We start from the raw sequence: 72,089 nt of genomic DNA on the forward strand, positions 1-72,089 counted from the left end.
GATATAGTATATAAAGCTAATTAATCTTACACAAATAATTCCACAATATTTTTGAAGTTATACTTCTTATGCGACTTCCAACAAGGTTGCGTTAAACGTTTAACGCTACATTTTTATTGGCCGGGAAAACACGTGGTAGGATCCAGTTTTCCCTCATTCATTTCCATATTGTTTTGGTTCTGACTAGCATAAAAATAATAAAAGTCATAAAAGTATTGTTTTTCTATAAATATTTTAGTTTGATTTGATACACATATAATTTAATAGGGTAGTATTTTTTATTTTCAAACTTAGTGGATAACAATTGTAAAAAATGAGTGAAAACAATCCCACGGACAATGCGACGGATTTAAGGTTATGTCAAGGTACGTCTCTTGTGAATATCAATTGATTGTTAGGTTTTCTCTTTTCTAATTGCCATTTATATTTCACCAAATGCAGCCATGAGGGATATTAAATTATTTATTGCAAAATCTTTATTGCCACTATCCACTGTGTGTTCACAAGCTCTGGCAGACGTTACTGGTGAAGAAATTGATTATTGTGAGCGGCCTGTGATCCTTGCAGGAGATTTCAATGTGAATTTCTCGTTACCTGAAGCTTCCTTAAAGACAAATTTGGATTGGAAATGATAAATGGTAGGAATGATCCAACAACCAATTACCATTGATGCAGTTTTTACAAGAAATATTGAAAAAATAGAACTCAAACATTTCGTATCTTACTTTAGTTATCATAATCCTATTGTAAATGTTATAGATTTGGATATTTTTCCACTCGAAAATGATAGTTAAAAGATGTGATCAATTGTGAATTGTAAGCATTGTTAAATAAAGTTTGTCTTAAAGAAACAATATGATTTCACTAAAAATCAATTTCTACCCCTTCCTATTTTCATTTCCACATTACGAAGTTTCACTTCTTCCGCGGAGAGGGACTCCACGCACCATTTTTTTTAAAATCAGCTACTTCCTTAAATACTTCACTTACATTTACTAAAAATTTCTTTATTCTAATTAAATATATTCAATAAATCTTAAAAAATCTAGTAAATATAATTATATATACTAATATGATAATTATTAATTTAATTGAAATACCAAAATATGATGTAGGATCAAACACAGAAAATAAATTTATCAACATCATGTGTTTTCGTTCTGTTTCTAATCCTTTTATATTATACGAAAAATTTCTTATATTCAAATAATTACCATAAATTTTTATAAATAATAATAATAACAAAACTACAAATAAACGAAGATAGAATTCAATATAAAGGTATTAATTGTGGAATAAAAATCATCTTTAGTTTGATAAACTAATATTAATTCAACTACTCATTGCATAATTAATTTAAGAGACTATCACCTAAATTCGGCCACTATTTCATAATCATATTTTCATAAATTCAATTTGAGGAATTACTGAAATTAAAATAGGTATAAATCTATGATCAGCCCCACAAATCTCTGAACATTGTCCTACAAATAACCCATTTCGATTAAAAATATAAAATAACTGATTTAATTAATAGCATCTACTTTTACTCCGAATGAAGGAATAGTTCAAGAATGAATAACATCAGTTCTAGATACAATTATTCGAACATTTAATATTCTAGGAATTACTAAAAAATTATCTACTTCTAATTATCGAGAAATTTGTCTCCGTGGAGGACTTGTTGATGGAACTAACCCGCATTTGCGTTACGTGGAGAGGAAGACCACGAGAACCTCCCACGGTTAGCCTGACGGCAAGGGGACTCTAACCCATGATCCGTCTACCACTGAGGATATTTCACGTCAGCACTGTGGTCAGTGCAAGCCGGATGCGGAATTCGTTTCGACTGGGATTCAAACCCGATTCAACTCATTGGAAGGCGAATGCTCTATCTCCTGAGCCATCGTGGCTCATTTGTAAGCATTTGAATGAATTGAAAAGTATTGGAAAAGTTTAATACATTTGGATGCTTTTTTTTTCCATAGGGGTACACAATCTGCGGCCCGCCGACTGCGCATGTGCAGCCTGCCAAAGCTTTTGAACACAATCATACCTGCCAACATAGGAGAAATAAAATTACGGAGATATTGTAGCTACATTTTTTTAGGCTATGAGTAAAGTTTTGATACATTATGCATAGTCATGTAAGTCAAAAAGAGAAATTCAAAATTGGAAATAATATTACACACTAATAATATAATAATATAAACACTTACATTTAGTGAAGTGAAAAATATGTATATAAATATAAATCTAAAGAAGATTTTTAAACCATTATTTATAACTACTTAAACTATTAACACTCAACATACTGCAGTACTGGCAGTAGCACTATTTGTTGGGGAATGAGAGAAGTATTTTTGCCACCAGCAGATATTTTATCGCCAATTTTTTTTAAAATTTCTTCAACAAATACGGAGAAATTTGAGAATACTATAGGGGAGAAGGAGGCACATGTGAACAAATTTTTTTATTTCTTCATTTTTCAAAAAATATAATTGATTTTTCATAGTAAAGAAGTCCATATGTTTAAATAGTCTTTTCTTTGTCTTATGGAATTTTTTGAGATTTTTCAATAAAATATTTCTTTACTTTATAATATTTTAGAAAAATGACTTCAATTGTTCACATGTGCCCCTATTGGGGGCACATGTAAACATGCCTGGGGCACATATGAACAAGATTAAAAACACAAAGCAATCATCATATTTCAAAGAAAAAAAAACCTTTAATATAACAGATATAGATACACATTATACTGAAGGGGTTGTAGCTTACTATGTGAATTTAAATTGTACAACAGTACTGTCAATAATAAAATAATTTTTCAGCTGTACAATAATTTCTCCGTTATTGGGTTTTTCGCAACTTAATGTTCCACGGGAGTTGTATTGGGCCTTTTTCTTTCTTCTCTAATTCTTTCTTCTCTAATACTAATTTTAAACTTATAATATCATGAGGATAATAATCTTAATACTATGTAGGGGCACTTGTGAACTGTTCGCATCTGCCCCAGATGTTTTGTTCACAAGTGCCCCATCATCCTTCGTAAACCTAACTTGAAAAATAAAGAATTTTTAATTGAGTAAAAAAAATAATAATTGTCATAAACTTACCTGAATGTTCATATAATGGTCTGCAATAGTTAATTTTAGTTTATTAGTTGATTTATATTATGCTTTCACTTGAAGAAGCGAGTGATTATAATATATACAACACCAGCTGATACAAAAAAATTGTCAGAAAAGAACAACAAAATGTCTCATTGTTCTGAAAGTTTTTCAGAGAGGTGGGACTAGTACTATCATCAATTGAAAATTTTTCGAGATTTTTTATTTCAAATCATATTGGTAAAACATACCATGTTCACATGTGCCCCCTGTTCACATGTGCCCCCCTCTCCCCTACTGATAAACAGGAAACAGTTATGAAATACAGGAGTCCTCAAACAGGGAAGGGCGTTCAATGTAGGATTTAATGGCACAAGGTCCAAAGAAAGACACGCTGCGCCAAACAAACGGTTTTTTTCTCCAACAAATGTAAGATAAAGCTTATTTATTTTGCCAAAATATATTATATTGTTAAAACTATACATGACACGCAAAACATTTAGAAGTCAATAAAATCAGACAAAGGTGTAAATTGATTAAAATTGCATAAAACTGGTTGAAACGGTATGTTGTAATAAAATACAATGAATAAAACTGGGTAAAAGCAATTATATACAATATAAAATACCAATCACGAAGAGAAATGCAAAGACGTTAGGATGATGAGCTTTATTTAACAAATCTCTTATGCATAAAATAGAACTACCAAAAAAGGTAAGACGATGACGGTTAAAACATGGGCAAGAAATTAAAATGTGATAGATGGTGAGTAAAACGTTGCATGTATTGCAAATAAGAGAGGGTTCACCAAACAGAAAGTAAAGATGGGTCAATCGAGTGTGCAGAAGACTTTGTAGGTATGCGGAAAAAAAATTTCTCCAAATTGGTCAAAAATTTTAAATTGGTCTTTTGAGTTATCACTTTTTGACGTGCTCAATAATCACTCACAGATTCTATAGAAAATCTTTTTAATTTCTCGATCACTTTTTGTGTGGTTATTGTACGGAATTCAGCTCAGTTTAAAGATACCCAATATTTCTAAAACGATAGTATGATACACGAATTTTAAATTTCAGTAATCATTTCTAAACTAGCTTTTTTTTAAAATAAAATAAAAATTCATCGTAAATTCAAGTGACGTTTCTATCGTTCTTTCGGCGGTTACAGTTACTTATGTCGTTACAATTTTTAAAATCCCGTAAGGTTTAATACGATATTTTGACTAGTGAATTATTGATCGCATATTTGATAAATCATTTTTTGACGCGATTTACTTCTGTCAATTTCATCGAATATCTCTGGATTATTCGGTAATTATAACAGCGTATTTTCGCAAAGTTTTAAAAATCTTGAAATTTTTAATGTGATAATATTATTAATCCTGAAGTTGAATCACACATTTAAATAATCTTTTTTCACGACACTTTCTTTGTAAGCTTTATCGTTAATATGAAGGATTTTTTCAAATAGTTATTTCTACGCTTTTCCACGTGATTTTAAATAATAGCTTTTTCACGAGTTTTTTCTGATATTATCGTTAATCTAAATGACTTTTAAGCAGTTATTACCACTTTTCAACGAGATTTAGAAAATGTCATTTTTTATTATATGTCAAGTTTTAAATTGTCCACCATAGCATATATACCCATGCTACCAGGTATATATATTAATATACATTAAAAAATTCACAACAGACCAATTGGTTATCAGAAATGTTCCGTTAAAGAGTACATTAAAAACAGAAAAAATAAAAGTTAAACCCTTATATCGTTACATGGTGTACGTCTTTTCATGTTGGCTGCTTAATCAGAGCTCCGATGCATCAAGATGATTGCTGCTATACCGGTGCACCGACTTACGCTTTAAATTAAGCTTAGAGAGCCGCGATGGCTCAGGGGATAGAGCGTTCGTCTTCCAATGAGGCGTATCGGGTTTGGATCACAGTCGATACGAACTCCACATCCGGCTTGCACCGATCACAGTGCTGACGTGAGATATCCTCAGTGGTAGACGGATCATGAGTTAGAGTCCCCTTGCCGTCAGGCTAACCGTGGGAGGTTCTCGTGGTCTTCCTGTTCCTGAATCGCAAATGCGGGTTAGCTCCATCAAAAAGTCCTCAACGAAGGCAAATTTCTCCCAATACTCGATCCAGAAGTTCCCTTGTCTTCTGGATTGGGTTCAAAATTACAAGGCTACGGAGCTAAAAATTAGTAGTCGTAAACCCATAAAATTGAGTCGGCTGTTCAACGACGGTTATAAAATAAAAAATAAAATTGAGCTTAGAAACTATGCATACTCCAGACGTTCTACAAAAACACAATTTTTATCTGGAAAACAAACAAGAGAGCTATTTTCCTACAAAACAGTAGGCTTCCAAAATAAGCATCAGGCTATGTGCAGAATTATTAATTGTTATTGAAAAACAAATTAACTGACTTTTTCAACATCGCTTGCAGTGGAAAAAATAATTCAATAAAGGCACAAATGTCGGACTAACCGGTGAACGTGTCACATGGAGTATAAAATTTAAGGCACTGATACTGTGGCTTTATTTTTCTTGGAGCAAGAGTTTCAAAAAATAGTGTTAAACTAAATAAAGAGAAAGATAAATACCTCATATCTTGACGTGAAGTAGAAACTTTATCTTTGGATTTCCCAATGATGGGAACATCTGAAAATAACAAATCAAACAACGTCAAATATTCATACTTACATACACATGCAACATTTTAGACTTTCAAATTCATGATTTTCCATGACTAATTCGAAGAGTTTTTCATAACTTAATGTTACTATTTTCTCCGACACAACAACAAATTTAAAAAAGCATTATAATAACATTTATCGAAATGGTAGGTATAAGCAAAACTGTTATACTCTGCATCCACATATATATATATAGATTTTAAATTTAAAAAACAGAGTAAAGAAAGAGTTGAAGCAATAAAATAGTTGAAAAAATACATAAGGAATTTTTTTTCTTTTTCTCTGCATAATTATATTCTAAGGATACTTTTCTTGTTCATCGGAAAGAAAAGAAAGACTTAATTTTTCTGATCGCATTTCGGAATAAAAAAAAATTCGGCAATCACTGGCTTGCTTCAGTTAGAATTTTGAATTGATAACATAAAAAAATAACTAATGACAAAAATTCTGAAATCACAGAAGTTTAAAAGATAATTCGCTCTAGAAATCTTTTTCCTTTCATTTTCATTTTGAAAGAACACCATAATTTTGAAAAAACATGATGAAAACATTTTATATTTTAATAAAATATGACTGTTAGCGGGGATTTTGTTACAAATTTAGATATTCACAACACCATGAAATTGTAGGGGGTGGGGGTTTTTCGGCGACCAAAAACCATGTCTTTCCATGATTTTTCTCAAAAAATAGATAAAATCATGACATTTCATGACAAATTTTGTTCAATAACGAACCTCATGAGTTTCCATGATTTCTCATACTTTCCAGGTGCACAGATACCCTGCATACACTTACACATAATACATACACTTAAATTTAGTCAAAAGAAACTTACCAGCTTTCTTATCTTCTATCAAAGGTTGAGTAGCCACGGGCACAATTTCGATATCGACAGGCAATTCTGAAGGTTCTATCGTGTACCAACGCAAAGTTTTTTCCTAACCAACAATAGAAACTGACAAGCCTGAAAAGAAATGCGTTAATGAGCAATGAAAGGGAGGACTTTAGTCATCTTATTATTGCAATCATTTGGAACATTTAAAGAGCATAATTGAAAACCTTAGACAGGGTAAAAATTAGCTGCCAGCTCTGCCCTAAGGTTAAAATACGCCCCATTATAGTTTCAGTTACTCTTAAACTAACGGACTTTCCAGCTCATTATGGTTTGTAGTGTAAATGGTACTCTGTTCAAGTTATACGAGAGAGGTCGGGGGTTCGTGTCCCAGCTGAGGAGATAGAATTTTATCAAATATTATTTGGAAGTGGATAACTATTTAGTATATTTTATTCAATTTATAAGTTATTTTTGAATTTAAATAATTTTTTTCTTAAAACTTAAAATTTGTAAGAACAAAAAAAAAATGAATCGATGTTTAATATTTTTAATTAAAATGTAAGGATTATTTTTTTAACATATTCGTAAGGATTATTTTTTTTAACATAAAACATATTTATTGAAAAAACGTTGCAATAAATATGCTTTGATAACTAATTTTTTTTTATTTATAATAAATTTAAGTTCTCATTAAACTTAATTATGGAAATATAAACAAAACTATATTATCAGGATTGTTTAAAAAAGAAAAAAATAACTATTTATTACTTAACTATAATCCATTGAATTTCAAATAATCAGAATGCATACGAAATAAATTTCGTATCTTTAATAGAATGATTTTCTAGTTATGTAATAAATAGTTTTTCTTTTTTTTTAACTAGTCTAACATACTTTTGTTTACATTTTCATAATTAGATTTAATAAAAAATTAAAATTATTTATTATAAAATTGAAAAAAATTCAGTTAGTTTATCAAATAATTTAAAGTGACAATATTTTTTTAAAAAAAAGTAATCAATATGCTTTGATAAAAAAAAATTAAAAATTAAATACTTAGCTTTTTTTTTGCTTTTGAAGGTTTACATTTTTTTTAAATAATTTAAATTAAAGTATAATATAAACAGAAGGAAATATACCAAATAGTTCTTAACAGAAATCTAGAGATGAAAATCAAGTGGCTCATTTGAAATTTGAACTCACAACTTCTCCGGTGGAAAACGGATAACCTAACCATTAAACTACAAATCCATACATTGTTAGTTTAAATGAACTGAAACCTTAATGTGACATATTTAGCCCCCAGGGACTGAACCAACAGTTAGCTTTTACCTTATAGAATGCCTTTGTATTTAAGAATTATTTAATTTTAATAGAAATTCATGTCTAAGTGAAAAAAAGACAAGCAGCATTTACGTTAATTTAGTAACATCAGCTTGGAACAATATGGCATAAATAGAAATCTGTTCACATTAGAAACCATCTTTACACTAAAAATTTCAATAATATAACCTTTTTCAATAATATAACCCTATATATTCAAGTTTACTTTCTCAAAACTATTGCAAATATAAATTTCAAAACTTTACCCGGGTTGCACTCAAATCTTCCTTAAAGTGCTCTTTTTAAGCACTCAAAAATATTTTTAAGCCCTAAACACATTAACAAAATGCAAAATAATTTGCAAAGACTTTACATGATCATGATAAAATAACTAGTTTCTGACAAAGAGCTCTTTTCTTGATTATATGCTTTTACATAAAACGCAGCGAAAAGCAACATGGTAAAGAAAAAAAATCTTCGAAAAGGGAAAATTAAGCACTTTTTAAATTGCCTTATGAAAAAGGTAGTTTTAATTGCTTTTAAAAAACGAAAATCGTAAATAAGCACCTTTAAGCATTTTTTTAAAAACGATATGCACCATGCATTATACACAGTATATTAAAAGGAAACACAATTACTGTGCTCTTGTGTGAGCTATATTAGGCTAACTATGTTAGTTTTAATTGCTGGAAAGACTAGGAGGAAAAAAAAGGAACAGCTGAACATATTTAAATAATGGATAATTAGGAAACTGTACATATTTGCCATTTGGAAACCATCTCTGGCATAGTTGATTGTATACTAAAAAATTAAGTTTTTTTAAAACATCACTTCATACCTACTTTCACTAAACTATTGTAAATATAAATTTGAAAGCTTCATTTATAAATTTAATGAACGAAAGAGATGTACCATTCAAGATGAATTGGGAGTAAAGTCCTTTTTGCTTCTGATATAAGATATTTAAATAGTAGGTTGCTCTCACTTCATCATCACAATCCAGGAGGCTCCTCTGCAGAAAGAAAGGAAGGAAAGAAGGAAGCTCTTCACAGTGAGCTCCAAACTTAGCCAAGGAATTCACAGCAGCTGCAAAATAAATGTATATACTTTCAAAACAATGATCAATCACATGAATGTAATACATACCTGCCGATATTGAAGAAATAAAATTAGAGATTTTACTAGCAACATTTACTAGGCTACGAGTAAAATTTTGAAAAACGTCCCACAGTTAGCTTGACTGCAAGGAGAACTTAAACTAATAACACTCAACATACTGCAGTACTAACAATAGCACTATCTGTTGAGGAATAAGACTATTTTTGCCATCAGCGGATATTTTATTGGGTAAAATTTATTTTAAATAAATTTCTTCAAAAAATACATTTTAGAATATATGGGTTAACAGGTTATAGTCGTAAAATACAGGAGTCTTCGTTAAAAAACGGGACACTGGACAGGTATGGTAATAATAAAATTCGAAAATATCGCTTTGCTTCACAAGAGTTAGGGGCAGTGAGAACAAAAAAATGCGATTAATAAATAAGGTTGTTCAAACTTTTTTCAAAAAAGTTTAAAAAACTTTCAAAAAAGTTTATGAAAGTAATTTTATTTTTAAGTTGTAAATATTATTATACTTTAATGTACATGGAATATCTCAACCTGGCTACCATACTCATAAATGAAACGAATTCTTGAATAGTTCTTTTCTTCTTAAAATTATGTGCCATGTAAATTATTGCTCCATTTTGTTTCGCAATGTTGCCATATTTATACTAAATTTCAATAAAAACTCACACACACACAAAAAAAACATTTTATGTTTTTGATACACCTAATATTGTATTTTTTTAAGGATCGCATTTATCTATGTTCATATTTAATGACTAAAACTACAAACAAAAAATTGCATTTACGTTAAAAACTTTAAGAAACAAAATGCTCAGGAAAATGAAGAAAGAAAAAATTGCATTATAAAAGAACTAATGTTGTTAACATTTCAATCTTCAATAACATTGTCTAACACTTGTTGTTAGACAATAATGTGATGGTTAGGTATCAAACACTTTATTCCATGATGATCTACACTTATTAATTGGCACTCATTATTTTGGCACTTTTTAATTCGTAAATCCTAAAGACAAATCTCCCTCACACTAGCAAAACAATGTTTGATAGGCTAACCATGGCGCCACAGAAGACAAGCTGTCTCTTTTTCCATAATTCAATGAGCGCAGCAGCAGTTTGCCAAACCAATGAGCTGAGACTGTTGAAACTACAAACTGGGTCGGAGAAGAAAACTAGCAGTCACTGCTGGCTCAAAAAATGCCCCTCTGTTTATGTTTTAGTGCAATTTATTATTTCTAAAGTAAAAAGTAATTTGAAACTTTTTTAGTGACATTTAATAGACTAAATTGCTTAAATGGACTAGATTACAATAAATGAGTCAATATGCTAAATCAATCTCTTATTATTCCTAATTAAACTTATCTTCCAGTTTAATTTCTTGATGTTTATTTCACAGGTAAAAATAATTTTTTACTCAATTATTCTTAGCGATATTAATGTGCGTTGTTTGAACAATTAGAGAACAGTTAAATATCATAACTGAAACATATAATTTAATGAATACTGCTCTAAAGTTAATACAGAATAAAAATTTATTAATTTAGAAAATATTGCATAGACTTACAGCTAATTAACTGTGCATATTCCTGCTAAGAAAGTGGTACAGATATATACTCAGTGTTTTGCATTTTTAAAAATGAAACAACTAATTCTTCTAATTATGAAGATGGGCTTCATGATGATTTCGTCGATAATGAAAAAAAAAACTAAAGTAGTTTCTATCAAACTAAAGAGAAAAAATGAAAGACGTAAAAAAAAAAATATTGAACAAAAAAAGTTTATCAAGTTTAAGTTAGTATTGATTTTTTAGTTAAAGTTACTCATCATTAATATAAAAGTGAAAATAAAAAAACCTATAATTGGAAATCATAATAAAATTTATAAATTTCTTAAACTAAAAGAATTACTTGTCTTCTTAACAGTTTTATACTTAAGTTTATGATCAATCAGTTTTATACTTAAAACAGTTTTAACTTAATTTTATGATAGATTAAAAAACTGTTGAAGTGTCCTATACCAACTTTATGTATGCATTAAATTTAACAAACCTTATAATAATTAGGCATAGAATAACTGTTGATCCATTGTATTCTTCGCAAATAAAAATAATATATATTTTACATACTAAATAATGGTAAGTGCAATTACGAAAAATGTCTCGTAGATAAAATGCTTGAGGTATTTTAAATTAATATCTATTATGCAGAATTTATGTTTACATAACTTATCAAAAAAATATTAAACAAATGTAATTTAAGAAAAGAGCCTAAAATTTTTTAATTGAATTTTGTTTTTTTACAAATTTATAAGAAATATTTGCATTTAATAGATAATTACATACAATTTAGAGTATTGATGTTAGAAACATTAATATTTGAAGTTATTGAAGTATCAATATATGGATGTTTTAATTTTCAATCTTTCAATATAGGGTACTTTTAAAAAATTGAACTAATTTTGGTGAGTAACTCATGAAAGATGGCTTAATAAAGTTTCATGCCATATATTTTTTTTCTTCATATTCTGCAGATTTGAAGTATCCCGCTTAAAATTTTCAATTTTAAAATAAAAACTAATTGTTGTAAATTCATTATTAAATTATGTTTATTTTACTTTCTTTTTTTAAAAAAAAACTAATATCAAAAGTCACTAAAGTACATTAATATTAAAACAGAACGGAAAAAAAATAATTATAGAAATTTAACGAACAGAAAAGAAGATTAATAAAGCAATTAAAAAAAATATTGCATTTTAACATAGAATTTTTTATTATAAAGCTAGAAATATAAATTTATGAAATTTAGACCAAACTGTACCTATTTATAGAGGAAAGTAATTAATTATTTTTTTACCACGTTAATAAAAAATAAAGATTAAGTAAATACTAAGATTTCGTGCAAAACTACAAAAATTAATCACGAAATACAACTATTAAAAACAAAAGAAATTTAATTTTCTTGCAATATATTGAATTTTATTTTTGTTGTACTTATAACGACATAATTTTATTCATTATTTTTAGTTCTTTCCATTTCATCTAGCTTCTTTTTTTAATTTTTTAGATAATACTATATACACTCATTCGCAATAGACTCGGCGGTAACTACATAGGAAAATTGTGCTCAACACGAACAAGTAGTGCTGTTTGTCGTATTATGTTGCTATGATGGTCAATAACATAACACCTATTAGCAAACAGCCAATTTTTAGTTATAAATTTTTCTAATTAGGGATTTACTGTGTAAATGCATTCTTCAACTTAGTACAGGTTAATAAAAATGTTCTCTTAGTTATCATATGGTTACAACATTACTATACAATCTGTTAAAAAAAATGAAAAAAAAACATTTCAATAAATTTATTGTAAACGAAAGTTGGAACAATTTGAATTGGACATCTAATTAAATAATTTAAAATTTTTATGTAACAATCTGTTTGTCGTTAAAAAGATAAACCTAATAGCCTAGCATTCTCAGGCTTTCCTCCAGGTTACATTTCTACAAAACAAGTGACAAATAGTACTAATCTTTCAACTTTGATGTTAGAAGCAAGCTATATAAGAGTCAGCCATCCTAAGAAGACCAGAAATACCCTTTTTTTTTTAATAAAAACGTGATTAATCATTGTTAATTAATATGTTATTTATTAATTAATATATTATTTACTATACATTTATAAATTACTCAGCCAGTCACCAACTCTTGTAATTGCTTCTCATTCGCCTCATTGCTTCATACTCCTTAAAGACCGATATTTCCTACAAAAGATCGAATATTTTGTTTTCAAAATATACAATCATTTTGTTAACATGTTAATCATAACGATTAACTTGATTTGAAATGCAATCATACGAACTTGATGAAAAAACTCGACCTAATGAACAGAAAATGAATGATTCAATAAGAATTAAAAGATAGGTAATTTTATTTGTTGACGAAACTTATAACAATTAAAATTGGAAACTGTTCTTATCACTATATATTAAGTTTTTTTCCCCAACATATCTTGAAACTTGAAGTTTCTAAGTTTTACTAAATTTGGGCAGCAAAACAAAATGTAATGCAAACTTAAAAGTAATAAAAAATTAGCGAAATAAGGTTTCAAAGTCTAAAAAAAGCTAAATAATAAGCTAAGTATTATAATTTTTTTCCTCTTATATTTATATTTCTCTTTATCTTATAATTTTTAAACAACATGTAACGTTAAATTGAACACCCAAAACAGCGTTACGAATTTTTAATATATAAAGATTGCATATTAATTTTGTTTAAATAATTTTCATTTTCCATAACAGATCAAAAATGGGACGAGATTCTAAATAAATTAGTAATCCTATACCCTCATTAATTGTGTAACAAATTTTTCCAAGTTATCTTCATGCTAATTTGAATTTGCATTAAAGCCTAGCTAGTTATTTAATTGTTTTGTAATTAGTTGCATCTGTCCAATATAAATATTTTCCAATTATTGATAAAATTATTTTTTAAACTGAAGTTATAAATTTTAGATCTTTGATTATCATTATTTTTTCTTTTAATACTTTAAGTTATTTTATTTCACTACTTCATTAATAATATGATTGTGATTTTCAAACAGAAAAGTTTTGAAAGCAATTCTACTTCATATTATAGTTAATTGAACTTCAGCATTTTTTTAAATTTAAGCAAACAAGTTTATTTATATTTGAAGTTTCATAAAAATTAATTTGTGATACGATTAAATCTGTACAATACTATCTGCAGCTAATGAAACTTGCAGACATTAAAAATTTAATTGTTTTATTAACATATGTAAAAAAAAATAATAATAATTCTGTACCACATTTAGCCTAGACGAAATGTAAAATATAATTATAATAATTTTAAAAAAGGTTTTGTAAAATCAATTTTCTTGAAATAATTGTTCAAAATCCTCTTAATTACTTTGATTTTAAAGTACTTAAGAAATCAATGGCTAAAGCATGAAATAATTATTGCTGATTGGCATAATTTTAATATCAGATCATATTAGTTCTATTATTAAAATTTTTTAAATTTTAAGAAAATTTTTATTATTTATAAAAGTTTTAAAAAATCATCACTTTCAAAAAAATAAAAATAAAGTTTTTAATTTAGTATACAGTGCACCATTTCAACTATTGTGTTATTATAAATTGTTAAAATAAAATTTTGTACAGAAAAATAATGTATTAAAGTATGAAGAAAAATGAAAAATAAACTATTTTTGAAATCGTAAATGATGTTCGAGCTCATTTCTTGTTTTATAAATTTTTTTGTATTTATTTAAATGCACAAAAATTAAATAACTAAAAATTCTGCACATTTTCATACTAAATATCAATGTATTTATTTATTTTTTAACTATAATTAATTTTGACAAGAACATTTTTATGTTATTATTGTAAAATATATTATTGTTACCAGAGCAATATAAACTTCTTGTATTATGTTTCCACTTGAGAATCACGCAATGTTTATAAATAAAGGAAAAAGAGTTAAAAAATATTGTAAAGATTTATTAAAAGATAAGAAAAAAAAAGAAACATCAGAAATAAAAAGTGTGAATGAATTTGCGTAAAATAATAATGCAAATTATTGCGCTTTTGTTACGTTGAATATGTTATCCAGCACGTGAAACGAAAAATAAATAAATAAGCAGTTTTTTTAATTGATACTCCTTTACATCACACTTATAGTGTTCCAAAGCAGTTAAAAATCCCTAACATCATCTTCAACACGCTCTTTTCCCTCATGTGTTTTCCCTTTTGCTGAAGAACAAAATTATTTTCTTATCTTTGACTACCACACCTGCTCGACCCCACCCTTTTTTCCATTTTGACAGTTTAGGTTAAAAGAAGTTTAGGGCAAATGAAGGTGGAACCGCGCAATTCGTATCGACCTGGGATTCGAACCCGGTTCGCCGCATTAGAAAGCGAACGCTCTATCCCCTGAGCCATCGCAGCACATGTTGGCTTATTTCTTTTATAATGCCTGAGGCAAAACTATTTTAAAAATTGAAATTGCCTTTTTGCAGACGTGATTGGCATTAAAATTTAATTATTCGCCCATTTGAAATAAATGTTGTTTATAAATTTTATCACACTACATATTATATGAATATTGTTCATAATGCCTCAGAAACCGAAAATATTTCCATTAAAATCAATAGCTATCTCGTAGAAAAACGATCGTCAATATTTAAATGTACATTTCCTTCAGTATTAGCAAAAGTTCAAACAGATTTAATAAAATTTAAGAGCCATTAAATCAATTTAATGCTGTTCAGCAGTTCCCCCCTGGACCAAAAAGCTTATTTTTTGAGTTGCTTTTGTTGAACTAAACTTATCAAACTTCCACTTTATTATAACCTGTTATCTGCAGTGGCCCGGTGTTAAGACATTGTTTCCAGTAAATCATCGAAGTCAAGCATTATTGGCTGCCGACAGTAAAAGGGATGTTGACCAATTTGATCAAATTACGAAAGAACCGAGGGTGTGTTGTATAAGTCTTCGTTAAGCTGTTCTACCGTCAAGCTACCAAAGAGGGGGAGCCCAACACTCTGCAGAGAGGATCAAAATTGTGATTGCATGCCTTCGGATCATACTCGGGGATGTTCCCCAGACCGGACCCATTATACAGTTCTAGTGCAATATAATTAAAGTACTATTACTATTACTACATAACCTCTTAGCCACTGTGGTGAAAGAATCGGTCCTTATAATGCCTCTTTCTAATCGCAATGTTGTCCAGGGAACGCCAACGTGGAGGCGAGGTTATTTTATTCCGTCTGCAGAAACAGTTCGATCAATATTTGATGATGTACAAAAGGTTAATTTTTTTATTTGAAGGTTGTACGCATCTACCATATTTTAAATTTCATCATAGAATGCAGAGCCACATTTTACAATAATGCATATATATAGAAAAAAAAAGCTAGTTCTCCGTTTTTTTTAAAAAAAACTTTGATATAAAGCAAAGCACAAGCTGCAGTTGTTGCAAATTGCCGCTTTGCCTTATTATCGCTGCTTATGATCTTAGTTTTTAACAATCGAAATATTTCCCCAAGAGGGGCTATCAGACACATTTATAAGTAGCCAGAACATGGACAACAGCCCCCCGAGGAGTAAAAGAATCGTTGACTCCGTACATTCCATGAAAATATATTCTTACAGGGTAGATCTATGAATTCTGCTACACTCAAATAACGATGTAAATTAAAATAACAAAATAAATACAGTAGCATAAATAACTACAGAACACATAATTTTGATAACCAGAATGCCAAATGGAACTTAGATATTTTAATGCAAAACAATATGAAACAAAAGCCAAAATGATGTCAGGGTAAATTTTGCTTAAATACTAAACTTATAATGATAAACTTATCTAGTACTTAAAACTACACATGCACATATGCAAGTTGTTCTTTCAAAGAATTTTGAATTCAATAGAGGCAAAGGAAGAATTGCATAGATAAACTCCGAAGAGACATAAAGACATGGAAATGACAGAATCGACAATTTTTTCCCATACTCCTCTAAATATTTTTGAAAAGGTGGAATAGTAAAATAATTGACTTAAATATTAATTTAATGTCTATTAATTTAAATATTCGTTCAATCTAAATTTATTTACTTATTTTTCCGAATGTACGTTTGATCTACGAATTAAAGCTCTTACTTCATTTCAATTTAAATACAAATAATGTACATTTTTGCAGAATTTGATTAAAAGACATAAACATTTAATTCATTTACAGATGCCATAAATTCATCATAAAATGGGAGGAAGGTATAAAATGAAAAGATTACGAAATTATTTGTCTTGTAATTTTTGAGAAATGGCATATGCATGTGAAGTAAACATCTAATACATGCCACTTAAATAATTAAAATGGGGAATTATATTTCATTCAGCTTTTATAGATAAAAATACAAAATGTGCCAACAATTATTTTAATTGAAAATAATTTGGTTCCACAGAAGTATATAATACTTTTGGCAAGGTTAGCTACGATATGAACTTTTCGGTTACTAAATAGATTTACCATAAAATGTTCTAGTAATAATTTTAAGTAAAAATAATGTTGTACTACTATGGCACACAATCCTTTTAGCAAGGTTAACTAAAATATGAACTTTTTGGTTATTAAGTAGGCTTACTGAAAAGTGTACAAGCAACAAAGCCAATAGTTTTTATTGAAAATAATGCTGTACTACTGTGGAATAGAAACTTTTTGGCTAGTTTATTGCTAATATTTGGTATCAAAAACGCTTGAAGTCAAGTGCAATAATTTTAACTGAAAATATGTGGTATTACTGTAGTATGCAATATTTTTGGTAAGTTTAACTAAGATGTGAAATATTTAGTTACTAAATCAGCTTGTCGTAAAACGTACTATTTATAATTCTAATTCTAAATTAATGTGGTACTACTATGATATAAAATCCTTTCGGCGAATTTAAATACGATATGAAGTTTATAATGTGAAATTTTATGTAATGTGAATTTATGTAATGTGAAATTTACAGTTGAAATTCAGGAAGAAAATATTCACAACTTTGGTAAATGAGAATTTCAGTAATCCAGAATGTTTAACAATTTTAAAATAGGTGACTGATTTTACGTTACATAAAAATGATTTATCAAACTCCTCTTAAAAATATTTTGCAATTTTGAGCATTTCATCCTTTTTCCGAATTTTCATTAAATATGGATGATTGAAAATCAGTATTCATTATTTTTTTTCTTGGCGAAATATATGATCACATTAGGCATTCAAGTGGTAGCAAAGCTTAGATTGCTTTTGCCAATTCTTTAGTTTCGAACGCCAAAAACATTTTTTATTCTTTACAAAATTAGATATTTTAATAAAAAGATTTTAAAATACAAAAAATTGAAATTTTTTTTAAAATTATTTTTTGAGAGTTGGCAGCTATGGTTGATAATATAGATTTATTTAAAATATACAAAATGTAGTTTATACCTCTCCTAGGTGAGAATCTCCACATTGTCTTTTAGTCTCCGGATTGGCAATGACTACTTTCACTCCTGGAAAAAGTTTACCAGACTCCATCAAATATAAACTAATGTGACTATCATTTCGCAGTGCTCTCTTATCAGCATATACTGCTGTTGGGTCTGGACTAGAGGCTCGCTATAAATTAAAACATTTTTTTTATATACATAATTAAAATATCGTAAAAATTTGGTCAATTTCATGTAATCAGCTATGCATCAGCAGTTTCTGGGAAAAAAACTGAATTTAGCATGGTGGCAAAACACTAAAAGTAGTTTTTTAAAATTATGAATGAAACTATAATGAAAATTAAAATTTAAAGAAATTATTGTATTTAATAAAATACAAATTAAATGTTTTCAAACATCTTGAGTTAACTCACTTCAAAATGTAAGATTCTTCTGCTAGTTGATTCAAAATGCCATTGCTTATTAAAATCACTATTAGGATAATTTCTTACTAATAGTCAATAAGAGGGAAAATTGAATTTGGATTAATATTTCAAATTAAAGTTTTTCAGTTGTTATGAATGCAGATGAGCATTTTTTTAAAAAAAATTCAGTTAGTTAATGACACCTCAGTTTATCATTTAGAAAATTCTGTGCATATTGAATTCTAAATTGGATTAAATAATTTTAAAAAACTAAATAAAAGAACAATTCAAATATTTAAAACAAATATCCAACACACCAAGATTTAATTTCACTAAAAGTAGTTAATAAGTACTCGGACCTAGTATTCATTTATGCTTCTGAAAATTCATTAGAAAATTTTCGTTTTTCTTTTTTTATAAAATATTGTTCAAGTGTCATTAAAATTCAGGAACATATTGAATAGAAAAGATACTTCAATCACTTTAGTAAAACTTGTGGATGTCCCTTGTTACATATATAAAATTTTTGCAATCTTAGAATTGTTAAGTTTATTATGAAAATCAGGGAAAAAAAAGCTGAATTCCGTGGGTCAAAGAAAAATTGCATGTCTGATTAATTAAAAACATTACTTACCTGCAAACAAATGGCAATATTTACTCGACATCCAAAGATTGTGCTAACAGCTCTAAGAGATAAGCCTAAACCAGAAAATAATTTAGAGAATGAGGCTGTTAATCCAGCTCTAGGCCTCTCCTCAGCTACAACAACACAGGCTCGAACGCATCTCAAGTTTATTCCTCTCTGCAACGAAAAAGACTAACTATAATAATAATTAAAAAAAGATACAAATTTTATTTGCTTTACAATATATAAATATATAAAACATATTAGAACAAAAACAAATATTAAACTTCTAGTGTTTTATTTGCAAACACAAAAAATAATTTTATCCTGTTCTGTGAAAAATAATTAAATTATGTTAAAAAAATTTCTTTACTCCTACCAAAAATAGTCATAGACTCATATACTTACAAATAGTTACTTATTACATATTTACAACAAAATTACTTAAATTGTATAATTTAAGTTCAGCTTTCTAGCCTACTACCCAAAAAATAGGAATGCTAATCAGTAGAGACATTTCTCTATAGCGTTCTATATTCATAAAATTTTTTGCAGGATAATAAATATATGAAATTAAGGATTTAATTAAGATTTTTACAGTTTCTCAAATGGATAAATTTTAAAATATAATCAAAACCAAATAAATTAATAAATGCAATAGAAAAACTCTTTTGGCAAGTAATTAAACTGACAAACAAACAGGCTCAACATTTTAAAGTTATAGAAAAATGTATTCTGAGTTCAAAAGTCAACCCAAATATGAGACAGTCAACAAAAAGTCACTAAAATATAAAAACACAGAAATTTATAACACTTTTTATCTTATAATAAAATTTGTTAAATGCTTAGAAAACAAATATTTTTAAATTATTAAACACTATCAAAGGATAAAAAAATGTGTGGAAAAGTTTTAATAAAGGAAAAGAATCCAAAAGTGAATGAGAATGTCTGAAACAGTTAAGAAATCATAGCATTATTTATAGGATTAAAACAGTCTTGAACTAGTACCCATTTCTTAATAGACTAATTGTAAAATCCTTCATGTTCTCTAATTGTAAAAACATATAAACTGAAATATTCAAACTTGAAGAAGTTAATCAAGCAAAAGAAAGGACATAAGAAACAGGTGCAGTAGCGGAACAGCCCTTGAAATATTAAAATGTAGAAATCATAAGAAAATTGATTTTCTAATGTTTGGAAAGAATAGAATATTATAAAGAAAGTCATGAAATTAAAAATTAGAATTTATCAAAATTTTCCTTCTAGAATTCCATAGATAGCTTTCACCCCAACAACGGCACACTTTTTATTATTCTTTTATTTAATTAATCAGTTAAAGCTTGTAGCCCAGCCACTTTTTCCCCCTTTTTTGTAACTTGTTTATAAGTTTCACTTGCATCTCTGTGTTTCTCTCTTTCAGTTTGATTGTACACTCTAAGGAAGTTTCATAATTATAAAATTAGAAATATGGTATGTCTTTTTATGAAGCATTATTTGTGCTTTAGAGCACATTGTTTAGATAAAGACATATATAGTACAAAATTAAACATTTTATCACCGAAACAAACTTTGTTTGGTCTTATTAAGTTGTGAAACATATTATACTAAAAAAAATTTTGCTTAACAGAGCAAAATGTATAAATAGCTTTTAAAAAATCATCATGTATTTTCAAAGAAAGAGAATAAAACAAATAACTGTGGAATTTTTAAATTTAGTTTTATCTGGATCAACCTGTCAGTACAGTTTGCCGAAAGGAGGTACTTAAGTTTCTAGAATAGAATCTCGCCAGAAATAGATCAAACATTGCTATGATATAAATTTTAAATCTAAAACCTAAGCATTATAAACTATATCAGCCTGTAAAGAACAATAAATGTTTCAAAATATTCTTTGGTACAAGGCAATAGTTCTGAGTATAGGAGGGTGCATGGAGTTAAAAATTTGTCTATAAAAAAATTAAAAAAGTGTACAAGGCAAAATGATACTAAATGAATTTTTTAAAACAAGCTTAGTTTCTATCCTAATGGTCACTGTAACAAAAAAATTCCCTTAAAAATAGAATCAAAGGATAAAGAATACATTATGATCGGAATGTGTTTGAAAACCCTCTAAATGGGTAAGCACACACACAAATGGCTGAGAAATTTTGTAAGTGAAAATATAGGCTATTGCATTACCTTCAATTGGCTGATAGATGATCCTAAGCCTCTTGTGTAAAGTTCCATAATGCCATAGGAACAGAATGTATCACGAACTCTAAAATAAAAATAAATAAAAAATTAGAAATTATTAAAAAAATAACAAAATTTTACTTATTTTTATTATTATTTAGAATGAATTATAACCTTTGTATTGTCTAATTGTTGACAACCAATGGGTAGGATTAATTTCAACTTCAGGTGGTGGGATTAAAATGGTATGGTGACCTGAATAAACACTAAAGTAAAAAAATATATGTCTTAATGCGAAAGAAATTAGCAATACAAGCAGTGATGGCTTCTTACAATAAAAATATTTAAATTTTCATTAAATATTTTCATTTTATTTAAATATAAATATCAACAATTTCTAAAATGCATTTAAAAATTACTTCAACCTTAAAATTTGCATATCAAATATAGAAGAAATATAAGAGAAAGTTAAATTCATCAATAAATGATTCTTTTTTAATTTAAGAGTAATTTTTTTTCTCTCGTAGCATATCAAAAATATTTCAGCATACTTTTTCTTAAAGAGTTCAGTCCTATCAATAAATACGCATCAATTCCATTTTTATTAAAAACAAAATATCAGTATTTAGCTTTTATAAAGCTTACTTACAGTTTCTGTAGAAGCACAAAACAGTCCAGTTGTAATTACTAAATTTGTTGTCATTTCTTTTAAGCATAAGAAAACTTTGGTTGGGAAAACACACTCCAACACCAAAGTTCAAGTATCAACAAAACAAAAAGTGCCATTTTTGTAATAGTGCCGGCAAAAAAAATATATGAATGAAAATCTTGGCAAGGTCATGACAACTATGAATGCAAAAGTTTTTTACACCACTGTAGCAAGAACAGAATAATAACGACACAATTTCTTTAGTTTTTGATATTCGAAACTTGATTATTTTGAGTCAACAATAAAAAAAAAGGATACCTTTAAGTACAAAGCTTCATAAAAAAGTATTGAAAACTTTAAGATAATAATTAAAACTCTTTTCTCATAACACATTTAATTTAAGAAGTACTTCTGGCAAAAATTTTTTTAAATAATCTTAGACACAAATTATAATAATTTTGATAAAATAATTTTAGTCAATTTGGAGGAAATGTTGTATTAATTTTTTTTAAAAATATTTCCTTTATGTCAACGCATGTGTAAACAGTTTATTTATATATTTATTTTGCTATCACTGTTGATCTTTGAATTTTAGAGATTAAACAAAAAATTTCAACAAAAATATTAAAACCAAAAGGTTTTTGTGTATGTATATGGAGAGAAAAGAATGCAACCAATCATAAGATAGTAAAACAATTTCTTTCGCATTTATCAAGCCTAAAGGTTGAAAAGTTATTAAAATCTTTGTATCATAAGAATAAATTGTTAACAATTTCCCACTAATGTAAGGTTGATCCATCGCAATGGAGATCACAGCTATAGCGACTATATGCAATTCTTATGTTATGAAAATTTTAATTGCTAAGAATTGCAATATATTTTTAGCAGAAAATACAAAAATAGATGATAATTTTAAAATGTTTATTATGCATTGCATCCTTTAATATATTTAATAATATGACAATAACAAAATGTTGATCATCTGCATAATAACACAGTAGGAAAAAAAGCACTAAATATAAGAGTAATATAATAGTGATAGAAATAGACTTTCTAAAACATTATTAGTGTGAAAGTCAAAGAAAATTATTTAACTTATGGAGAGGCTTTAAGGAAGCAACAATTGTAAAAAGACTCAAAAATGATAATCAAGAGCCTTACATTGAAAATATTAGATTGAAACAACTTAATTTTCCGAATAATTACTACATAAATTAAAGTAAGAGAATAAACTCTCAAAAATACTTTTTTATTTTTACCAGAATTTTTTTTTTTTTTTGCAAAACGAAAATATCAGGAGCTGGTTTTTAAAAATAATTGCTTTTGCAGATTTTGTTATTTAATTCTCAGAAACTTCAATAGAAATGTATAATACTTCATGCTGTTATATGTTTCAAGTAGAAGACTTTATAAATAAAGTTAACAAGACAAGAATAAAATGAAAACCTCATTCATTCATTGACTAAATTAAAAACATAATTTAAAATTTTATTTTATAATCTTCTCTTAACTGAACGGATTTTATTCACTATTCTGATGTCAGATATATTTTTTTAATTGCCTCGACTTACAAAATTTAATATAAATCCTCCTTTTGCTGATATAACAAATGTAAAAAAATCGGAAATGATTTAAACTATTTAAGAGAAAAATAACTTTACTAATTTAATTGATGTGAGTAAAGTTAAGAAGTTACCTATTCAAACACCATAAGGTAAAACCTAAACCACAGTAAGGATCAAGGTAAAGAGCTATATGTCTTGATGGATATAATTCACAGGCAAGTTTCATACTTGTACAGAAAAAGGTTGATGCTGCATGGGACATCTGAAATTCTTCTTAAGTCAAAATACATAGACTGAATAAAGTTATATATATCTAATCCCAATTCATTTAAAGCAATATTTTAAGAATACAAATAAAACAGTAAAACATGTTTAGACCTTAATACCAGATAAGCATTCCAGTTGTGCTAACATTTAAATCCAAATAAGCTATCATTTCAGGAGTTGGGGCTCTACTTATGCCAGTTAATTTCTTTTTTGGAATGTAATCAGTATCTAAGATGAGAGGCCGTGACTTTATAACAACAACAGTGACAGCTTCCTATGGGCAAAAAAAATTAAAAATCTAATTTAAAATTAAAAATTTTCATTACTTTACAATAATAATTTCCAAAAAGTTTAAAAAAAAAGTACAATAAGCCATGTTAAATATATTAATTACACAGAGCATATAAATCATAATTAATAGAGAAAAAAAACACTAAAAGAACTTGTAAAACACTCCTCCTTATCTATGGTAAATATTTTAATATATGGTAAATATTTCTAAGATTTTTAATAGACAGTGTAAGTGTGTAATAAGTGTTTTTTTAGCCTTAATCCTACATAACACAATACATCTAACAGATATTCCTGCAAAATCAACCCTACATTCATTTTTGAGATGAATTTTATACAAATCAAGTATTGCTCAGCAGCATAAGTAAAAACATCTTGATTCTTTTTTAATGTTTGTTTGCCCTTAAATGAGTGTTTTATTTGCATTTTAAAGATATAACATTTCAAATTTATTCTTACCTCTATCATTTATTATTCATTTTTAAAAATCAGAAATTGGTATTAAATGAAAAATAATTAACTTTAAAAGTACTACAACAATAGGTAGTGGCAGGTGGCACATCAAAGATTGTTTATGGTAAAAAAGTAGTACATATTTCAGGCACATAGATTTGGCCCAACCATGATCAAATTCATATTTAAGGCAAAAGATTAAACTGATCTTCAGTTCGATTGTGTTTTTATAACATAAAATGTGCGAGGGTAACATAAAAATATGCTACCCACATGCAGGATCTTGATGTTTACCTTAAAAAACCATGAGTAGATGCATACTATAAACTAATACAGGGTGCGTAGACAGATTTTTCAACATAAATAAGCACTTTTTAAGCACTCAAAAAATATTTTTAAGCACTTTCACAAACAAAAATTATAATTAGGATCTGTACAGTAATAAAAATTGTTTTTTCGATCATTAAAATTTATAAACATAAATACAATAAATTCTATTTTCTGATAAATATTACAGCGAAAATCATGAATCTTTTGTAATTTAGAACAACAATCGACACGGCAAAGAAAAAAAATCTCTTTAAAGATAGAAAACTAAGCACTATTTACAAAAAAGAAAAAAACACCTTTAAGGGCTTATAAAATACGTAAATCAAAAATAAGCACCTTTAAGCAGTTTTTAAAAACGCTACACTACGCACCCTGTAATATACAATGAAGAAACTGATAAAGCATTTAGACTGAATGCAATAGACTTTTCACGTTCAGCGTTTTATGCACAAAACATTTTTCAGAAAGAAATTCAGTTTAATCATCTTAAAAAAACACTAAAAAAGTGAAAAAAATTTTTAAGAGTAAAAAAACTAACCACTAATGCCTACCAAATACACCATTAGGAAGAAAAGTTAGAAAATCGTTGCAGAAAAGGCAGACTTGCCTGCATAATTACTAAACATCTGCACAAGATGTTACAATTTTGAAGTAAGACCATCCAGTTTTTATTTGACTAGTGAACAAAAATTATATTTTGATAAATATGACAAAATAATCCTAATTGAAAGAAGCAAACCTTCAAGAGTAAACTGGTTGTAAAATCAATTTTTCTATTGATATTTCTAGGATATTTTTACTTACTTTTGGCAAACAATTGGGCAAAACTAAAGCAAGACAGCAAAGTCCAACTTGATGAATACTATCAATAGCTTGCAGTATTCATCCATTGAAAACTCTAAAAAGTATAATAGAAACAGTTCATTAGAATTATCATCACAAAGCAAATTACACAATTATATTTTTTTAACAAAAAAATTGAGTGAAAAATTATTAACAATACTGTTACATTTGCTTTTATCCCAATAACCCTTTGACTATAAGCAGAATAAATGACATAAAATATTTTGTAAAAAAGCACGGCAGAATTCAACACTTTTAATTGGTACTTTTAGCCCAATAATGTCTTGGAAACAAACATAAAAGTAAAATTTAAAAAATAAATATCTAAGATTAAATATTTTTAAGATCAAATTGTTTTATGAATTCAAATTGTCAAATTTGAAATAGAATACAATATAGTGAACACCATGCAGCAGTTTTGCCAAAACATAATTTTTTTTTTAAATTTAGTACTGCCATAGTTTTGAGAGGATTACCTGTGGTTTATAAGATTTTAAGCATTACATTTATGAACATTTCTCTTAAAATACAGTATATTAAGCAGTATTTTGAGACACAGCATATCAATGATCATTAGGCTTTTCCGTCTCAGTTCTCAAGCAATTTTTATATACTTTGGTAAAATTAAAGAGAAGAGGAGACTCCTAATCACCAAAAATCGATGGTTTCCTCAACAACCAATGAAAATTAAAGATGCAGGGGAGATAAAACCTTGTTTTCAAGATTCAGGGCCTTCAAGGAGATTAGTTGAGTAATTCATCCCAGTGAAAAAGTTTATCCAATAAAATGTGGCCTATAAAATTTCTCTCAAAAGCAATAGCATTTTTCAGCAGGATGAATAGCTTAGAACATTTTGAAAAACATATGTGAAAGACTGGTCTGTATTTTTTGGCATATAATATTGTGCAATATAGATTTTTATTTTTATTGTTTCACTGATGACTTTAATAACTAAATAGATTTTATAACACAGTTTTATATATAAACTTGCAGAAAAATGTGTTAGTATTTCTTTGAAGATTGCATAAATTGAAAGTGCCCAAAATCACTTTTGTCCATCAGCATGCTGGCTACCTACATTCAAAAAAAAAATACCTCTGCATTCCTCTAAGCTTTGTAACTAATGATAAAATTTCATTATTTGTACACATTTTTAAGCATTTTTAATTGCTAGGTGAAAGTGAATTAAAGATAAATATGAATATTTAAAAAAAAAATTTTTAACAGGATTATACTTAGCAAACATTTTGCCTGAGCGAATTCTAGTAGATAATAGGCTTCATTTATAAGTGTCGAAGAGAAATTATGAACGACATGCATCAGTGTTTTCACTACATAACTTATTCTTGAATAACGTACATAGATTAAAAACTTTTAAGTAACAAAATATTGAAATTAAATTTATGCAAAAATAAATATTTCTCAAAAATAGAATAAATTCCTTGCAATTTAAAGAATAAGTTAAACTTGTTCTTTATTCATAAGTGTCAAACTCATTCAGTGTGCGTGGCCAAATTTTTCAACAAAAAATAAGCACCTTTTAAGCACTTTTCAAACACGCAAAAAATATTTTTAACACTATAAGCAAAAAATATTTTTAAGCATATCATAATTAGACAGGTTTGGCAAGTTTTCGATAATTGATGGTTTTATCTAGTTTCAATGTCGAAAAACAATTTTGACATAGTTTTTGACAATTGTCAAAAACTCAAAATTTTGGCGTAACTATAATTATTAGCTATTATAAATATGAAGTATTTTTAAATTACCATACATGTAAAATTGCAAGTGCTCCATCAATTATGTTCTTGAATTATTTTAACATAAACTTTTTTTATTTTGAAAATTACTGCCAAAAACTCAAATTTTGGTGCAGATAATATTAAATAAAAATATATCAAACTGAAATTTATCCAATAACTTAAATTGTTAGACTATTAAAAATAAAAATACAAAAACACTTAATAATAATCTTATTCTTTATTTGTAAAATCATTTTTCATTTACTTCCATTTTTACTCTTCTTTTCCCAAAAGCAAAGAATTACAAAAAAATAGTTTTAGAGCTATCTGTATTCCAAGTTTATTTTAATATGAATAAGACCGATATTTGAAACTGTTGTTTTGTTTGATGCTTAGTTGTATAGACTAGAATGTTGACCTATTAAACTATTAAAACGTTATAAAATAACAGATAATTAAGAAATTAATTTTAATAACTGCACTAAATATTGATAGTAACTCAACTAAACCCATAAATTGATTGATTTAAGAAATTATAACTCATTTAATCAAATATTTATATATTTTGTAAATTATAATTAGATTACTTATAAGGTAATATATTATATTCATGATTTACAGGTTATATTCCTGCACATATATATGCAGGAGTGCAGAAAAATCTCTGTCCCTAATATATTTTCTCGAAATTTCCACCAAAATGTTATCATTTCTCTTTCTTTTAGTACCATACCTTTTAAAAAATATTTTTGGAAAGTTAAATTTATACAAGAAAAGACATTTGTTTGACTTTACATAATTCTTGAATAAACGAGCATATGTTAAACATTTTTAGAAATCCAAATGCAGCAGAACTTCTATTTAAGGAACATCCATTTTGCGAATTTCTCAGTTTTCCGATTTTTTTCAAGGAACCAAAAACATTATGAAAATTTCTTCGTAAAATAACTTCCAAATATCGAAGCGAATTTTCTATATAGCGAACTTTTCTTTGAGATCCACTTTCTCTATTTCCCATTATTATTTCTGAACATTTCAGTCTGAACATCGTATTTCTTAAACTAAATATTTGATGTCGAAATAGGCATAAAAAGTTGAAGGTTAAATGAATAAATTCAAATTAAAAAAAATATTTTGGAGAAACAAACTCAATTTTGTGAACATAAATATTTCTTAATTATTCCCTTATATTTAATGTGAGCCAATTTGTTATTCAAAACAATTTAGAACTTAGGTTCTATTAAGTTCTCCGGAAATTAAGTTCTTCGGCAAAGTTCATCTCCTTAAAGTAGTGAAGTAGTTACTATATTCTGAATTAGTTTGTAGTCACTACATTTAAAAAAAAAAGTAGTTGAAGTTGCAGTTAACTACATTTGTAACACAATAATTGTTATAAACTACAAAAATAATGTAGTTTTTCCGACCACTAATCTTAAATATAATATTTCAATTAATTAGCCCTAATATCGAATCAATTCTTCGAAAAGATAATTTTTCAATGTAACTCAAAATATTTTTTACACTAATAATTATAGGAACTTCAGAGTTTTAAAATGCTGAATATTGAAATATTTGTGTGCTTTTTTATAAAAAATTTTTAGAGTTAAGAATACGTACCGAAAGCTTTCTGAAGTCACAGATGCCTGCGATCCGGAAGCAAGGAGTTTTCACACTGAGTAAACCACTGCCGCAACTGTTGCCACTCAATCATAAAACTAATTACTCATAGAGCTTCTTCTAAAACCTAGAAATGTACAAACACTTTGTTGCAATATTAAACATATTACTTTAAAAAACATTTACCTTATTCTAACTATTATTTTTCATTGGAAAGCAATTTAATAATTAAGTATTGACAATTTTTTTTAAAATTCAATATTGAAAATTACATGGAGCTATCATGGTTTTGCCTTTCAAATAGGAATTGTGTGTAGAAATGTCATTTATGTTTTGAATTATATTGATTGAAATAATTAATTAAATTACGAATTTTCAAAAGTTATTATTTTTTTTACAGCTGAACGGGTACTGAGCATTGAAACAGGAGGGCCATCACATTTTTTTGCTGTAAATTATAAACATATCCTGCAGGTACTAGAAAATTTCTGTATTTTCAGAAGATATTTTTCTTTCTTAATAGTAGCAAAAATTTTGTATTAACGCATTAAATACAGGGGTTGGACAAAATAATGGAAACACTTAGATACTAACACGTTTTTTAATATTGCTCAAAAAAAATAAATTTAGAAATGATTAGATCGTGCGATTTCTCAAACATATAAATGAAGTTTAAACTTTTTGAGGTTTGTGGGATTGACAATAAATTAAAAACTAAACTCAGTGGCATGACAGCCCATAGAGGGCCAAGGCCTAAGGTGCCCATCTCAGTTTTCCTGACCTTAGGCTCTGGTGTGCAGGAGCAGATGTTCCGGTTAGGTGGTCAGCCGAATGCGGAACCCCCAGTGTTTAGTTCCCAAGCCTGCTTGGTACTCATTTTACCGACCCACTGAAGGAATGAAAGGCTGTCTCGACCTTGCTCGGCCCGAGGATCGAGCCCAGGACCTGTGGCACAAGAGCGCGAAGCGCTACCATTCAGCCACCGGGCGTTTGACAATAAATTAGGAAAGGGAAAAAAAATTAACACCCTATGGTACGCTAAAAGTGTAGTAATAAATTTATCCACCTCTACATAAGAACGACTTAAACAGATATGTGTACCTTGCGCAAAAATACAACCTGAATAGCTTTCGCTCTAATGATCGGATTTTCACGAAGTAAGTATCTATCTCATTGGTTTTCGATTAAGAGTTCCAATCATAATGGGTGACTTCAACTTCGCTAATTAAGTAATGCTAACTATTAATTAGTAATTAGTGCTAACTATTAAGTTACTAAATCAAACTCTAAAACGTACTTTCTCGAAATGAAAATGAATTTCTTTTACAGAAATGGATTTCTTACTTTTAAAATCTGGGGGCTAGCCGCAATCTGGAAATTGTGGTCGTTATAGTACACAACAATACACTAACTAGATACTATTTTTCATAGTTGTTTTATTTAGAACAAAGTCTTTAAAGTTTTTAACAAAATTTAATTATTAGAACACTAAGCAATTCCTAATAGATTAATATCAATATATAGAAAATTCCTATAGTAATATTGCATTAAAAAAATAAACAGCATCAGTTAGTCAGTATTCCTTTGTAATAGACATCATATTTGATTAAGATTTTTAATATATTTCAAGAATTTCTAAGTCAAATTACATAAAAGTAGGATTTTAATAATATGAAAGAAAAAAATAAATGAAGAGAAAAAATAAATTGTAAATTGGTAAATGATCCCCCAATTCTAAATTCAAAAATTCCATGATATGATTACTGTATTGATAGTAACCATAATAAGAAATCAAAATAATAAAGCAATTAAAAACAACACTTTAAAGTATTTTTAAAGTATCAAAGGTTTTAATCTTTAAAAGTCATGGGGGTTTTGCTCTTTGTCTAGGTCAGTGTTTCTTAATCTTTTTGATACAATGGAACCCTTTTAAAAATTTTTAAGAAGTCACGGGCCACCCCCCTGAGAAAAAAAATTGCAAAAAGCATCAATTTTTAGTATTTAATTTATTTTAGCATTTAATTTTATTATTTCAATAGTATACAAAATATTTAAAATTAAAATTTTTAGCCTGAAGGTTGTTGCTGCTTTTCCCTAATTAATAAATTGAATAGAGAGATGGTTTCCGACAAAGCAACGCACATAACATGTCAACATTCAATCGATAACGATGTTTTGTTTTTAGTGTCACAACTGTGGAAAGTCCAGCTTCGTTAAGATACACAGTAACTAACGGAATTATAGCTGAAATAGCTCGCTTTACAAGCAATGGGTAGGCTTCTTTCACAGAAGACCAGAACTCTCCGAGTGTTTTCGAATCGAAATCCATTTTTAGCAAGGACTTAGTTCTAAGATCAATAAGCTCATCTTTGGCAAGGTTCATATCATCGATACAGTCAATATCACAAAGAAAAGGATGAGGAATCCACAACTCATCTTTTATATTTATCTCATCCAAATTAAAATATTTTTTCAATGAAACTTGAAGTACTTCCAGGTATTCACAGATTTTATTTTTTAAGTTAATCAGTAACAAATTATCTTGCCAAGATCCATTTTCAGAAAGCACTTCGTCCAACATTTAAAAGTTTGCATATATCTCATTTTGAATTCTATTTTTTTCAAAGTGGCATCTTGTAATTTGCTAATTAACTAGAATGCTTGTAATTTCTCAGTTGCATCCATAATGGTGATATCGGGTCCTTGAATTAAAAGACTTATATTGTTCATGTGGTTAAAATTATCTGCCAAGTACGCCAATTTATAGATAATTTTTTTTTTTTAAATATACGAAAAATGAGTTATCTTTTTCTTCTAGAACAAGTGATAATTCGGTCTTCAAAATGAAAAATTGTTTCAAAACCTGCCCTCGTGACAGCCAGCGCAATTCCGTGTGGTACAGAAGTACCTCATGTTCTGCGTTCATTTTTTGACACAGCGTTTTAAAGAGACGATGATTAAGAGCTCTACGTCTAATAAAATTCACAGTTTAATAACTTTTGAAAATGCTTCTTTTAAGCTGGTTGGAAGAGTTTTTGTAGTCAGCGCATGTTTATGTAAAAAACAATGAGTAACAAGAACATTAGAAGACTTTTTTTTTTACCAACAGGGCAAAACCAGATTTATTGCCAAGCATCACAGGTGCTCCATCTGTACGAAGTGAATGAAGTTTTTCCTTTCAGCCAAAGTCTTGCTTGGTAAAGAAAACATTTAACATTGCTAAACCTTAACTGCCTTTGTATTTTGCAAAAAAGACTCACAAAATAAGAATTCTTCTTCGATAGTATCAAGAGAAACGTAACGAACAAAAAAAAAGAAGTTGACTACTGTTCGAGATGTCTGTAGTTTCATCCAGTTACATACTAAAGGGAAATGGCGATACTTTCAATTCATCGATGATCTTTTGCAAGATATTGCAAGAAATTTCAACTATTCTTGAATGTGTCACATCATTTGAAAATGAAATTGCCTCAAGTTTTTTTTCTCTGTTCCAATCTACAAACTAATTCAACCATCTCCAGCGCACATGGCTTAATTAACGTCTCTCCAATAGTATGCGGTTTCTTACTTTTAGCAATATGATATGCAACTTTGAGAGATGCCTCAACCAGAGGTTTTGTGGAATACAAAATCAATTCATCGATGATCTTTTGCAAGATATTGCAAGAAATTTCAACTATTCTTGAATGTGTCACATCATTTGAAAATGAAATTGCCTCAAGTTTTTTTTTCTCTGTTCCAATCTACAAACTAATTCAACCATCTCCAGCGCACATGGCTTAATTAACGTCTCTCCAATAGTATGCGGTTTCTTACTTTTAGCAATATGATATGCAACTTTGAGAGATGCCTCAACCAGAGGTTTTGTGGAATACAAAATCCAAGTTTGTCTAATGTTCCAGATTTCAAAAACTGGGCTTTCTTCTTAGTAAAAAATTCTAAATCTGGTAACCTGAACAGGGTATCAAATGTATGCAGCTTGATAGGGGATAATAAAAATAGTACAGCGGACGTCATTAGGGGGTTACCCCTGATGGTGTAAACTGAAAGCCGGTTAGTGGAGGATGTTAAAAATATGACAGGGATATTAGAGGGCTGGTTGCAGTCCGTACTAAATTTGGGGTATCTCGATCACCTAGTTTCAAATATGTATGTATTTTCACCTTTTAGAAAGAAAAAAAGATCAATGTTATTTAAATATTATTGTTCCCAACGTTTTAAAATTAGTAGTAGTCGGTGGACCCCCAAAATATGACCCATGGACCCCTAAGGGGACCATGAGCCACAGGTTAAGAAACCCTGGTCTAGGTTTTGAGTTAATTTTTGTCGAATTGATTCTTTGCTGTTTAGGTTAAATTTAATTTTATGCAAAGTACTATTCATAATTATTTCATAGCGCATGACTCTTCGCGCGCCAAAACTAGGAGCACTGATGTTAATCTTGACTTGGAGATTACTTTGGATAAAAAGATACTAAGTCAAATTTTGAGTTTAAATAAATAAAAAATATTTAAAAATTTAAAAAGTTTAAAAAAATGTAAAAATAAAAATTGCAAATCTTGTTCTTTTGCTGAAAATTCACAAATTGATTGCTTTTCCTATGTATTTTTCTTGTAAATTCTTTACTATAATTTATTTAATTCAATGTAATTGTTGCAATTTGTGTTATATTGCACAAACTAGTTTAGAATTTCATAAGAAAATTAATTCTCACTGATTTGTTATAAAAAATTTTAATAATAATGGTACTTCAGATAATTAAATTTTACATTTTCAATTTCATAATTTTGATATTGTTACTTTTTATTTTGGATTTTATGGAAAATGTAGATAATAGGCTTGATTTAGAAAATATTTATATTAGCAGTATTAAAACTCTTTTTCCTTAAGGTTTGAATAGTAAATTAAGGTTTGAATAGTAAGTGGGGAAAGTACTATTAATATTGATGATTTTTGTATTTATGATAAATTTAAGTTTTTAATTTTCTTAGATCTTTTTATTCAAAGTATAGATATAAAAAAGGTAAGGGTAAAAAGGTTAATAAATCTATTAATTTTGATGAATTTTTGAGAATTTTTAATTTTTGTGTTAACCTGACTAATACTTTTATTACCAGGAAATATATTTTGGGATTTAAAGATAAAATTCTTAAAAATTTCTTTTTTAAATTTGGGAATAAAATAAAATTTGATACTGAACTACATTGTTTTGGATTTGGTTAAATCAAAACTTGGTGTTGATAAAACTGACATGCTTTTTGGAAAAGTTTTAATTGTTCAGAAGGTTTTTTGTACTATTAACTTTCATGATTAAAAATTTGAAATTGCTAGGACATCACAGGTTTTTCATTGTTTCTCTGTCTGCTGTCCCTTTAAAACAAGTTAAAGTGCTTATAAATATTCCTTTACTGTTAGAAAAAAGGTATGTAATCATAATTTAAGTCGGAATTTAAATTATATTTCAACGTCTGATTGTTTTTGCAATAAAGACGAATTTTCTCAATATATTGATGAAGATTATGGTTATGTTATTACCGGAAATTTAGAGATCGTTGGAGATCAAGATTCGATTAGTATTTTGAGTAGAGGTTCAAAATTCAGAACAAGGTTTAAAATGAAAAATGAGGATTTTATTTTATCGGTTAAAAGATATCCTGATTTCTTTATTGCTGAAATTTCTAGGAAATATCATTGGCCCGTTGAGTGTTTTACAGAATAGAATGGAAGACAGAAATTGTGGAAAAAGTTAAATATTATTCATTTAATTCCAAATTTTGTTTTTATCCTAGTGGTACCGTTATCAATTATGATTTGTTTGAAGAGATAAAAATGCTTAAGAATAAGCTTATTATTACAGTTGTTGATAAAGCATCTAATAACTTTTGTATCATGCGAAAAAAAATTTTTAAAAAATTAAGTATTGGAGGATATATAATGCTAATAATACTTATTTCAAATTAAGGGAAGATAAAAAAATTTATTGAGAAAAGGATTTTTGCTTTTAGTAAAAAATTAAAATTTAAATTGAATAGATTTACTTTTCCATATTTATTTCCTATTGCTAAATTTCATAAAAATCCAGTAAAATTTAAATTTATTGCGTGTGGTAAAAATTTTTATAATTCTAGTATCAGTAAAAAGTTTAATATTCTTAAAACTATTTTGCTTAAAGTGAAAGGTGAGAAAAGTATTGTTTAGTAACGTTGATGTTTGGAATTTTATTAACAAAAACGTGGTTTCATATATATTAATACTTTTAATTTTGAAAACCTTTATACCAGTATACCTCATGCATAAATATTTGATATTTGCAGTTGCATTTATGATAAATATTTATTTAATGAAAATATTGATAAATCTTATTAGTTAGAAATTTGTAAATTTAATCTTTTTGAAGATGTTCCTTTTACGGCCTTGATTTTTATAAACATAATATAGGGACTTCACAAGGTAGTTCTTTTTCTGGAGCTTTTGCTAATATTTTTTTACTTTTTTTGAAGCCAAATTTTTTGAGTTTAATGATTTTAAGACTTTTAGGTATATTAATGATTCAATTTTATTTAATTGTGATAATTATGATTTCATTTTTAATATATATCTTAAGGATTTGGTTTTGAAGCAGACTACTGAAAATTGCTTAAATGTTGAATATTTAGATTTTAAATTCGATATTGTTAATAAATAAATTAAAATTGGTGTTTATAATGAAAGGTTGGCTTTAGAGTTCGTTTTTTTCAGTAATTTTAAAACTAATTTATGCAGTAAAATTTTCAAACATTTACTTTTTTCTCAATCTTATAAAATTAGCAATCATGTTGGGAGCTTTCAAGAGGCAACAAGTAATTTTTTGAAAAATTTGGAAAATTAACATTTGATTTCCTTTATAATAAAAAATTATTGATTATAGTAAAATTTGGTTTTACTTTTAATTTCTGAAATATTTAATATAAAATTTAAAAAAAAGATTTAAAACTATTAGTTTCGTTTTTTCTTTTAATAGGGCATGATGAAGTCTTGACAGAGTTGCCTCGGTCAAGCATTTCTTTCAATAATGAGGGCGACTTTTTAATTCCTTCGACGCATTAAATTTGGGAGCGTTGTTTTTTCGTTTATTTCAAATTAGTTGATGCTTGGTAGTCAATTGTGTACTTTAGTTTTGGGATTTATTTTCAAGTAAGTTTTTGTACATTGCATTCTTATGTATTAGTTTAGATTTTGTACTTTTGTATTTTGTTTTTGTAATTTTATTGTATTTTCTCTACCTGGACTTTGGCAAAATCCAGGGAGTTGGGTTCAGAGAGAGCAACTTAGACATTTGTCGATCGAAAAGGTTTTGCAATTACGACTTCCGGGGCTGGACTACGTAAGCTTCGACTGTCATATTTTTCATTATTTTTAATTGTTTTTCTTTATTTATTCTTTTGGTTTTTGATAGTAACCAATCATTTTAAAATCATAAGAAACGATAGCTGCGAAACTACTAAATTCAACCTTCCCCAAGTCAAAATTTTTAATAGCTCTCCATTGATGGATCAACATAGTCTTTAATATACGCATTAATAATTCCATCATGAACCATTATATTTTTTTATAGTAACCTACATAAGTAACCAATGTAAAAAGTCGGGCTTATATATGATGGCCCAACATAAAAAGAAAAATGTTTAGATAGTAATATTCCTCCTGAACCAACAAGAATTTTCGTTAAATCATCATAGAAATTATGGACCATCATGAATTTCCATCATAGTATCCTAGAAATCAAATGTTGAAACTATTATGAACAACCATCATCCCAATGTAAGAATTCTGACTAATTTATGATGGGTCACAATTAAAAAAAACTGTTTTGATGGTATATTCCTGAGAACCAACAATAATTCCCACTAAACCATCATAAAAATATATAATTGGAAATATCATGGATCATCACAGATGGTAGGTCAATGAGAATCAAACTTCTCTTCAACCATCAAAGCATTAAAGTAGCATTTTCCGTCATGAAAAAAATGGAAGTTTGTTGGCATATGAAAAACCATGAACACATATTAGAAAAAGTTGTTGTGACCGTCAAATGATGTTGTACCATCATGAATCGCACTGAAACCAACATAAGCCATCAAATTGTTTTGATGGAACCATCAAGAATTTTGACCAGGGATGCCATTACTTTGATGGTGGTTCATTCATTGTGTAAATTATTGCATGGATACAAATACAAGCGGTCTCTATTTTTTTATTGTTGTTGTTGTAGTTCATTTACGTCGAACTAGAATTTGCACAATGGGCAATTAGCGACGGTTTGGGAAACATCCCTGAGGATGATCTGAAGACATGCCATCACAATTTTGATCCTCTGTCGAGGGGATGGCACCACCGCTTCGGTGGCCCGACGACCTGCACTCGAAGTCAAGCACTTTACGGTGGAACAGTTTAACGAGGACCCATAACGCACACCCTTCGGTCCCTACACAGACTAACCCAAGTGGTCACCCACCCGCACCTTGACCGCAGCAAGTGAAGCTTGACTTCGGTGATCTGTTGGGAACCGTGTCTTAACGATCAGTTCACTGCGGGACTCAATTAGTTTTTAAGTTCGAATCGAAGTATTAGAGATGTTTAATATGTTCTAGAATTTTTTTGTCGAACTTCGAATTATGGAAAGTTATCTACTCTATTTTATTACAATATTAACTACGCGAGGTTACTAATATTGACTACACGTGGTGGTAAAATCTTTAAGGGTTGCTGTAGCTATATAGGGTTGCTAGAATTCTAATTTTAAACCTGATTCATTCGCCAAATGTTTAGAGGCGAACATTAGTCAATATTCGGGAGTCTGTTCTTCAAAAATCCCCATGTCCTTCATACCCCAAGTCAAAATTCTTGATGGTCCCATCAAATCATTTTGATGATTTTTGCTAGTTTCAGTGCTATTCATGATAGTCGACATCATTTGATGGTAATTATCATCCAACATTTTCCATTGATTCTTCCTTGTTTCGGATATGCTAACAAACTTCCTTCCAAACATTCCATGATAGAAAATGCTACTTTAATACTATGAGGGTTAACCATCAAGAGAGGCTTAACTCTTATGGACCAACAATTCATGATGGTCTTTGATGGTTCATGATGGTTCCAACTAAACATTTACATGATGCTTTAATTAGAATTCTTGTTGGTTCGCAGGAATATACCATCAGAACAATTTGTTTTTTTTGTTTTTTTATGTTGGGCGATCATAAACCAGTCCAAATTCCAACATTAGGATGATAGTGGTACATGATCGCTCCAACATTTGATTTCCAAGATACCATGATGGAAATTCGTGATGGTTTAGCATAAAAAACAATCGAAACAAGTTGCTATTCTTATGTTGGACCATCATAAATCAGTCCGAATTCATACATTAGGATGCTGGTTACTTTTGTTGGTTACCATCAAAAATATGTTTCACGATGGAATTATGGATGGATGCCATCATAATTATGTTGGTCCATCAATGGAAAACAATCAAACATTTTAACCTGGGTAACAATACATTTCCCCCTTTGACACATTGATGGATTATATCCGTTGATATGACCTTTGCCCCACACGCAGGATGGAATTTCTGTGAGAGGATAGGCCCGGCCAAAAGTATTTCTGAAGAGATAAAGGTTTGGTTAAGGATTTTCTATAATGAATTCGAATTCCGATGCAATATTTAAACATGTTATAAGGTAAAAAAAATCGCAAAACTTTTTTCGGTTAATACTTTATTAGTTTAATAATGAGGATGCTAATGATAAGTTTTGATAGGATAATAAGTTACTACAAGTGGGCTAATGGCAAAATTTAAATCTGTGTTTTCATAATAAATTGTAGCTCTTTGAGTAAGACTTTTTATAAGAGGGATGTGAGAGTAGATATTTGGTGGGCAAATGAGGGCTAACAACGTCCAAATATAGGGCTTAGTTTTCGAGGCAAAATTCAAGTTTTGGAGAATGGGTAAAATTTAGGTTTAAATGGGCTTACAATAGGTTAACGTTTAAGGCAAAATTCAAACTTGGTTTTTTTTTAGTCAGAAATTGGCTAAAACTTTTTTAAGACGTGACTTATTTTGGTGGGTGGGCTAACGAAAATGTTGTTTTGGACGAACGAGTTACTAAATTATGCAAACATTCCGAGCTCAAATTCAAACTTGTGGTTATTTGTTCAGAAATCAGATAAAGTTTCCCATTCATTTTTGGTAACAGTCCGGGGAAAAAAATTTTGGATGAGTAAACCCATAGACATGCACCACAAATGTACGCATAGAGTGGCTGAACTCCTACCAATATTCTTTTCAATATCTTTGCTCTTTCAGCCTAGTAACTTTCTTATACCTAATTTGTAATCAACTTTTTTAAAATACAATATCATTGATGAACAACTTCAAAAATTTTCAACTTAGATTTATAACTTTCTAACGCAGTGTTCCCCAAAGTAGTCAATATGGAACCCCAGAGGTCTGTGGTACCAGTCAGGGGATCCGTGGAAAAAAAACTGATTTAGGGATCCCTGAACAACGTCAGGGGGTCCGCGTGAGGCTTTATATGAAATAATAACATTGTGATTGGTCTTTATTATTATGGAAATTAAGATAAATAAAATAGTAGCGATTTTTATATCCTAAGTAAACAATAAATAATGGTGGGTGCTTATAATTGTTAACAGTGGTTTGTTACAAATTAAACAGTTGATTTACAAATTTTCTTATATCTTTTGTTCCCTTTGTAAGAGATAACGGTATGAATGAGTTGAAACAAAAACACCGAAAATACAGTGTGGAATATTTGAAGTATATCTATATTTCTTCACCAGGAAATAGTATTTTACCTATGTGTCTTCTATGTAATAAAACTATAACAAGTGATTCAATAAAACATTCCAAGCTTAACGAAGAATTGATAAAACTCCATAGTGACAAAAAAGATAAAGATTTAATTATTTTTCAAACAGTCAAAGAAAAATATCTGAAAACATCTTCACTGCAACAATTTATTGGGACAACATCTAAGCGAGGTGACGATGGATTGCATGTTTTTCATAGTTTCACATGTTTCTACATATTACATGATTTCAAAATCCGGAAAGCCTAACACTATTGAAGAACTTATTTTACTATCTGTAAGTGAGATAATACTCACCGGGTTGCACAAACCAGCTTTTAATATTGTAAAAAAGAATTCCAGGGAGCAATAATAATGTACAAACAAGGACTGACAAAATATCTCAGTGTCTAGAAAATTCCTTATGTGAGTACTTAAAAATATCTGAATTTTCTATTCAGCTTGACGAGTCCACTTATCCTGGAAACGAAACTTTCACTTTTAGCTCATGTAAGATTTATGAAAGAATAAAAATTTTACCAGGAATTGTTATTTGCTAAATGTTTGGAAAGCGATGCGAAAGATGAAACGCTATTGACTGAATTAAAAGCTATACCCTTGACTAATATCTTTTCTGTAGCTACTGACGGTACTCCGGCAATGGTAGAAAGATACCGAGGTTTACTGGCTATTTTCAGTACATTTGCCAAACTTAACGAAACTAATTTGAAACTATAAGATGAACAATTAATTTTAATCAAAAGTAAAATCGTAAAACTGCGTTTGTTGCACAACTTTTTCTGTATAAACAAAACTTGGGAAGAGGATATTGTTCTCTCAGTTTCAGTGCCGTAATAATCCCCATCACAAAAAAAAATAATAAATAAATGATTTGAAATCAGTGCTCACAAACATTGAGCCGGATATAAATACACTCTTAAAATCTCATCAAGTTCATCCAAGTCATTAATTTTTTTATTTTAATTTTTTTATTACAAAAGATATAATTTCAATAAATAGTTCTCCAACAAAAAGTTTCTTTTTTTTTAATTTGTAATTTTTACACCGTACATATATGAAGTTTTTCACTTGGGGGTCCATGGGCAAGTTTTGACTATAAAAAGGGGTCCATGGGTCAAAAAAGCTTGGGAACCACTGCTCTAACGTAACTCTTTCAGACGAATGCACTTACGAAAATTTACGATAAATTCATGATTTTCAAGAGACGAAATTACAACTTCTGGTTGAAAATCTTGTCTTAGTCAGACTTTTTTGTTGGGTGATTTATCGAAAGTTTTTGTTGGCCAAATGACTTTCTAAATTGGGCTAAAAATGATCTAAAACCTATTTTGGTCATTACTTTTGTTTGAGTTAAAGAAAATTTTTGGGGTGCGGGAGCGAGATAACGATTTTCTAAAACGTTTTGAAGCAGAAGTTGAGTGAAGTTAACCTGCAAATAGGCAAATGGAAATTATTTCGTTATAGTTTATTATAACCTACCAACATTGTTAGGTTAAATAATAAATTAATAAGTAATAAGTTAAAATCTTTCACTGGCATGAATAAATAAAATTAAAGTAATAAAATATAGAAACCAAATATTTTACTGGAGAAACTATCCATTTAAAATGGTAAAAAATACTAATAGAATTTATATGGAGTTCAAAAATTCTGATTGTGATCATTTTTAAAAATAATTTCTTCTTTAAAAAGTAGACGGGGGGGGGGGAGGTGAAAATCCTTTTGCACTAAGGATGATGCTTTTAAGGAGGGCGTCTTTTGGGAGATCTTAAGAGAGTTAGAATCCCCAATAAGTTATTAAAAAAAACTGTTCCATGACTGGTGCGTAAAATTAAAAAATTACAATGCATAAAACAGTTAAGACAGAAAAATAAGGATGGAACTTTCTACTTACAGTCCTTATCTTTCAAAAGCTGCCATTCCTCTTATGCTGCTTCGCGAAAAGGAGTCAGGCAATGCTGGAATTAATCTGGCTGATTCCAATAAGTCACACTTATTCATTTATGTGGGATAATTGAGCAAATCCTGAAAAGCTGAAATATAATAAGTTTAATAATAGAAAATAGAAACTAAAAACTGCTAAGAATTGGAAAAACACAATGGAAAAAAAAGAAGAAAAAAACAGAATGGGAAAAACTCACAGGAAAAAAAAAAGAAAAAAAACACTGAAATAATGGAAAATACGAATGGAAAATAGCAAATGGATAACAAATGGGAAATAGAAAATAAAAACTGCAAAGAATTGGAAAAACACAATGGAAAAAATAGAAAAAAACACAGAATGGAAAAAACCCACAGGAAAAAAATGGAAAAAAAACTGAAATAATGGAAAATACGAATGGAAAATAGCAAATGGATAACAAATTGGAAATAGAAAATAAACACTGCTAAGGATTGGAAAAACACAACGGAAAAAAAAGAAAAATAACAGAATGGAAAAACCGAAAACAAAAAAATGGAAAATAAACACTGAAATAATGGAAAATACGAATGGAAAAAAGCAAATGAATAAAAATGGGAAATAGAAAATAAACACTGCAAAGAATCGAAAAACCCAATGGAAAAAACCCACTGGAAAAAAATAGAAAAAAACACTGAAATAATGGAAAATAGCAAATGGATACGAAATGGGAAATAGAAAATAAACACTGCAAAGAATCGGAAAAACACAATGGAAAAAATAGAAAAAAGAAACAGAATGGAAAAAACCCACAGGAAAAAAATGGAAAAAACACTGAAATAATGAAAAATAGCTAATGGATACGAAATGGGAAATAGAAAATAGTTACTGCAAAGAATCGGAAAAACACAATGGAAAAAATAGAATAAAAACAGAATGGAAAAAACCCACTGGAAAAAAATAGAAAAAAAACACTGAAATAATGGAAAATACAAATGGAAAATAGCAAATGGATAACAAATAGGATATAGAAAATAAACGCTGCTAAAGATAGGAAAAACACAACGGAAAAAATAGAAAAAAAACGGAATGGAAAAACAAAAACAAAAAAATAGAAAAAAAACATTGAAATAATGGAAAATACGAATGGAAAAAAGCAAATGAATAAAAAAAATGGGAAATAGAAAATAAACACTGCAAAGAATTGGAAAAACACAATGGAAAAAATAGAAAAAAAAATCGAATGGAAAAAAATGGAAAAAAAACTGAAATAATGAAAAATACGAATGGAAAATAGCAAATGGATAACAATTGGGAAATAGAAAATAAACACTGCAAAGAATCGGAAAAACACAATGGAAAAAATAGAAAAAAAAACAGAATGAAAAAAACCCTCTGGAAAAAAATAGAAAAAAACACTGAAATAATGGAAAATAGCAAATGGATACGAAATGGGAAATATAAAATAATTACTGCAAAGAATCGGAAAAACACAATGGAAAAAATAGAAAAAAAAACAGAATGGAAAAAACCTACAAGAAAAAAAATAGAAAAAAAACACTGAAATAATGGAAAATACGAATGGAAAATAGCAAATGGATAACAAATGGGAAATAGAAAATAAACACTGCTAAGGATTGGAAAAACACAATGGAAAAAATAGAAAGAAAAAAAACAGAATGGAAAAACCCAAAACAAAAAAATAGAAAAAAAACTGAAATAATGGAAAATAGCAAATGGATAACAAATGGGAAATAGAAAATAAACACTGCAAAGAATCGGAAAAACAGAATGGAAAAAATGGAAGAAAAAAAACAGAATGGAAAAAACCCACTGGAAATAAAATAGAAAAAAAAACACTGAAATAATGGAGAATACGAATGGAAAATAGCAAATGGATAACAAATGGGAAATAGAAAATAAACACTGCAAAGAATTGGAAAAACACAATGGAAAAAACAGAATGGAAAAACCCAAACCAAAAAAATAGAAAAAAAAACACTGAAATAATGGAAAATACGAATGGAAAAAAGCAGATGAATAAAAAAAATGGGAAATAGAAAATAAATACTGCAAAGAATTGGAAAAACACAATGCAAAAAGTAGGAAAAAAACACAATGGAAAAAACCCACTGGAAAAAAATAGAAAAAAAAACACTGAAATAATGGAAAATAGGAATGAAAAGTAGCAAATGGATAACAATTGGGAAATAGAAAACAAACACTGCAAAGGATTGGAAAAACACAATGGAAAAAATGGAAAAAAAACAGAATAGAAAAACCCTAAACAAAAAAATAGAAAGAAAAAAACACTGAAATAATGGAAAATACGAATGGAAAAAAGCAAATGAATAAAAAAATGGGAAACAGAAAATAAGCACTGCAAAGATTCGGAAAAACACAATGGAAAAAACCCACTGGAAAAAAATTGAAAAAAACACTGAAATAATGGAAAATAGGAATGGAAAACAGCAAATGGATAACAAATGGGAAATAGAAAATAAACACTGCAAAGAATCCGAAAAACACCAGGGAAAAATAGAAACAAAACAGAATGGAAAAAACCCACTGGAAAAAATGGAAAAAAAACACTGAAATAATGGAAAATAGGAATGGAAAATAGCAAATGGATAACAAATATAAAATAGAAAATAAACGCTGCAAAAAATCGGAAAAACACAATGGAAGAATAGAAAAAGAAATTGGAAAGAATTAGAAAGCAATGAACAAAAATGGAAAAAATTAAAAAAAAAAATATAGGAAAAACATATGGGAAGAAAATGGAAAAGAAACAATGATAAACAATTTTAAAATGCATCAATAAAAACAAATTATAAAAAAAGCTAAAAAAAGAATTGGAAAAGAAACAATGAAGAAAATAAAACGTGGAAAAAGCACAATGGGAAAAAAACTTAAGAAAAGTAGAGAAAGAAAGTGGTAAAAGTCTTAGAACAAAAAGAAAAATTAAAAAGAAATGGAAAATACTGTGAAAAAAGAGTAACCAAGATATGAAAGCGCAAACGCAGTAAGATGACGGAACGACCAAATTTCGTTGCATGTAACGCAAACGTAGTAATGATGAATTTTTCGACTTAACAAGCGGCGATGTGAGACGGGATCCCTCGAACGAAATTGTACCAAACGGCGAAAAAAAGAAGAAAAAAAAAACCCGGACAAAATGTTGCCTTTTTTTCCCGAAGAAAAACGGCAATACTAGATCAGCCACTCTGCCTTCTTACGATTACTTTAAATATCATAAGTAGCAGAAATTCAGGAAAAATAAATAACTTACCTTAAAATTAAGAATTATTAGTAAGCTTACCTTTACAAGGAAGAGTATCATACTATTTCTTGGATACATGGAGCCTCCTATTTTTTAAGCTAGTAAAACTTACCTGTAGTTACCTTACCTTACTATTAATGAGTGTTAGATGGGTCTTTACAAGACTTCTTGCTCATTTTTCTTGATATCCTGAGGGAAAATTAAAGATCATTATATTAAAATCATTACATCAATGTCGTAAAAGTAATAGAATGATTGTATTTTAATGGAATATTTTTGTCCCCTTTCTTAAATTTCCTAACATTATGAAAACTAAGATGTCAGAATCGAAAATCTCTATCTAGATAATTTGCAGATTAACCGAACTGCTCCGTTAAAGAGCAGAATCAAGTGTTTTCCTCATTGTCCCAAGGTAATGAGATCATATACGGCTTCATGTGGTTAAAGTTCAAAAGTTTGTTAACTAATTGGTTGGCTATATTTACTGACTTGATTCTAAAAATAAACAAATGACATTACGATTTTCTTTCTGTAATTGTACATATTGTAATAATTAATGTGAACAAGTTTGAACATTACATTAATAATAAAAGGAAGTGTTTGTGTCCGTGTGCTCCTCCTATAAATCCAGAATCGTTTGCGTAGAAGGGTTCTAAAATTTGGATAGCGGCTTCGAGAGAAATTTTAACCTCCCTTCCTAAAAATGATTCAAGAAATTTCATTCATTTGTTGGGAAAAGACGTTTAAAAAAAGAATATTTCTTATGGGATATGCATTAGCCTTTGTTAAAAATTAAACTGTTGACGATTCTGTTTTAGTACTTCAAATATTTAAAACATGCAATCTTTTTCAGCTTTGCAATATTTATCACGGTGAATAGCGATAATGCTTGAGTTGAAAGAACTTAATAACGAAAGGATTGAAGAAAAGTTGGACTGTAGATATTGTTTGAGTTACGTGTTTTATTTGTATGATAAAGAGTCAATATTCTGATCCGTTTACAAAACGTGAATCAGTGCGCGTTTTTTTTTAATAAAAAAATTTATATTCAAATTCAAATTTCTCTATAACTATTTGTCTATTTCGTTGAAATTTTCTACATGGTAATTTAAAATTATTTCTTTAAAATTATGTATAGCTTCGCATACCTGACGATTCAAACTTTTATCAAACATTAGTAAATAAGATGATAAATAATTATTTAAAATACTTTGTTGCATGGAATTGTCTTTGGATAAATGAATTGCATAATTGAGTACAAAAATTATTCACTTTGTTTAAAAAGTTCAAGAGATCTGACAAAATACACAAAAATTAAAATAAATGCTCCAGGGTTCAAATTTCGGCCAGCTCTCCTGATCAAATTATTGAAACATTATTTTCCTGATTCTGACTATCCCCACCCCCATATTTTAAGGGTCAGGAATCCAAATCAGTAGAGGACTAAATGTTTATTCAGAGAAAATGCGTTTTTGTATCAGATTTCGTAACTGGAAATATCATCTGCACTAATTAATTAGCATATTAAAAATTTGACCCTTGAGCCATTAAGATTGAGTCATACTACGTATAAATGTGCCCATTAGTTCAGTTTTTCTTTTCATTTTGCGTATTGTACCATTTCAAAAATACTGCATTTTTCTGAATTCTAGTGGATTTCACTCAATAGTAAATAAAATATCCTTTTATTTAATTTAGTTTTTATGTAAATGGGTCTTAAATTATTATGAATTCATCACTCTACAATTGTTAAACTTACCTAACTTACAAAAAGACGAATTTGGAGAATTTTTCGAATATTTCTTGCTCTCTTCATCTATGCAAACAAAAAGCCATTCATCCATACGAATAAGATCAGAGAACACTAAACAACGACTTCGATAAGCTAAAAAAATCTATAATATTCATTAGTTTCACCTGTAAAAAGAATTTAATATTAAAATCATAAATGAAATACTTAAAAAGTAGACAATGCACAACAATTTTTAAAGAGTAAAAAGTAGACATATGACTATCGATTTAGTAAATTTGATAGTCAATCGACAACAATTATTTTCTCTTAAATTTGGCGATTATAAAATTGTTTCTGCTTATTTTCTTTCACTAAGCGCAACCGTTTGCGGTTGATAACACAACACGTTAATATCACTAATTTGTAAAATAATATACGAATTTTATAGACAAATCGCAATTCTTTGATTCGTTTTTTCTAGACGTATGTGATAAAATGTTTGATAATCAATTTTTTGACCATTAGATCAATCAACTTATTTACATATTTACTGCATTATATACATATTTGTTTGAAACATTGAACTCAGAAGGCATTAAAAACATTCCATTATCCACATTTACTTAAAATATTTCTGTCTGTTTTATGTAAAGCACAAAACAGAATAAATAAAGTTAGCTACACATACAGAAGAGTTCTTTCATAGACTAATAATATAGGTAGACTGCTCATCTATGATTGCCAATTGGCAACCAGGAAGTCTCTTCACCAAACCTAGCTGAGTTTGGGTAGGGGCGGACTAAGCAATCGCTAGGGAGTGCCAAATAAAATGGACAGAAAATTCATTCGTGATTTCTTTAAAAATATTACAAAAAAATGTTTTTAACTTTTCATACGTGTTTCTTTTAATTTTTTGACACTCTGTTTTCTGATAATTTCCATTAAAAAATTTCATAGGCGATTAATATTTTCTTTAATGTTAAAGCAAGGTAAAATTCGAGTGATGGTCTGTTTTTTCTTCCATTGCGCATATATATTATTGCTAGTAGAACTCAACGCGAAAGTAAGATGGAAAAAAAAAATCTATATTTTTTAACAAATGTTACTGTGTCAAGATGTTTTGTCTGAGATAATCACTAGACAAATAAAAATGAAGTTTTTTTTGATTTTTCACAAACTTATTTATGATTGTATAATGCAACGAGTATTTAATAACACGTTTATAAAAAAAAAAGATTAGTGCTTTAAAGTTATTTTTAAAATTTATTTTTATATTCACTTCAACAAAATTGAATATAAAATAATTTTATCAATATTTTCTTTAAAGACAATTTTAAGACTTAAAAGCTGCATTTTTAATAATCTCCTTATTGAAAAAATTATGAAAATTTGCACGAAATTATTTTGAAAACTTGTAATTTTTTGTTCAATATTTTGTCTTAATTTAGATAAAAATTCAAGATATAACCAAAACTCTCCAAGTTTATATTATAGCTTGCTTTACTTAGTTGCTTTACTAGTTTGGGGTCTTTGAAATTAAAAATTTAATAAAAAATGTAAGAGGAATTTAAACAAACGTTCAATAATCCCCCGGCATCAAATTTTGGTTTTGTATTTAACTATTTAAACCGAAACTGTATAAAAAAATAGGGATTTCATAATAAAATATTTCTTTATTAAATTCAAAATTCGATTGAAAACAATTAGATTGAAATTAAATTTATGAAATATTTATTTGAAAGAATAATTATACTTTGTCCAAACTCTTCGCAGTTACAAATTCTTTTCAATTACCTACATTATATTTTGCTCCGCATGAGTAAATTTTACTTTTTCTTTGTTTTAATTTTAATTTTACTTATTTTAATTTTACTCAATTTAATTTTACTTATTTTAATTTTACTCAATTTAATTTTACTCAATTTAATTTTACTCAATTTAATTTTACTTATTTTAATTTCACTCAATTTAATTTTAATCTTTTTAATTTTACTAATTTTAATTTTACTCATTTTAAATTTACTTCCTTTTATTTAATTTTATTTTCCTTCATTTTTCTTAAAGAAAATCTTACAATTTTAATATAGACGAAACTTACCGATTAAGTAAATTTGTTACTCATAAAGTTCAACATTTATAACTCAACTTAAAAATATATAAGTTGACTAGTTGCAGAGAAAAAAAATTAATAAAATCGTTGAACATTGAAAAATAACTGTCAATTTTTTTTTTTTAAATTTATTTATTTGCTTATTTTTTTTTTTTTTTCAGATTAGCTTTTCCATTTGTTTAACCCACATAAAATTATTTAAACGAAACCAACCAAAAAAATATGTCTTCTAAAAAAATATTTTCGCTAAACTTGAAAACCATTGAATCTTTCTAAAAAATTAATTATTCCCGGAGCCTGGTTTGATTAATTTAATGTGATAAAGGGGGAAAGATAATTTTTCAGGGTAAGTTTGTTTTAAGAGGAAGGGTGGTTTTTACGATTGGGGTAACAGTCTAATCCGATTTTATTTGTCTATGGGTAATTTTAAACTCCAGATTTGAATGTTAAGCTAACAATCACTTTTTCTAGAAGCTTTCTATTTCGGAAAACACATATTACAAAACATATTTGAGAGGACTAATATAAATTATAAATACTGAAGGCATATAATAATAACTCAATTGTAATAGATTTACACAATTATAAATTCTTAATTTGCATAACTTTGGTCTCAGAAGAGCACTTTAAAAGCTCTTTAGAGAACAAGTGCAATAGTATCATTAAAACCACAAATCCGAAATTACTTTTTTTTTATATATTGGAACAAAAATTTAAGGTTTTTAAAATCAAGGAATTAAAACTAATAATAAATAAAGAAGTGCCAACTTTCTAAACTAGATATCAGTAATATACAATATATACAATATACAATAATATATATAACCTAAACATATATAACATATGAAATAATATGTATAACATAAGTAAATTTCAAATTAACTACTTAATTCAATATAGGTATATACCTACTATTAATGATATTATGTATATTTAATACTTAATTGATACTTTTTTCGAATATTTGCTGTAAACGGGAAAAAAAAAGATAATTGTTTTCAGCAGATTATTCGGAAAATATTATCGCAAATAATACCAAGCTGTAATATCGTTATTTAGACTAAAAGAAACTTCAGTTATGGATAAATTGCAATAGTTGGCGCTTCTTTAAATAGAAGAAATAAATAGAAAGTTTCAAAATATAGAGCTAGTTTACTTCTTAATTGTATCAAAGATTTATTTTTAAATTTTCCGAAGCCAAAATTTTTACATTTCTTAAATCTTAGAAAGATTTTAGGATGTTTTATTCCAGTCTAATTAAAATGAAAATAAAATTTGAAAATAGGTGCTAATGAGCCTCCTCAACACCTTTCATACACGCATTTAAGTTCGTAAATGCTGAAAATGTTTAAAAGTAGCGTTTCGTTGAACACTGTAAGTTTCTCAATTATAAATTGACATCTTAAAAACTTGTGTTTAGAACTGGAAAATATCGCCAAGATTTTTTTTTAAATTTAAATATTTACTAACAAAAAGAATTCATTCATATAAACAAACTACTACATTTAACAAACTTGTTTCACTCTTTTCGAAAATTTTTGCTTGTTTGTGCTGCATGTGGTTGATTATGAAACTTTTTATTTAAAACTCACGTTTTAAAACAATTTACACAAAAATATCATCCTCTAATCATAAACACATAATGAAACAAAAATTTATGTATTTACATGGCACAATATTGTAAATGCGCAAAAGTCACAATTACAAAAAAGATTCAAAATTAAATAATAGTTTGACTCTTTTAAATCCAGGAAAGAAACAAATATTCGATTGAATCAATTACTAAAATTTTCCTATTGAAACTTCTTAAACTGGTAAAACGTGCGCAATACATGAAATAAAATAGAATAGTTTTTTCCTAATAATTCATTGTAACAATGTAAATACACAAATGTAACAATCAGCTTTTAATGAATAAATTTCTTAGTTATAACTTTTTAATCAAAGGAAGCAGCAGCTTTTAAATATTTTTTAATTGAGAAGATTTTGATGGTTAATTTAGTTAAAACATTAAATAAAAGAAAGTAAATTTAATGTTCTTCTAAGATACATTTTAGGCGCATAATATTCTGTGTGTGCAAAATTGAAATTCGAAAATAACAGATAAGACATTTTGGCTTCCTTTTTAAGATATTCAATTTAAAACCATCTCGTGGGAGATAAAAGCCATGATTTTTATTACCAAAAAACTCAAACTATTTAGAATGATAGCGAGTCCACTGCAAGTATTTTTTTTCCGTCTACACAAGCATTCCTTTTTCATATTGTAATGTAAAGCAAATCTCTTGAACAAATCATTATTTTCAGAAAGGTATTTTTAAATAATGATCTGAATCAAGCAATTCTGAAACCATCAACTGTGATAATTGAATACTTATTCAACCATCATAATTAATATTCACAAAATGAAAACTTTCCATACTCATGTATTAAAAAACTTATAAGGAAAATTGTTTCAAATAGGAAAACAATGAATACTGTGAAGAGTATTTCAATATAGAAATTAATCAAAATAGATAATCCAGGTCTTATGAAAACAAACTTGCATTTAAGTTTTTAAAGAAATTTTATTCCATTTAAGGATTTATTTTGATTACCTTAAAAATTTCAACAACACAGTAAGGATTTGTAGAAAACTTTGCAGTTTTTCAAAGCATGGAACATAAATACATATACAAAAATTTATTGAAAGAATGTTTCTGCACTTAAGAAAGCTGTTTTTATTGCATCTGTTTCGAAATAGAAATAGAAAGACAACTTCTTCTCTTTTTAAAAAAAAGTAAGATGATTAATACTGTGAGATATGCATAATTTGTAAAATAAATGTAAGGATCATAACTTTTAGCCACACACATTTTTTGTGCTCGGTTTTAAAGCAAAATACAATTTTGCGAACAAATAGTTTTATATGTTGTGATTTAAAATAGCTGCAAAACTTCTTTAAATTTAGAGCAGAAACTTTCAATTTGGAAAAACAAATGCATTGGAATTTAAGTTAGGAAAACATTCTATTTTTACTCTTTAATCAAACGACTATAATAGCAGAAAGAAATTGAGGTACTTCCAGGTAGGTTGGTTTGATTTAAAAATCAATATCCATAAAAATTCATTAAAATAACACATATAATTAATGAAACTTTTTGGAAAATATTTCCTTCTGAGGGCATTTGTTTTTCCATACATTAAAAATATCAAAAATCTAACTACATAATAAGAGTGAATAGAAAACTCTAGAATATTAAACCCATGAAAAAACAAATATTACTGGATTTTTCTTTCAAATCAGTTTAAACTTTCCTTTTTCAAAAAAAATTTTTCAACAATGCAAATTGAATATGTTTTTAATAATATGTTTAATAATATATTTTAAACAATACAAATCAAATACATTAAGTAAAAATGAATAATGGAAAAACATTTCTAATTCATTCAACTTTCCACTTATACAAAATGAATATTTTTATTTCCATTATTATTAAAAGCCAGATATTAAATTTTTTTTTGAACAAGTCATATTTGTTTAATGGAGTAATAATTTTAAGTTTTTGGGGGCCATTTTTTGTAATTGAATAAAATCTTAACTAATATCTAAAAAGTCACCGAGAATAGAGTTGAAAAATTAGTTAATACGAAAATACTGTGTAACGATAAGAAACCGTCCATCTTCATTTTTATGGGAGAAATACGAATTTATTGCAGAGAGATCAGACATGATGGAATTTATTCCAAAAACACTTTCGAACTATTTAAAAAAGCATAATATAAACAATAATTGAGCCTTAAAATTTGTTTTGACATTTACATATTTATCAATTATTTCCTTAAAAAGAATCAAAATTAAAATTCTAGTCGTTAAAAGTAAATATTATAGAAATTTATTAAGCATGATTTACGCCAATAATTACTGATGTAAATGAAGATGGACGTCACTGGGGCACCCGGGTGCGTGGAGCCCGTATTTGCTTAACACTACAATTTAAGCCGATGAAGTAACAACTGAAGATCCATGGAAGGGACTGTTTATGTACATGAAAGCTGATTCTGAGAAAAACGAATGTCAAGGTTAGTGAATTTTTCAGGAGCTATATGATTAAAATTTTAAAAAAATAAAACAAAATGTAAATTTTTGATGTTGAGAAAAGTAAATTATAAAATCTGGTTGGACAAGAATCGCTTTTTCCTCAATTTCCTCAATAAGTCTTGTCTTATTCACGATACTTTTCTTAGTTCTTCTCGTTTATGTATGGATATGAACCATTTTTTCCAAACACGGTCCATCTTCACAGAGTAAAAACTCTCGTGAAGATTTCTCATGTTAATGATTTGTCAAAAATTAGTAACCCTCATATGGACAACATGACGATCCAATCGAAATTTTTGTAAAAAAAATGGACATAAGCCGTTCTTCTCTTTTGATCTTCAATTTTCCTTTTCCTCTTATTGATTTGATCTTCAATTTTCATAGTTTTTTTTTAATATTTAAAAGGTAAAAAAATTTGACTTTTAAACTTCAAAAATTTCTTTAAAAATTTGCAAATAAATTTTAAGACTTTCTGAAATTAGAAGTATTAAAATTTTGAAACTGATAAATTAAGAAAAAAAACAGAACATTTTATTTATTTTCTGATTTAAAAAAATTTATTTTCACTCTTAAATGAGAATGTTTTTTTTTCAAGATAAGTACACATGAACAAAAGCTATTCAAAATGTGAGTATTAAAAAAAGTGAAAATTCAGAATACAGTAAAAAAAAAAGAAAAAAAATCACATTGTAGAGTTAAGCAAACCCCCTGGGGGAAATTTTGATTTAGTTTGAAGAACAATTAGCTAAGTCAAACACACCTTCTAGTAAAAAAAAAAAACTTAACCTTTTGAGGTTCGGATTCCAGCTTTGGAGTTTACTGTTTCGCGTGTGCTTTAAAAAATATCCCTAATAAACAAACAGATCATAACAGTCTCATCGGGATTATACAAACGGGACACTTTTCTTTATTATTTCTTACATATTCCTTCTTTGATTATAGTTACTATATAGCTCTATGTAGTTGCTTTTTGCCTTCTGAGTTCCGTTCAAAGTTACGAGGATTTATAGACAAAACATTAAATCTATAAAAATTGCTTTGTGAGATTCCACGTCGATTTTGCATGTCGTTCAAAATGCAGGAAAAGCAATTCGTGGAATTTGTCAATTATTCGCATTTGTAATCAAACATATATTACGAAACTCTAATTTTAACAGTAACGCTATTATACTGACTAAATATGATGATTCCAATCAGATTTCCAATCAGATTATGAGTAAAAAATATTTTTAATATAAAATTTTAAAATGGACATTTAATTGATTATGCATTTTCAAGAAAATTTCAAGCCCTGGATTAATAAGCAGAAATAATAAACTGTAAAATAACATGCATAAAATATGAATAAAAAGTAAGGTATAGGTATACAACGCGTAATTAAAATCTAGTTATTAGAAATAAATAAAATCTATGGACAGAAAGGTGAAAAGCAATTATGATATAAAGCTAAAGAGAAAAAAGAAATGATTATTTAAAAAAAAAAACAATCGAAATTAATAATATTTATTAAAACTGGAATAGCAAGTTAAAAAAAAATAACCATAAAAAATAAATCGGGAGATTTAAGAAAAAAAAATATGCAAAAGGAAGTAAATATGCGGGAAAAAATTTTTAAATATACATCTGAAAAATAACCCCCCCCCTCCCATTTTGATATTATACATTAATATGAAAGTAATTCAAGAAGTAAGTTAAATTTAGTATTTTCGTAGGAAAAGGAAGGAAAAAAATTTTGAGTGCGGCCTAATGTATACTCTTTGAATATCTATCGCAGCCTCTCATCAATGGAATATCACAGATCATACATATGAAAGCACTACTTTATGAAAGCACCATCGAGGAAACTGTGGTAGAGTGTGACACCTTATAAATTTCAGGGTTCTTCAATGATCAATGATGCACTCATGGAGAAGTACGTTCATACATTTGCCTCCCCGACACACCATTGACTGAGGCAATGATGAATATTCCACACGTTACCCGGGGCATATGCAACTGGGAGCATCACATCTGATACGCCCAGGCTACTTCTGCAAATATACAAAATTTGATTCACTTTTTGAGTTACTTCTGTTTACTTCCTTTTGCAAACAGTAACCATGAATTTTAAATTTAATTGCCCGATAAAGAAAACAAAAAAAGGGAATTTGTATTGTATTTAAGGTCTAGATAATTTTTTTTGAGTTCATTGAGTTGACCAAGAAACTCCATAACTTCATTCATGATGGGGAAAAAATGGAATTTTTCAGGGGCGCATTCTTAATATTCGTGTTAGAAACCCTTCTTATTTTTTCTAGCATTCGAAACAAGCAATCGAACATTCTTATTTTGATTCTCCCTCACACCATCTGGAATTCTGTCACTTTCATTGTCCACCGTTGTTACATTTTTCTTTCTTTCTCTCTCTTTTTGTCATTGACCCACTGTTTTTATGCTAATCACTCTTTTCATTGCTATTCCTAACCTTTTCACTGATAAGAAAATGAAAGAGGGAATTTTCTTTTCAAAATGGATCGTTGGCATACACCCAGTCTTGCTTATTTAATAGTGTGACATTTCATTAATTTAAAACAAGTGTTAAGAATATATTAACCTTGTGTATTAAAATTAAACATAATTAAATTACGTCTAGTTATTCCTTTCAATCAATTTTTAAGCAATCTTGAAGCTTCCTTCTTCGGTGGAAATTAACCTGATATTATTTGTAAATACTAATTGGACACAATTTCAGTACTGTATCTCAAATCTAGAAAATATTTTCTTGTACTAATTTGATTATCACACGAGCTCAGGGGTCCAGACCAGCGCCCCAAGCAAGCATTAAGCATGTATAGTGCACTCAGTCAACAGGTTCAAATAAATTCATTGTCAGAAACAACCTATCCTTGTATGATACATATTTAGTAGTCCCATACAAGTATGATAGAGAAGGGGATAAATAAGCGAGGAAATTTTATCCAAGCGATTATGAATATTGAAGGCGAAAATATTTTCCCCTCAAATTTATGGAATTTCCCGGTTTCGCTGTATTTTACTGTCTTGTTAAGAAACAATTTGGTGAGAAAAGATTAACTCTTCTAGATCTAGCTCCCTACTTACAATATTTTCTTTTCAATCTATAAATTTCATTATATTCTAAAACATCATAAGAAATAGTTTAAAATTTTTACTAACAACATTATAGGTTTAAACAACAATTGATTATATATCGAACATTAAATCTGGAATAATATGAAGCTTTGAAATTCTTTCTCTTAGGTAACGTAAGCAATCTTAACATTCACGCTGCGTTATCGATGCTTTTTTGTATCATCTTGCAAGAGAAGGCAAATATCCAATACCAATCCTAGCAAAAATTCCATGCTTAATAACAATAATTGTTGAAAAAATCCAATATTGATTTCCATACAGTTGACTCATTTGAACTAAAGAAAAATGAAAATGGTGTTTACGATATTCAGATTAACACACTCAACAATAAGAACGAGGTTGGAGAATGTTAACGGATGCAAACCATGGACGGTAAAGGGATTTACTGAACAATTAATAAAAATACTATATCTATTTTCATAAACAACCTTTCAGAGATATTTTCTATAAAGAATGTCTAAAATTGTCCAAGAATTTCAAAATCTAACGCTATCTAAAATTATGAGAAAAGATTTCATATTTTTGTATTTATTAAAATATTTCATTAGTAAAATAAATAGAAAATTGAACACTTTATTTTTGACCTTATCAAAAATAAAAAAATATATAAGTATGAACTAACAAAATTAGTACATTTAAAGTTATTTGACATTTGTTATGGGTGAAGTTCACGCGATCAACCCAAATTGGACAAAACTCAGAGAAAAAACCAAATTTGACTATCCAAAATTTTTGTAAAATAATAAAAGGAATTTATTATATTTTTTCTCAATTTTCTTTAGTTTTAAAGTTTGTAGCTAAATAAAAAAATAAGTTTTAGTTAGTTTATATATCTGCAAATTAGATCCGAATTTTAGATGAATCAAAAATTTTTGCATCTACAGAGGTAGTAATCCTCCCCCCCCCCCATAGTACTTAATAGTTACCCTTTTTCCAAAATTTTCTTTTTTTTTCTTCATTTCTAACATATAAAAATTGAAGTTTTCTACAATTGCAAGACATGCAAAATTATCTGAAATATTTTTCTTTAGTTTTAATTTAGTACATAGCGAACAATTTAATTTTGCTTTTCTGTCAATTCAGCTATATATTTTTGATTGAAAATTTGTTTAAAGACGTTTTAAAAAAATAGCCTAGTTGAAAATGGATAGCTTTGGTAACAACAGTTTAATGTTGAAACTTTCTATCTTTTCAAAGACAATCCCAAGAAGTAAAAAAAATCTGCAGCGCCCGTGACCATGCTGACCGGTTTCTGCTTACCATGTTTGCAATATATATATATATATATATATATATATATATATATATATATATATATATATATATATATATATATATATATATATATATATATATATATATATATATATATATATATATATATATATAGCTTTTGAGACATTTTTTCCTCCTATAGTTGCCGATTTTTTTCAACGTTCATTTGCAAATTTATTTTGAATAATTTGAAACAGAAGTTTACTAAAAACTTCAGTCAAGCTTGTTTCGAGACTTAACATCTACATTTTTATTTACAATGTAATCATGAACCGTGGAATGAAATTAAAATGTATATTACGTGGCTGTCAAATACTGAAGGTTTATCCAAGCTAGATTACTTGCGGGGCCACTTAGTAATTGCTTCATTTCAAACTAAGGTAAGCCATAAATCAAGCAACTTGAAGTTATAAAAACAAAAGAATAGGTAGAGACATCATAAGTTCAATACTCCTCTTTTTCTGGGTCTAATCTGCTAGTTATTTATTAGTTTCCAGTGGGTCATTGTGCAGAAATCTTTGCGATGATTTTAGTGTAATTGCCGAAATCTTCCCCATTCAACGGATAGTGGTAACTGATTTTGTCAACAACGACGCAAGTAGTATTTAATACTGTTAAAGGATCTCAAAATAATTTTCAATAAATGTAGAAGAGCTGTTTATACCATGTATTAATTATTTTTTTTCAAAACCAATACTGTTTATCAAAACTATTTGATTTTTTAACCCTTAAACTCTTTTAAAAAAAATTATAAGACTTTATCGTAACTTTAAAAAAATGCTATTTAAAGTTATCACACCAAATACAACTGCAATTTATACTTATGAAATATTTAACTCTCTTTAGTAAAATGTATTTAAAGGAACGTCACGCTACAAACATTAGATTAAGTTTTCATAGTTCAATTAATAACATATTATTAGAAATAATTAGTTCAATTAGGCGGATCAATTGCGAATTTTTAGCTGCATTATTTTCCTACTAATCATGGGATTCATCATTAATGAGGATGGGCCTCTACGATAAAATTAGTAAAAATTTGTAAATAATGTTCCATTTAAACGGGTAACTAAATAGTACATTTTAATCATTCTAGTTATTTTACATGATGTCATTTAAATCAATGATTTTGAAATTCTTTAAAATTGATAATAATGTTCAATATGATTTTTTATGACTTTGAAGATGAATATCAAAATAATATTTTACAATATTATATCAAAATAATATTTTAATCATAATTAATTAAATAATAAGAATCCTACTTGTGCACAATAAAATTTTATTTGCCGTTATCATTTGATTTTTTAAATATTTTTAAGGTCATTTTCATAAAAACAGTAATAATTAGACAAACGTAAATATCAATTATCTTATTGCTTCAAATCACTATAAATCAGAAAATATCTACTTTACAAAAATAGATGAGCAATCATTCGAAGCTTTTAACTTGTATGCTTAGTTTTATCAATAAGAGTAGAATAAAAAATTATAGTAAAGTTTTCTCCTTTTGAGAAAAGAAGAACAATTTTAATTTATTTTTTAAACTTGTTTTATTGCTATTTTTATTTTTAAAATATAGAAACGGTAACTAAAATCTGTTGATAAGTTATCGTTGCTTTATTTACTTGACGATCTTATGTTTTAAGACAACCTTTCTGAGAACGGATTGTTTGAATAAATAAATAAAATAAAAAATAATAAGGAGTTTAAGAAAATTCGAATTAAAAAATGGCAGTTTTCTTCATTAAGAAATTTTACCTTTTAAAAAACAACTGCAAATATGTTTTGCACCAGAGATATAAATATTACCGGTCTAAAACTCTTTTCTATTAATCAAGATATTCGGAATATATTTGTTTTGAAAACTATTAATCTTTAAAAAAGATGAATCTGAAACTTTTTTTTTACTAATAAGGTGCACCAATATAAAACGTGTCAGAAGATATTTTTTTCTCCTTTTAATAATGAAAAATAAAAACGCAGAAAAAGACTCATAATATTTAGTTTCTGGGACTTTTAAAATATTTTCCGTTCTGATGAACGATGCCGTTAATGATCTGTATATTCCCAGTTTCTCACTTTCTACCCTTTTGCAGTGAATTGTTGTGAGAAGTTTTCTCACCCATTGTGGGAGGCAGCAATCAAATTCATAAGTGAATAACACTCCTAAAAAAATTGATTAAGGGGACTGGACAATGTGAATTTAAAACAAAAAAAAAATTGTGCTATTTTTTTCCAATAATTTTGAATTTTTTACAATATATTGTCATCACTAATTTGAGTTTGTTTCAGAAATTTTGTAAAACTCTTAATTTGTTAAGTTATATTCTTTTTCTAAAAAAAACTAATGAGTTTTAAATAATATTTTAGAAAAAAATATTTGAAAGAAATAGTAAGTATATAAACACTTAATCTGAATAAGTGTTTTGAGGATAAGTGCAATTATCTAATGGAAATGTTTCACATAACAAATATTTTCAATATCACATGACAAATATGTCTATATTTGGTGAATATTTTCAAAATTAATATCGAAAATATATTTATTTTACATTCGTTTCATATTAATAAAATTATTAATTTTTTTTACAAAAAAGTATAATCCGAGCTCTTGTTTATAATTTCTAAATAGAACACTTGTCATTAAGTACTGTCTAAGGAATGACATTATTCTCTTTATAAAATTCCAAAGAAATTCTTTCTTTTAAAAAAAAAATATTAGCGCAAAAGAAACCATTCAGTTTTACGTTATTTATAAGCTATTACTTTACAAATTACATTAAAATATTAGACCAAGACAGTAGCTATAAATTAAAAAAAGTTGTGAACGTAGGACAAAGAATATTTAATTTGAAAGAATTAACTTTTATGTAGAAAAAAATAAAATAAATTACACATTGAAATAAATAATCCATTCAAATTTATATTTTGCACTTAAAATGAGCGTGAGAAATAAATTAATTTGTACCTCTTATTTTCTCAAACTTGTTTTATATCACTGTATGATTTCATTGCATTGAGCACGCAGCGATGTTTGGGCTGTAAGAGTGTCTGCAGCACTTGTGCTATTAAACCCAACATTCAACAACAACGATAAAAGAAATACTAATAAACAACATTTAATTAATCAGTAGTAGGAAAAATAGTATTAATTATGTAAGTATGGCTGAGAACATGCTACAACGTAACACCGTTAATTAACACCATTAATTTTCTTTCTTAAAAGTTAAAAAATAGTTTATACAATCATTATTACTAGTTGAGACATTTAAAGTAGTTTTCTAAAAAGATGAATTGCACAGGTCTTATGAGCTATATTTGTTGATCACTAGGTTATACTATTGATTCTTCAAAAAAAACATAATCATTGATTTTATTTATGTATGCATTTAAATTTAAAATTTTTATATATATATATATTTTATATTTATATATATTTTAGGTAGGATATTATAAAACGCACCAAATTAGACTTCATACTAGAGTAGATAATTTGAAAATGCCCAATCATATTTACTAAAACTACATTGTTTTCACAAAATTATAAATTAATGGTACAAATAAGTTATTTTTCTAGCATTTACTTTCTCAAAAATTTCACCTCTTATTAGTCTTTTCCTTTTCAAATTTAATTTGGCAAATTTCATTTCATTAAATCTCTTAAGTTCTCAAACAAATCAATGAATTTGCAACTTCAAAAAGTTATTCAGAGAAGTGAAATCATTCGATCCAGCCAGATTGGGTACGCCCACTTAATATAAACTTATTAAATTTGAGGAACACAAATCTCTGGTACTTTTGTAAATTTTAAACAAGAAAAAGAATCCGAGAATTCTTTTGGAACGTTTTTTTCTTTATTACTCTAAAGGGTTCAAAACTCATGAAAACGTATTGGCAATTTCTTGGATTTTGCATTTTTATTACTTTAAAAAAGACCCTAGTACTTTAACACAATTTCGTACATCGGAAGAGTATCGAGAATTTGTATAGATTTATCACTAAATCAGTTTTATTAAGTTTAACAGTCACAAATTCAGAAAATAACACCTCATTGACAGTTCTATGGATTTTGCCTTTTCTTTATCTCTCTAAAAAAAGCAAAATACGTTTGCTAGAAGGAACTTCTCACAGATATTTGCAACAACGCTGAGAGTAATATTATTTAAAATGCTTTATGCACTTACCAATTAATAATGCTTCATTTTGAAATAACATTTTTAATTTTCAGATTTCTTACACTAACAATAAGAAAAAAATATAAAGGGAGGAAAGAAACTGAAAAACCATACGTGTGGATTATTTTCGTGAATTTCAAAAAATTTGGGTAAAAATACAGCAAAAAGACTTTCTTAAGAAAAGTTTAAATGCAAAATTTGTCGTTTTATATAATGTTGAAATGACAGTTTGCAGGTAAAGCGTCAATCACAAAGAAAAGAGATTTTGCAAATTTAATATATTATTAAGTGTATTAAAATTATTTGAAATAAAGAAAATAGAAAAAAAATAGAGATAAGTCGTTTGTTCGGTTTAGAGAAATCTATGTTGTTAAGCTCATCAATCAGTTGATAATGGTAAATATTCTTCTAGCAGTCTTTTATTAATTCAATTTCTGAATCGATATTTAATTTCTTTTATGTATTTTATATAACGGCATAAAAAAGTATTTTCCCTTAATGAAGTTTCATACTTAGTGAAATGGTTTCATGAACACAGTAAAGTATATAAAATACCAAAAAATATTGGTTTCGTTTCAGAGATGTGTGTAGATAGATTTACTAGCAGCTTAAAAATACTAAACTTTGATTGTTTAGGAAGGCCAAATAAGCTTAAATTGAGCGTTAACTAGTTAAATTTTAATTATTGGTTATCAACAAACTAAAGCGTTTCTAAATTTTTTGTAAAAAGACCTGGCATTTGTAAAACATTTTTAACTCCTTTGAAAAAATGATTAATTATTAATTCGCAAGTTGAGAAAGAATTGACAGTTCCTTGTTTAAATGGAAGTGTTTTTAATTGCAATAAATTTTCATTGCATTCAAGCTCTAAAAATATTGATTAGTACACTATTAAGAGAATAAAAAGGATTTTACACAATAAGTTTTAAAAATAATACATTTATGAAATATTGGTTTCTTTTTGACGATATGATTAACCAACCAACGACATAAAACTCTAACAAATTTGCAGTAGTTTAAGGAAAAAAAATTACTGTTCACCACTGTAGTTTATATACTGGTCAAATGCTAAACCATAGGGAGGACACAGATTCAAATTAAAAATATAATTATACTTGAGATATTTTTATTAAGCTGTAATAATGCCTATGTTTAGCAGAGACCATCAATTGCTGTTATAATTATTGGTTTAATAATTAAAAGCAAGCATTGAGCTCATTAACATTAAAAATTCAGGGTACTTGTTTCTTTCTGCCAGTTTTTCTAACTTGGAAATAGTTAAAAAAAATTTATAAAAGGAACAAGCGCGAACTTTTTAATTAGTCAAAAATTCAGTTTTAATCATTGGTAAAATATAAGATCAAAGAGAGGAAGCACGTTTAAACAAGAAAAACGTTATATTTAGAATACTAATTCTCTTTAAGAAATGTGACTCTTCAATTTAAAAAGTCACATGTATAAAAGTAGTTAAAAAGTCTAAGTTAACCCATTAATTACAACCCAAAATATGATATAGATACCCATTGCCAAACTGAGAACAAACTGCTTTTTTTCGTTGGTTTTTTACACTTTGCTTTTTGAAGTGAATACCTTCCGTACATAGTCAGTAGTGTTTATTTTAATATTTTAATCTAATAATTTTAAGTAAATATATTTAACTAAAACATTTTCGAAATAAATGTCTGAGAAACTGAGTTTTAAAGTTTGAACTAAAAATAAAAAACGTAAAAATATATTTTGTATGGTAGTTACTCTTATTCACAAGTTTTGAAAAAGTAATGAATGAGTTTTGCAAAAATGTGAAAAAGAAATCAAACTATGAATAATTATCATTAATTACTGCAGATAAATTAAGCATTCAACAACAATTATTTAGTAATAAAATTTTAAAAATAACAGTACATGATTAGTTCTTTCATTAAAAAATATTTTATTTCAGAAATCTCATGAATGAGTAAGGAGCCTTAAAAATTTCAAAACGATATCATAGTTTTGTGAAAATTTAATATTTTAAGTACTTTTTTGCTTAGCGAGCACCTTTTTTTAAAAAAATTTTGATTAAATATTCATTTTTCCTCACTAAAATCATAAAAAAGTGTGCCTCAATAATACAGAAGACATGATACTTTGTAAAGTTAAAATAAAAAGCTGAGATTTAGAATATAAACGTTTCACCCAATTCTTGTATTTTTACCCACGGAGACTGAAACAATTTAAAGATCATTTGAGAAACTATTAATGCTTCCTGTTCATCACAAATTGAAATGAAAAACTTTTAAATGTAACATTTGAAAATAAATTTCAGTATATTTGAATTAAATGGATCAAAATTATATTCTTTTATTAATTTAAAATTTGGTATTGACAAAAAATGTTCCAAATATCAATATAATCAATTAATAGAACCGAATCCTGGTTCCATAGTAAGGTTTTGATTAGATTCCTTATCCTGAGTCACGTGGTATACAGGTCAGGTATAAAATTATCCCAGGAGTAGATGAATCATTATTTTAAAAGTTCATTACTTTCACATTAATGGCGAAATAAATCTCCGTCAATGGCACAGGTAAATGCAACTAGCTATTTAATGCACTCCTTAAAAATAAGATAGATATGTAAATGTTGTAAATCAACAAGTCTATTGCATCTTTTCTGAAATTGATAAACATCAGTTATGGAAGAAAACTACTTCAAAAATAAACTATCTATAATAATTATTAATAAATATTAGCTTTCAAGACTTTATTTTGTTTTAGAAAAATTTATAAAATTAAATTTTTGATAATAATTCACAGCATTAGTTACAAAAACAATTTTATTTTAATCAGGGAGGCTGATAAATACATAAAGAAGAAACATTTTCTGCCAATGTCTAGTACGAATTAAGAAAAAAAAACAGACAAAAAAATAAAAAGCTCAAAACTAATAAAAACGTTCATAAAAGTTGAATTGTTAATATTATTAATATGATTATTATTATAATTAGAGGTCGCGGCAAGCACAATACCGTAACTTAGCTAAATCGGAAAAAAAATAAGTTTGTATTTTTACCTATGCCTAAACATAAGAGGAATTAATGTGATTTTTAATCAACTCATTTTCATTTTTAAATATTGATTTCTGTTATATTTTAACTTTTATGACAGAAAATGACTTTAATTAAGAAATTTTTGCAAATTTTAGGTTTTTGTCAAACATTGAAAAATTTCTCATAAACATTTAAAAAAAAAACAATTCTGGACATTTTTTGTCAATTGGTGTTTCTGATGAAAAGTTACAAAGTTATATAGTTACTATATAGTACTATATAGTTAATTGAACAGTAAAGAGTATTTTATTAAATATTTATTTACTTTGAGACCTTCTGGAATTCATGCAAGAGGATATCGTGAAAAAGCTTTGCCATCACTTAAGTACAATCGCTTAAGCATGAGCGTGAACAACGCCACAGGAAGGAAAAAAAAAACAGATTAGGTTTTAGTCAAACAAAAGTTTCAAAATAGAACTTGAATAAAAGTTTAAATTTTGAAACTGTATTTCAAGGATACAAGTTAAGAAAGTCGGCGCAGAAATCTTATTGATTAATTTCCTGCGTATGGAAAAAAGTTTTCACTTCAAAACGAAAGACTTTCCTTCACTCCGTGTTTAAAAGTACTTTGAATTCATAATTTCGTTTTTAGTAATTGGAACAATTAGTAAAACGAGAGGTACCGCTTCGCCCTGTTTTAAAAAGAATTTTAGTAATTTCAAAATAAATATTTCAAATAACAGTTTCAACTTTCGAAAAACGTCCTCTTAATATCATTTTATCACCCTGTTGATCATAGTTAAATATTATGTAAATATCAATAAAAAAGCTTCACAAATCGTTCATTTGATTCAATTTTTTTAAGGGTTCCATTAACCGATTCAAATCAAACGTTCGTTCAAATAATTTTATTTTTTAAAAAAAAGGTTATAGAAAAGAAATATTTTTGTTTATAATAACAATTACAAAGACTATTTTTAATTATAATCATTAAAATACAATAATCATGCACTATTTTCCCTTCAAAAATATTTCCATACAAAAAATAGCTTTTTAAAATAATATCTCAGAGAAGATATTTTTAGTGATAAAAAAATAACCAAATTAACTAAATTTATTTTTTCTTCTATTTGAAAATTAAAGAAGTGCTTTTAAACCTGAGATTGAACAGAAACATTTTTGGAATTAAAAATCTCAAAAAAAAATTTTTTAAAAATTTCATTTTTTAAAAAGGCATAAAAATTTCTTTTATGGAAAGATAATTAGCAAGTTTTAAAAAAAGAACATTTTTAGAATAAATTTCTGAAAAAAAATCAAACTATATATTAACATTAATTGCTAAAGTTAACTTAAATATTTACTTACAATCATTTACTAATGAAATTCTGAAAATAACAGCAAATATGACTAATATAAATAACAGTACATGATTAGTTCGCAAATAGATAATCAGAAAAATAATTTGCTTGATAAATCCCTGTTTTCTGATTAATAAAGCTTTAGGGATTATTATAAAACTCCTAAACGGTGTTGTGCAAGCTTCATTTTTGTAATGCATTTTTTAAGCATACTGTAGATTCCTTTTTATAATAAAGGTTAAAGGTCATAAAAAAGGTTTGCATCAAAGTAGAAACTATAAGTTAATATATATAAAACTAGAGCAAAAATATTAGTTTCATGCTTATAAACTTTTCACTCATTTTTGTGCATTAATTGGCACACACGTATAGCTGAAACAATTCGAAAACACTTTAAATAAACGATTGAAGTTTGATTCAAGAATAAATATTTCAAAACTTATATTTCTAATTCATCACAAATTGAAACAACTTAGTAAATTTAAATTTTTACAACTAAAGGCGCACTTAATTATGCTTAAAATTAATCCATAAATTACATTCTCTTTTTAATCAATAAATTTGGCAGCGTAAAAAATACTGCAAGATATAAATACCAGTTAAAAGAATCTAAAGGCAAATCCTGGTTCCATAGTAGTATTTTGATTAGATTCCTTATTTGATTAGATTTAGATTTATAGTAATTCACTTGCTCGGTCCAAGCCGGATGCGGATTCGTATTGACCAGCCATGCCATCGCTGGGATACGAACCCGGTTCACCTCAATGGAAGGCGAGCGCTCTAGCCCCTGAGCCATCGCGGCGCAAGATTTCCAGTAATTCCCTGTGGTCGGACCAAGCCGGATGCGGATTCGTATTGACCAGCCATGCCAGCGCTGGGATACGAACCCGGTTCACCTCAATGGAAGGCGAGCGCTCTAGCCCCTGAGCCATCGCGGCGCAAGATTTCCAGTAATTCCCAGTGGTCGGTCCAAGCCGGATGCGGATTCGTATTGACCAGCCATGCCATCGCTGGGATACGAACCCGGTTCACCTCAATGGAAGGCGAGCGCTCTAGCCCCTGAGCCATCGCGGCGCAAGATTTCCAGTAATTCCCAGTGGTCGGTCCAAGCCGGATGCGGATTCGTATTGACCAGCCATGCCATCGCTGGGATACGAACCCGGTTCACCTCAATGGATGGCGAGCGCTCTAGCCCCTGAGCCATCGCGGCGCAAGATTTCCAGTAATTCCCTGTGGTCGGTCCAAGCCGGATGCGGATTCGTATTGACCAGCCATGCCATCGCTGGGATACGAACCCGGTTCACCTCAATGGATGGCGAGCGCTCTAGCCCCTGAGCCATCGCGGCGCAAGATTTCCAGTAATTCCCTGTGGTCGGTCCAAGCCGGATGCGGATTCGTATTGACCAGCCATGCCATCGCTGGGATACGAACCCGGTTCACCTCAATGGAAGGCGAGCGCTCTAGCCCCTGAGCCATCGCGGCGCAAGATTTCCAGTAATTCCCTGTGGTCGGTCCAAGCCGGATGCGGATTCGTATTGACCAGCCATGCCATCGCTGGGATACGAACCCGGTTCACCTCAATGGAAGGCGAGCGCTCTAGCCCCTGAGCCATCGCGGCGCAAGATTTCCAGTAATTCCCTGTGGTCGGTCCAAGCCGGATGCGGATTCGTATTGACCAGCCATGCCATCGCTGGGATACGAACCCGGTTCACCTCGATGGAAGGCGAGCGCTCTAGCCCCTGAGCCATCGCGGCGCAAGATTTCCAGTAATTCCCTGTGGTCGGTCCAAGCCGGATGCGGATTCGTATTGACCAGCCATGCCATCGCTGGGATACGAACCCGGTTCACCTCGATGGAAGGCGAGCGCTCTAGCCCCTGAGCCATCGCGGCGCAAGATTTCCAGTAATTCCCTGTGGTCGGTCCAAGCCGGATGCGGATTCGTATTGACCAGCCATGCCATCGCTGGGATACGAACCCGGTTCACCTCGATGGAAGGCGAGCGCTCTAGCCCCTGAGCCATCGCGGCGCAAGATTTCCAGTAATTCCCTGTGGTCGGTCCAAGCCGGATGCGGATTCGTATTGACCAGCCATGCCATCGCTGGGATACGAACCCGGTTCACCTCGATGGAAGGCGAGCGCTCTAGCCCCTGAGCCATCGCGGCGCAAGATTTCCAGTAATTCCCTGTGGTCGGTCCAAGCCGGATGCGGATTCGTATTGACCAGCCATGCCATCGCTGGGATACGAACCCGGTTCACCTCGATGGAAGGCGAGCGCTCTAGCCCCTGAGCCATCGCGGCGCAAGATTTCCAGTAATTCCCTGTGGTCGGTCCAAGCCGGATGCGGATTCGTATTGACCAGCCATGCCATCGCTGGGATACGAACCCGGTTCACCTCAATGCAAGGCGAGCGCTCTAGCCCCTGAGCCATCGCGGCGCAAGATTTCCAGTAATTCCCTGTGGTCGGTCCAAGCCGGATGCGGATTCGTATTGACCAGCCATGCCATCGCTAGGATACGAACCCGGTTCACCTCAATGGAAGGCGAGCGCTCTAGCCCCTGAGCCATCGCGGCGCAAGATTTCCAGTAATTCCCTGTGGTCGGTCCAAGCCGGATGCGGATTCGTATTGACCAGCCATGCCATCGCTGGGATACGAACCCGGTTCACCTCAATGGAAGGCGAGCGCTCTAGCCCCTGAGCCATCGCGGCGCAAGATTTCCAGTAATTCCCTGTGGTCGGTCCAAGCCGGATGCGGATTCGTATTGACCAGCCATGCCATCGCTGGGATACGAACCCGGTTCACTTCAATGGAAGGCGAGCGCTCTAGCCCCTGAGCCATCGCGGCGCAAGATTTCCAGTAATTCCCCGTGGTCGGTCCAAGCCGGATGCGGATTCGTATTGACCAGCCATGCCATCGCTGGGATACGAACCCGGTTCACTTCAATGGAAGGCGAGCGCTCTAGCCCCTGAGCCATTGCGGCGCAAGATTTCCAGTAATTCCCCGTGGTCGGTCCAAGCCGGATGCGGATTCGTATTGACCAGCCATGCCATCACTGGGATACGAACCCGGTTCACTTCAATGGAAGGCGAGCGCTCTAGCCCCTGAGCCATCGCGGCGCAAGATTTCCAGTAATTCCCCGTGGTCGGTCCAAGCCGGATGCGGATTCGTATTGACCAGCCATGCCATCACTGGGATACGAACCCGGTTCACCTCAATGGAAGGCGAGCGCTCTAGCCCCTGAGCCATCGCGGCGCAAGATTTCCAGTAATTCCCCGTGGTCGGTCCAAGCCGGATGCGGATTCGTATTGACCAGCCATGCCATCGCTGGGATACGAACCCGGTTCACTTCAATGGAAGGCGAGCGCTCTAGCCCCTGAGCCATCGCGGCGCAAGATTTCCAGTAATTCCCCGTGGTCGGTCCAAGCCGGATGCGGATTCGTATTGACCAGCCATGCCATCGCTGGGATACGAACCCGGTTCACTTCAATGGAAGGCGAGCGCTCTAGCCCCTGAGCCATCGCGGCGCAAGATTTCCAGTAATTCCCCGTGGTCGGTCCAAGCCGGATGCGGATTCGTATTGACCAGCCATGCCATCACTGGGATACGAACCCGGTTCACTTCAATGGAAGGCGAGCGCTCTAGCCCCTGAGCCATCGCGGCGCAAGATTTCCAGTAATTCCCCGTGGTCGGTCCAAGCCGGATGCGGATTCGTATTGACCAGCCATGGCATCACTGGGATACGAACCCGGTTCACTTCAATGGAAGGCGAGCGCTCTAGCCCCTGAGCCATCGCGGCGCAAGATTTCCAGTAATTCCCCGTGGTCGGTCCAAGCCGGATGCGGATTCGTATTGACCAGCCATGCCATCACTGGGATACGAACCCGGTTCACTTCAATGGAAGGCGAGCGCTCTAGCCCCTGAGCCATCGCGGCGCAAGATTTCCAGTAATTCCCCGTGGTCGGTCCAAGCCGGATGCGGATTCGTATTGACCAGCCATGCCATCACTGGGATACGAACCCGGTTCACCTCAATGGAAGGCGAGCGCTCTAGCCCCTGAGCCATCGCGGTGCAAGATTTACAGTAATTCCCTGTGGTCTGTCCAAGCCGGATGCGGGCTCGTATCTACCAGCCATGCCATCGCTGGGATACGAACCCGGTTCACCTCATTGGATTGTAGATTTTTCTTTTAACCACAGTTACGACAAATTAACAGAAAGTGGCAAAACATTTTCTGCCGTTCCCTCCACAAAATTGCTTTGCATAAGTGAAAAATATATTTCTCTGCGAAGACAAAAATTTTAAATATTCATTAAACGACATTGTGGTGCTACTTTTTAATAAAGCATTAAGTTGTAGACTGCGATTTTAATTTGATTAAAGCTCGTGACAAATAAAATACAAAAAATTATTCTAAAAAAGATTAACAACTTAAGAGACTTCGATATCCAAATACGATTTAAACAAAAAAGCAATTAATGCGTCATTTAGTCTTAGTATTGGTTTTGTTTTTAACAGTTTATTTCTACATTTTAATTTTACAGGCAGAAAAATTAAAAATGTAATTTAGATAATTTTATAAATTTTATGCTTTTTCAAAATATTATGAAAACTTCGCACACCTAATAATCGAAACAAATATTTAAAAATCTTTAGTAAATGGTTGCCTTAATTGAAATATTTCAAAGGAAATAATTTAAGATAGTTAATTGAACTGGAAAAAATAATTATTTCCTTACTTTGAAAACATCTGGTATTCAAGTAAGAGTATTTCATGATAAAAGTTGGTATTTCAGTTAGAATATCTCACGATAAAGGCTGGTATTCATTAACCTGCATTCAATTATGCTCTAGTTTCGTCCCCCCCCCCCGAAAAAATCTGCACTGTTTAATTGAATTGAAATTTAAGTCAAGCTCAGTTTAACAAACTGAAGTTAAATTATTATTTCAATCGAATTTACACTTGAATGGATTTGAAGAATTCCAGTTAATAATATCTGCTCATAAAATTTTTTTGCCTGGCTTCCTGTAATTGAAACGGTGCGTTAATTGAGAGGTATTACTTCGCCCTGTTTTTCTAAGGAATTTTTTGACTTGATAATACAGGTTTAAAACTATAAAATCACAGGTTCAACTTTTAAGAAAAAAGTCCTCTTAATATGATCTAATCATACTGTTGATTATAGCTAAATATTGAATGGATGATCTGAACAGAAATACTTTACGAATCGTTCATAAATTCAATGTTTTTAGGACTTCATTAATCCATTCGACTCTATTAGTTTAAAGATATTCAAAAATTGACAAATGAAATTTTTTTTGGTTCGAATCACTTAAATTCGTTCTTACCATACTCTATTCTTCATTTAAAATTTAATTCGTAAAAATATAACCTTATGCTTTCAACATTTCCGGAATTAAAACATAATACATCACTCAATTCATAAAGTACAGCAAAAAAGTATGAAACACTGATGCAAAGATTTAATGTTTTTTAATTGAACAAAATGATTAAATAAAAAAAGTTTAAAAAAAATTATTTAACAATAAACTATAATTAAATGAAAAAATGAAAGCTATAAAAAATAGAAACTTTAAATGTTAAACTCTTGCTTTACATATGAAAGTACTGTAATTAAAGAAAAATTTTCAATGTTTATAGATATATATAATGATGTAAACAATTTTTAAGTAAACAGAATACAAAAAATGCATACATAGTATTAATTTGATAACTCTTTAGTTGAATACTACAAAACATTTTAATCATATAAATTGAAAGGTAAGTACAAAAATATTACACAAAATATTATTACCACAGTTTGCTTTTTTAAATTTTTCATATTTTTTTATATTTTCATTTTTTTACCTTTTTTTTATTTTTATTTTTTTATTTTTTTTTTTATATTTTTTCTTTTATATTTTTTCTTTTATATTTTTTTCTTTCATATTTTTTCCCATTTATATTCTTTTTTTCTTACATTTTTTTTCCTTTTATATATCTTTCTTTTACATTTTTCTTTTTTTTTTTCTTCATAGTTTTTTTTTTTTTTTTAGAAGCAAACTGTCAGG

At 29.0% G+C, this 72,089-nt stretch overlaps 1 protein-coding gene across 3 annotated transcripts; it reads right to left on the bottom strand.

Moving 5' to 3' along the window:
* Positions 1 to 8,917: 8,917 nt before the first annotated feature.
* Positions 8,918 to 29,165, bottom strand: LOC147806861 (disco-interacting protein 2 homolog C-like). 3 transcript variants are annotated; one of them, XM_087168645.1, is made up of 7 exons: positions 29,051 to 29,165; positions 25,653 to 25,746; positions 23,886 to 24,048; positions 21,300 to 21,378; positions 19,131 to 19,298; positions 18,091 to 18,261; positions 8,918 to 9,063 (listed from the first exon to the last, which is right to left on the bottom strand). In XM_087168645.1, the coding sequence occupies exons 4-7, from the start codon at positions 21,345 to 21,347 to the stop codon at positions 9,055 to 9,057; spliced, it is 396 nt and encodes a 131-aa protein (XP_087024771.1). In that variant the 5' UTR covers positions 21,348 to 21,378; positions 23,886 to 24,048; positions 25,653 to 25,746; positions 29,051 to 29,165; the 3' UTR covers positions 8,918 to 9,054. The 3 variants fall into 3 exon arrangements, with proteins under 3 accessions (XP_087024771.1, XP_087024772.1, XP_087024773.1); XM_087168646.1 differs by lacking the exons at positions 25,653 to 25,746; positions 29,051 to 29,165 and having other exon boundaries at positions 23,886 to 24,253; XM_087168647.1 differs by lacking the exons at positions 23,886 to 24,048; positions 25,653 to 25,746; positions 29,051 to 29,165 and adding an exon at positions 21,468 to 22,207.
* Positions 29,166 to 72,089: the final 42,924 nt, after the last annotated feature.

Source organism: Parasteatoda tepidariorum, chromosome 7 (assembly GCF_982258835.1).
Source record: "Parasteatoda tepidariorum strain Cologne lab strain chromosome 7, Ptep-v5.0, whole genome shotgun sequence".
Taxonomy (NCBI): Eukaryota; Metazoa; Arthropoda; class Arachnida; order Araneae; family Theridiidae; genus Parasteatoda; species Parasteatoda tepidariorum.

Bases quoted from the DNA above. Each gene is read 5' to 3' on its own strand.
- LOC147806861 (XM_087168645.1), bottom strand. From the start codon at position 21,347: ATGGAACTTTACACAAGAGGCTTAGGATCATCTATCAGCCAATTGAAG. The intron at 19,299-21,299 runs GTAATGCAATAG...TTTTCGTTGCAG, and splicing joins CATCTATCAGCCAATTGAAG to AGAGGAATAAACTTGAGATG. The intron at 18,262-19,130 runs GTAAGTAATGTT...TTTAATTTATAG, and splicing joins ATATTGCCATTTGTTTGCAG to CGAGCCTCTAGTCCAGACCC.